Source organism: Emydura macquarii, unplaced genomic scaffold (assembly GCF_026122565.2).
Source record: "Emydura macquarii macquarii isolate MOO-44397 ecotype Brisbane River unplaced genomic scaffold, CSIRO-AGI_Emac_v2 contig_1253, whole genome shotgun sequence".
Lineage (NCBI taxonomy): Eukaryota > Metazoa > Chordata > Testudines > Chelidae > Emydura > Emydura macquarii.
The window spans coordinates 34303804-34375553 of NW_027131390.1; the positions used below are offsets into that span (position 1 = coordinate 34303804).

General features: G+C 47.9%; 1 protein-coding gene across 1 annotated transcript; it reads right to left on the minus strand.

The window, feature by feature from the left end:
* Nucleotides 1–7175: 7175 nt before the first annotated feature.
* On the minus strand, nt 7176–57873 carry FRMPD3 (FERM and PDZ domain containing 3). Its single transcript, XM_067548428.1, has 15 exons — nt 57734–57873; nt 56834–56988; nt 55396–55498; nt 53239–53284; nt 48977–49081; nt 44164–44271; nt 43056–43187; nt 41290–41409; nt 40674–40810; nt 37886–38012; nt 36946–37035; nt 34507–34686; nt 18019–18163; nt 14094–14942; nt 7176–12093 (listed from the first exon to the last, which is right to left on the minus strand). The coding sequence occupies exons 1-15, from the start codon at nt 57772–57774 to the stop codon at nt 9236–9238; spliced, it is 5196 nt and encodes a 1731-aa protein (XP_067404529.1). The 5' UTR covers nt 57775–57873; the 3' UTR covers nt 7176–9235.
* Between the last annotated feature and the right edge of the window lie 13877 nt (nt 57874–71750).

Genomic DNA, 71750 nt, shown 5'->3' on the forward strand with positions numbered 1-71750 from the left:
GTATTCGTTAATGGCTTGCCTGGTTTACAAGATGATCGGGCTTTACAAGAGTTGCTCCAACCCAGCACAGCCCTCAAACCGTATCTGGAAGTACAGAGTGTTATTCCTGTTAATGCAGGGTGAAGCCTCCTGCTATGATCTAAACTAGGCTCCTGGCCAGAATCAGGAAGGGTTGTGTTAGTGAAAACTTTGCTACAACTGGCTGATGGAACCTATCTAGGGAATGACTGTTTCAGGATAATTACATCTCCTCACCTTACCACTATGGTGAAATTTGTCAAGGAATGTGTTTCAGTGCCAGGCCCAGTGGAAGATAGCATATCCCACAAATGTAGTGTTTCTTGGTTATTTGTTGTGCTTTCCACAGCAACTAAATTTGCATTAAAAAAAAAAAAGTTGCTAGTCTTCATAATGCACATGGATGTCCATACATCTCTGCAGAATGTCTGCAGGAAAGATGGGAGCTCTATCATCTTGTCGCTCTTTCTCAGCACTGATGTGTTAATATCAATATTTGAGACCAACTACCAATCCCACATGCAAATCAGTGTGTTAACCCGAAAGGCTCCTGGGGACTAAATGCTGACAGTATCAAGTTCTGGACAATTTTTGCAATGTTAAGGCTATAAGAAAGTTTTGATTTTTTTGGTTCAAAAGTTGCGCCATCGTTTGTTAAAGTTGCAGTTTTGGTGTGATTAGTTCTAGTACCATACAAAAACAAACACACAGAAATAGAAACAGGCATCAGATATCCTGAAACTAGGCAGCCATGCTTCTAGGGGGTCTTGTCTCATGCATCCCCAACCCTTTTCCTGAAGAATGAGGATCTTCTTTGAGTACCTCACAAAGGGCACCAGCTTTGGGAGCACACACACATACATAAGAGCCTGTACTTTCTTCCAAGACATACAACCTACCTGCCAAAGGAGGGAAGCAGCACCAAAGAGATGGTGTGTCTTCTCTCAAAGACAAATATGATGGAGGGGCAGCTGGGCCAAATTTCAGTAGAGTGGTGTTGCAACCTGGTCATGGTGTGGCACCACTCAGGTTTGCGGTGGTTATAAAAAGTTGCTGTGTGTTGTTAACAGTTGTGGTTTGCACAACTAAATCCTGGCCTGCAATTTTTTTTTCAGCTTTAAGCATTATTATGCTTGTTTCACTGCAGGAAACGCCCTTTGCTCTCTGTTCTTCCAGATCTTTCCTGCCTAGGCTGTTAGTGCTTGGTTCTCTTTGCTCTTTTTTCTATGATGTTTTCTGCTGTTTCTCTTAGGCTTAGGTCTGGTCTACACTGCAAAGTTATATGGACAAGTCAACTTGGTTTTGCATGTATTCCCACCTAAATTTGTCTCCTTCTGACACTACCCCCACCCCCATTACACTGACAAAATATTCTACAAGCTTTGCCAGCATAGCTGTTTGCTGGGAGTGTGAAAAAGTCATATCCCCTAGCCGACATAACTATGCTGGCAACTCCTCACTCCCTGCCCCCATGTAGCTGCAACTACAGAGTGATTCTGTCAGCACAGCTAATGTCTGTCGGGGAGGTGGTGTAGCTATGCCAGCAGACAAATGTCCTCCTGATGGTTTATGCTGTGTCTGCATTAGGGAGCTCTGTTGGCATAACTATTCCGGCAAAGTATGTGTAGTGTGGACAAGTCCCCGGTCTCCTTTTTGTATGAATTATGTGTCTATTAACTTTGGGGGGAAAAAAGCATTCACAGAATTCCAAGGCATAGTCAATATGATGTGATAGACCCTACTGTAAAATATATATTATATTGATAAAAAAAATTATCCCTATAAATGGAGTTCCTTGCACTTTTCCTGGAAATTTCATTAATACTTTTGGCTATTTATTTTCCAGTAGGTTGCAATTAGCCCTTGGCCACATCCTGAGACTTATTTTTAAAAAATTAGATTTGTTGCTGGTGCCCCCTTTAGACCTAAGGTATTGTCTCTAACATGTGGGTCTAACGCTAACAGGCTATTTAATTTGATTTCTGCTTTTGTTATTTGTGTAATCGTTTTTCTTCCTACACATTAGCATAATTAACTTCTTGTGATCTTTTCATCTCTGTGTTATTAAACCATGCAGATTAAGGTAGGTTCGTGCTAAAAGTACCACAAAGTGTTTAACAGTATATATATATACAAGAAAAAAAGAACAATCCAGAGGAAACCTTCTTCAAACTGTGGGCAATCCTGTAAACCTTACTCATCTCAGTTATCTATTTGTAAATAACAAATTGCTGCAATTAACTAGGGATTGATGATGCTTTACTCTGGAGGTTGAGAATTTAGCCAGAAAAAAATCCCTGTATTTCTTTATAGGTCAGCCATATTCTCCCTTTCTTTCCTTCCAACTATTCTGGCCAAACATCTACTGCAGTCCCATTAGGAATGCAGTGTTGCCAACTCTCATGATTTTGTCATGAGTCATGGTTTTCCTTAAAGCCCCAGTTCCTGGAGTCAAGTGGATATGTGATGATTTCAGCCTTCATCCTTAAAGAAAAAGTGAGATTCTAGCCCTCATGGCTGTGGAGGAAGTTTCAAAATGTGACTCCCAGAGCACCCTAAAGGCTCAAAAAGCAGAAGACAAATAAAAATAACACCAAATCTATTATTTTTACATAATCTGATGATTTTAAAGCCAATCTCATGATTTTTGGTGAGCCTGACTCATGATTTTTGAACACATAGGCTTGGAAATACTGGGAACAGGAAATCCCATTTTGTGAAGGCCTCTAGCTCTGTTTCATTAAACCTATGTTCTGTCTAGAATCAAAAATATATTAATTCCCACACTTCTAAGATAAGCTGGAAGTGGAAAATGTGGCATCATACTGATGATAATTTCTAGTACTCACATGTTACTGCAGCAATTTACAGCATGCCTACAATATACATGAAAGCAAGGAGGCTAGATGGATGAGGGAATTGTTAAAGAGGGATAAAGCTCTTTATCTCTAGCTTACTTGTTCTAGTTTTGCTCAGGTTATTAATAAAGAAAAGTCATGCCCATCTGATGGCTGTATGGTGGCCCAAGTGAAATGAGTTAGGGGTCTTCCAACTCTCTGGTAGACTTGTATCACAAAAACCACTACAATACTTGAACTGGCCTCCTTCTTGATCTTAGCAGAGAGGGAAGAATTGAATGGGCCACTGAGTCTCTGATAAAGATAACTCCTCCAGGTCAGAGTTGAGGCACATTGGTAATACACTGCAGGGGAAGCTTACACCACTAACTCTGTGGACAAACAGGACTCTAGTAGCCCATGCTGTCAATCTTGCAACTTTCAGAAGTGCCTACTCCACCTAAAAAGATGTACATGACACTGAAAACCCAGCAAATTTATTGCCTTTTCTGTCAGCCTTTCTTAGACATATTTTTAAAAAAACCTCTCTGCTGTTCTTCTTTTGATTTGGGCCTTTTACAGAGTATTGTACAGTTTTTAAATATTTTTTTCAACTGCCAATTGGATTGGTTGGAAGCTCAGGTTTGTTTCTCTCTCTAAACCATTTGCTTTAACCATGGGTTAAATTCTAGCTGTTAGCTTTCTCTCCTTCTGCATGCAGAAGCAGCATTCTTTTATGTCAATACTGCGGCTTGCAGCCAGCCCCTTACCAGTTATTCCTGCCACAGACACTAGTAATCTGAAGGAGGCCACTAGAGCAGGCAGACCATGACTCTGATTTATAGACCCCATCCCAAACTTCCCCTTACACAGAGTTTGTGGCCTATCATTTCCATCATCTTCCCTTTTGGTTGGGATTTTCAGGAGTACGCACAGCCCAAATACAGAATCTGACCCTTAGTTCTTTAGGCCATGTCTACACTAGCCTTTTGGGGGAAATCTCCCACCATTTCACTGGCATGGTGACTCTCCAGCAGCAATAGTAAATAAGTGCGAAGGGTTATCTAGAAAAGGCTCCATCACCCATGAGTGTTTTAATTGTCATGATGCCCAGACCTGTGCTGAACAAACAAGAAAACAAATTGCCGTTGAGATGCCAGAAGCCAGTTTACTCTAGTGCGTTAACTGTTGCTACCGCTGGTGGAGCTATATGGAATGATAACAGTGGAGGGAATTTTAATGAGAAAAAACCTAGACACTCCCCCAATATGTATCAGGCTGCAACAGAACCTCAATCAAACCTCAGTCAAAGTGGTTGCTCATGAGATTCCCCTCAGGTAGTCTGTGCACTAGCAACTTGTATTTCCCTTAGCCGCAGGGGCAGGAGCCTTGGGTTGGAGGAGTGAGATCCATCTGAAGCATATATCGTTCTTGGCCACTTTTGGATTAAGGCAGAGACAAACGTTCAGACCCTATCTACCGTTGAGGACTCGGGCCACAGTGCCTTTGAAATCCACTGGGCTACTTATTTAGCTGCATTTGGAAAGAGATAAATAGTGCCTGGATCAGGCTGTGGTCATTAACCTTTAGAGGTTAAGGAGTAAATTACTGTGTACCCACAGATGATCTGAAAGTACATATATCACAAACCTCCTATTTTATTAAACCTGATTACATGGAGGTCCATATAATCTGAAATGTCTTTGTGTCTCATGGTTTGAAACGGAGTTATTTAGGGAAGCCAGAGGTAGCACAATTAGTGTTATCACTTTAGTGATGTCAGTCAAGACACTTAGCCCTTTGCTCACTTGACACATTCCTAAGTACAACTGCCACTCAGGTCACTGTAGCACCATAGCATAGATGCTGACTATATTGACAGGAAGGGGTTTGTCCATCAATGTAGTTAATCCATCTCTCTGAGAGGTGATAGCTACATCAATGGAAGCATCTACACTGGGGTTTAGGTCAATCTAATTATGGTGCGCAGGCTGCAAAGGTTTTCACAGCCCTGTCACCCATAAAGATAACCTGCTGATTTTTATCTAGGTGTCTGGTCCCCTTTAAGACCTTTCTAAAACTGGAGGTCTTCAGTATAGCCAGTTTTGAGAGTGAAGGCAAGAGCTACCCACAAGTTTTAAAGAGAGTTTTAGTGCCTAGTCATTCTCTCCCAGCATTCCTGACTCTAATTTATTCATAAGGATTATTTTTAGGGTAGCTCCTCGCTCCCCCACTATCACAGCCACTAGGGTTAAGTCAAAAGTTTCATTGCTGAGTGCATTCAACCACAGTGCCCCTTCCTTTGTAAAAAAAAAATCAGTGCATCAGATCTATCCTAATCACCTCCATTGGCTTCAGAGGAGCTACATTAGGAATGAATTTGACCCACGTTCTGCTCTCAGCTACAGAGATGTAAATCTTAACTCCATGAAGTTACTCTGGATTTGCAGTGGTGTAACTCAGAGAAGAGTTTATCCACCATTTGTCACGGAAAAGGCTTACTAGTGGGAAATAAATGGCATTTTCAAGCTTCCATTAAAAACAATGGGAGGTTAAAAACCAACAATTAAAAAGTGCTTGGAGAAAGCACTTCATGGAGTCCCTTTGAATGTGCCCCTAATTATATTTTCTAATTATGCTTAGATACAATTAAAAAAAAACCAACAACTGGGGAAGAAGTGACCTTTCTATGCAGTGGTCACTTACGCAATATCTGCTGCAATGAGCGCTAATGCCTTTTCTAACAGCCAGCTAAAATCGTGAAGAGCAAGTCAGGTGGCTGGCATAAGGGCTGAATATGCCACATTAAAGTCTTAGATAATCAGCTTAGCTTTGGGAAGATTTCAAAAGTGCTTTTGAACTGTATGAGGCATTTGACTGTTATAAAATGGTCTACCTGGTCTGTTTTGGTAAATGCAAGCGTACAACCTTTTAACCTCTGACCCCAGTGCCTATATTCTCTGGTCAGCTTCAGAGAAGGCAATCAGAAGGGAGCATTTGGATTTGTATTACTTCCAACCCTTTGCTTTTTAAGATTATTTGCATCCGAATGTAACCATGCAATAAAATAATGCCCATCGTGTGGAGTGAAAAGCTTGTTGTGGGGAGTTCAGAACACTGTGCAAAGATTGCATCTTGCCGTATCCAGAGGAGTAGCTGCCAGACTTGTTGCATATTAATGTCCTGTCATGAAATTATGTTGCCAAACAAAAGAACCATTGACATGTCTTGGTCATTTTCACATCTGCTTAGTGGGGAGGGGAAATGACTCCATTTAACAAGCCATGAAGGCTAGCTTTCCTGATGTCCTTTTCACTGATACAACTGAAAGCAATTTAGCTGCCACTGCCAGCTCCATAGACCTACTCCACAGCAGCTCTGCAATGCCCGCCTATGCTAGAACTCCGCTTGAATTAGACTAGATTTGTGGGTTAGACTAGATGATCCTTGTGGTCTCTGCTAACCCTATGTTTCTATATACAGGTAGTTAGACAGTTTAAAGAATAGATGAGAGCTGCACTGAGTTCTATAACCTGGCTAAAGCTTGGATATGGCCATCAGTATTTGTAAACTGTCTAGAGCTGATTGAAACATGAGTCTCATCCGCACTTCAGATTGCGACTGTCCCCTCTCACATAGCTGAGATCTAGCCAGGACTTGTGCTCCCACTCAGCAGGGCAGTTATGAGCCTGTGCTCCAATTCAGACCAGCTGGAAGGGGCTGAAACTGCAATTGAAAAGTAGTATGGTGCAGGGGCACCCTGGCCATCCCTCTTTCCTCTGCCATGTCCTTTTGTCCAAGCTACACCGTCTGTCCTCTCTTATACGGGTAGCAGGGAGGAGGAGGACAAACAAATGTCCTTTTCAGGAGTAATATGATTCAACAGAGGGTGCTCTTCCCTCTGAATGTGAACTGACACAGTGGCCTATCAGTATTAGAGCGTGCTGCATTGCTGGAGGTGGTGTCTTTCAGATGAGACATAAAACCAAGGCCCTGACCATTGGTGGCCATTAAAGATCCCTTCATACCTTTCATAAAGGGTGTTAATTCCAGTGTCCTGTTTAAATTTCAATGTGGGTATGTCATTACGATCATCCTTCACTTTTAGTTGCTTAGTTTCCTTGATTTCCTGACCCTAAAACCAGTGTGCAGTGTGGTGCTCTGTGTGTTGTAAATAGATACTGCTTTCCACTCCAGAGGTGGCTGCCTTTCGGTGATGGGGATGTAAGCGTCGATGCTTGCAAACAGCGCTGTGTGTAAATAATAATAATAATACATATTCACAGTCCTAAAAACAGACACAAAATGCGAGAGTTTGGATATTAAGATTAATATATTTAATCTTTCTTGTTTGTAAAACAAGACATAAATTTGTATATATATAATTTATATATAGATCTATTTATTTATATATACTATATACAGACAATAAAAAAGTCTCCTCTCTATTAGGTTGAGAGATTTATGGAGGAATGGTATAGGCTTGATGGGAAGCTCAAGGAAACTCTCCGTTTCTTAGTACATAATGGATGGGGAGGCTCCCTGTTGGCTTTCAGGATTGTAAAAGGCATCAACTGCCATGGACTGAACTCTGCTTTGGCTATTCCAGTGTATATTTGCTACACGGTTCTTGAAAGCAGGAGGCAAGAGGTTGCTCTGTCCTTATAGCAAGATCCCCCCCTTCCTTGCTGATGGTAATGGCCAAAGACTGGTACAAGCTGTGGGCCAGGGAACATTATTGCACTAGGTAAAGGTTAAAAGGTGTTAAAAGCACGTTGTGCATTTCCATAACTTGTATGGAAAACAAGAGATTTCGAATGTGTGTCTCATATAAAAAAATAGAGATGGGAGGTGATCCATTGGATTGAGATCCCTGATCATCTCCTTGCACTCTACAAGTGATGGGGCATCTGCCTGACTTTACAAACCCACCTCGTTTCCAGCACTAGCCCTCACTAGCCAATCTAATTTCTCTTTCTTTTAGACTTGGCCGCATATGCTGTAAAACACAGCAACTCAGGGATCCCTCCATGGCCTGTTCTCTTCACATGCGCATGAGGCAGAGTTGGTAGTGTGGTTAGGGTGGATGCAGAAACGTGGGGTTTCCCCTCGACTTTGTTTTGGAGGAGAGGGAGGTGCATTGACACACCAGTTAAGGCGCTCTGATTCATTAGGTGCAGACGCTAGGTTGGGGGGCGGGGTGTCAGGGATGATGGAAAGCAGTTAGGCACCATTTCACCATACGTCTGGAAGGAAAAAACCTAAATGCTAAAAACTACTTCTCTTGGCAATCAATCCAGTGGAGATAGTAAGAGAGTTTCCAGGATCCCCCCACCTCAAACAGCAGGCAGGTGGGGATGACTGGCTCAAGAGGGAGAGCCCGTGTGTGTCTGTTCCAGAACGGCTCTTGAATTCCAATCTGATGCCATAAGCGAAAGCAAATTGGGTTTATTCTCTGGTGGTCACTTACCACATTGTCCCACATGGCTGTGGAGAGAGGGCTAGGACTGAGCCCCCACAGCATCTGGAGTGGTGGATGAAGGAAGTCTACCAGAGCTGCTAGCTCAGCCTGTGGCTTGTTATAATTGTGGAGCAGGCTGGGTTCCCCATCCTTTAACTCAGCTATATCCATCCAGCCAAAGAAGGAAAAGACACGCTGCTTGGATGCATCAGGTTGTAACCCTGGGATGCTACTTTGCACTAGTTAGTGCCTATGACCAGAGCAAGTGCGTGCACATCTGGGCTGGCATTCTGAAATCTGCTAGGGTGCCCCAACTCCCTGCATCAGGATCTCCCCACCTCATGACTACCTTATGTGGCGTTGGGGACTTTTATATTTAAGACCCTTTCTGCTGCTAACTGAGGGCAGCCCTTGTAGTCTGAGGGTCTCTGGAGTCATAAAAACTGTTTACGTGGCAAGACAGTGGCTTGGATCCAAGCAGGCTCTGGCCCAAGTGAAGCTGGTGGGTCTCAGCTCAGTTCCTACTCGCAGACTGGCACAGTGCACCAGGATAAAGTAAAATGTGTCAGCTATCTGCATAGGGGAGGCCCAGAACCAAATGAAAGCAAACTAACATGGGGAGTGAATTGCTACATCTCCCAGGTAAGGTCGCTGACAAGACAGCATGGGAGAGCATGCAGAGTGGCCACCTGGAGCCCATTGACAGGTTTGCAGATGGTTAATTATAGGACTTAAGTTTCCCCTTCAAACTCCACCAATGCAGCTAATCACTCCACAGAGAAGTAAAGAACGTCTTTGCCCCTGGAAGCCCATTAGAAACAGGCTTTCCCTTCGGACACACTCTCACTACACTGATGGGATGCAAGAACCACTGACAAGCAGCTTGGCGTACATTGGCTCGTTTGGTTCTGTAGCCAGCTTACTTATTGATCAGTGTCTTTAAGGAGCGCGTGAATGTGCTCATAACAGTCGCAACTGTGGCCGACTGGCGGGACTGCTGCTCTGCTGCCTGGTGATGACTCAGCATTCTGGCCGTCGACTCCTCTGCCGCCCTCAGCAAGAAGGTATAGTTCCGCACCACCTCCTCCACCTTGGTCAGCAGCTCCTGGCGCTGGGACTCGGAGCGCACAATGTACACTAGCCTCACGAAGGTCTCAATGAGGCTGCTCAGCACCTGGAAGCTGCTTGTGATTGCTGAAAGCATGTGTGTCGGGCTCTTGTCCACAGCTGCCACCCTGCGGCAGGAGGCCCTGAACTCTTTGAACTTCAGGGCAAGCTCTTGCTTGTACTCGGCGAGCTGGGAGATGTAGGGTTTGCAGTCCCGAACTTCAGGGCTCACCACGCACTGCCTTAGGATGGTCAGAAGCTCGTTAGTGTCCAACTGCACTGCCAGGAACCCATCTGGCAATGCGTAGGCATGGCCTCGAAGGGCATGGACCTTAGCCAGGCTACCCTCAAAGGTGGAGGTCCTCAAGTCTATCTCCTGGGTCTGGCTGTCATCAGGGCTGCTGCAGGCAGTGGCATCCAGGACCTGAAGGGTCCTGCTCATTACTGGGACCATCTGATTGTCTAGCTTCATACCTGGCAGGATCTGCATGGGGATGGAATAGGAGAGCTCGTCCTTCTCGCTCCCGTCATCTGCCACGTCGCACTTCCTATAGTAGAAGCAATACCGGATGGAGCAGCACTTCTTGTCCTCCATGTCTTCCTCTGGCAGCACGGTGTGAGTAGGGTACATCTCCTCCTGGATGGAGAAAGCCGCAGAGCCCTTCTGGCTCTTCGTCTCTTGTGCTACGTGAACGTAAGATGGGTCACCTGTTCTTGGGGACTCCTGGATCTTGCTCTTTGGCTCAGAGCTGTGGGTCCCGGGGTCACCCTCGCTCTGCAGGCCTTTCTGCTTGGCCGGACAGGTGTTCTGGTAGATGTCAGAGGAGAGAGATGTTTGGTCAGTCTGGTCTATTTCACTGATGCTGTAGCGGCGCATCAGCTTCTTGTAGTGCGGTGCCCCCATGCATTCTCCCCGGGAGGTGCACGTTGTCAAACAAGACATGCCATTCTCCGGATCTGACCGGTAGTCCCTGGACTCTAAGCTTGTGGATCGTATCCGCTTGCCCTTAGAAGGGCTGCTCATGCTTGTAAGCCTACCTGCTTCTGCCTGCTTCTGGTTGTCAGGGGCCTTCTCCCTCCCTCGCCTCTCCAGCTCCGGTGCTGCTAACTGGTTGGGGTGCGGTCTCACCCCTCTGCAGATCCGCTTGCAGTCGCAGCTGCGCCTCTGCTCCCTGGACATCCCAGGGACTTTCTGCACGGGGCTGCTCTTCAGCTGACAGCTGCAGCGCCCAGGCACAGGTGGGTGCAGGTATTCTGGTGGCGGAAGATCACCTTTGGTCTTTGGCTTGAGCAGCTCTTCCAGGAATTCCAGCTCGTACTGCTTCACCTTCTGCAGCTGGGCTTGTCGCTCGTCCGTCTCCTTTTTAAGCCGTGTCGGGAAGGTAGCAGAAAACAGCTTCCTCAACCTAAAGGGGGCTTTTGGGGCTTTGGGTTTAGCTGGAACATCAGCATCCTGCTGGGTCACCTCTGGGACCTTTTCTGCTTTCTTGGAAGGCACTGTGCTAATCGGCAGGCCCTCAGGTCTGGGCACCAGCTGGATCTGCCCTTTGGGATCTTCACTGGTGCTCCTGGAAGTGCCACTGGTGGACGGAGAGTGCAGACTGCTACTTTCTGCTTTTAAACTTTTGGCACAACTTTCATGCTGCATTTTCTCCCCTTGGGTTGAAGGACCTGTATGTTTTTGGTAGGTGGGGTTAGAAGCATCTCCTCTTGCCTTCTGACCTGGCTCCCCGCTTGCCGGCTTCCCTCCAGGGTCTCCGCTCACTTTCTGCTGGTAGCTCTTTGAAGGAAAAGTCTTGGTGTGCTGCTTCTCAGCACGCACAGGGGAGGGCTGGAAAACATCGCCCCTACTGCCATGAGGCTCTTTTGGATTCAGAGAGGCTTCGCCTTGCAGCTGCTGTTGACATTTACACAAAGTCTCCACAGCTGGCTGATTCTCTTTAAATTTTAAATGCTTGCTACTGGGAGGCACACAGCTGCTGCTCCCATTGGCACGCCTGTCTACTTGAGGACTAGCCACCATGGCTGCCTCTTGGGAAGGTGAGTCTTTGCTGCTCACCATGTGCTGCAGAGCAGCTGAAATGATGGCAGGAGTTATTTCACCCTTAGGATCGAGGGTAAATTTAGGGCTCAGCCGGACCTCTTTGGGCATCTTCTCCCGTAGATCCTGCACCTGTTCTCCGCTCAAGGCAGCTGCAGCGTGCAATGCCACTTCAAAGGCTGCTTTTGAGTGGCTGGGGCCTTTGCATTCAGAGCCTGGCAAGATCACGCCCCTGTTCTTCTGCTCGTTCAGCTGCGGTGAACGCACTGGCTGGATAGCCAAGGTGTAACTCTGCTCTCCGTGCTGCTGCTCCTGTTTACTGCTGCTGCAAGCGAGTCTGGGGGGCTGGTTAGTGAAAGCTGGCTTCAGGGAAGGGCCTGACTCCTGGCGCCCCAGCAGGTATGGCGAGGTGAGGACAGCTTGAGCAGCACAGCTCTGGATTCGGAAGGGAAGGTCCTTCCTGGCAAGCAGGTTTTCTTTGTTGATGTGCTGGGCCAGGAAGTAGGCAGCGTTCTGGTGCTGCTTCATGGCCGAGACCATCTCTGAGACATCGGTTAGCTCCGAGGAGTTGGTTTCGTGGCCAGAGTCCAAGGATGACTCGGGCGTGATGGCAGCCAGAACAATCAGACCTGAGAAAACACAAGAGGCATATGGGGACGTTATGCTCAGGCCTCCCCACTGCCTTGGGGAGACAGCAAGGCAGACAGGGGAGGAGAGTCTTGGAGACCACAGCACCCACCCGAGGAGAGAGAATTTCAGCAGAGGAACCTCAGTTCCCTACTCCCGCCAACATCTCCAGGAGAAGTGCTGCTGGGGCTTGGAAAGGTCTTGACTGGCTCACCTGCTCCGGGCAACGCCTCTACAGGTGAATGGGAATCATGTCCGGGCAAGTCTAACAGACTGATTGCCAGCTTCACTCTGGCTTGCTAACTCAGTTCAACAAGAGCATTTAACCTGGAAAGAGGCCCTGGGAAGGATTCCAGCACTAGGAATAGCAGAGCCACGGGGAGTCGTCTCATGCAGTCAGGGAAACCTGGCAATAACAATGCGGCTGGAGACAGGCCTCTCGGTTAGTGCGATCACCTGCTTTACTCAACCTGGAGGAATCCAACTGGCAACACATGGCCAAGGTGGCTTACAACTGCAGAATCTATCAGTACAGGATAACCCTGTGAACGCCCAGTGGGGTTACCCCAGGCATGAGTTTGTTCCGCAGCATTGATCTGGTCTGTGCACAGCAGTCAAATAAAAAGAGGCATGTTTTGGGTCTGCTTCACCCAAAGGCAAGAGCTGCCTTGGGAGAGGTTGGCTGAATGTTTTGTTCTGGGGAAGGAGTGGGCCGCAGATTTCCAAAGCAGTTGCACTCTCACATCCTATGCATGAGGGGCAGTGGTTATAACAAAGCTTGCCAGAAACAGGCGCAGGGTAACCAGGACATTCCTGCATCCTGCCAGCCAGGATCTCCTTCCCTTCTTCATTATGAACAAGGAAGATGCTGCAGTGTACTGGAGAGTGATGGCGTCATCTCTACAGGACACCCAGTCTCTGACATCAGCCTTGGGTGCGAGGGAAGTTGGTGTGGGTGTCTGAAGGCCCTGATACGGGGTTGTGGAGTCTTTCATTTCTAGGTCACTGGTTCAAATCCAAACCAAGTCACTGGTGACAGAAAGTCACTAACATCTGACCATTGTTTGTTGGCTTGTGTGAAATCAACTTGGGTCTTATTCCAGTTCACAGTGGACAGGTGTCCCCATCACAGCTGACACTGATTGCTTCCCTGAGGGAGTGGATGTGCTGTGCTGTGCTGTGCAGACAGAACTCTCCTTCCAGCCTGGGAGAGCGTCTGGGGAGGGGAGCTCTCGCTGTGACGGACCGATAGCCCAAGAGCTCTCAGCCCAGCCCCTTTCACAATTTCCTTGGGGAAGGGAGGGCAGCAATGCTGCTTTAATTGCCACACGCTGCAGCCAGCAGCTGTTTGCAGTGGAACATCATGCTGAGTTTCGTTGAGGAGCATGTTGGAGTACTGGCCATTTGGCCAGCATCCACTGGCTGTGCTGTTATTGGTTACAGAGGTCACAGATTAACAAGTCACTGGGACCACCACCAACCTTGCACTGTCTGGAGGGAATTCCCCAGGTTGCCTGATCGTTCCAGCAGTGTGTTGAAGACCCTTCAGCTCTTACCCGCTTAGAGACAAATCCTTCCCCCTCCTCCACTGCTGTCTCAGCAGCATCAGAGTGGGTACATCACAGAGAGGGGGGGACAGGATTGGGGGACCCCACACATCCCAGGGCACACCCTGCATGTCAGAGCTCTGCTTTACAGGGCTTTTGGGGTGCAGGCGGCTGGGTGGATCCCAGCTGCAGGGAGGAAGCACACCAGCCATGGGGACTGTGGCAGCCCTGAGGCTGGCTGGCAGCTCTGCTGTCACTCCCCAGTGCAGAGAGAGGAGGATTCCATCCTCCAGCCCCCAAAATGCTTCCTGGCACCCACCTGGCTGCTCCCCCTTTGCACAAGTTCCAGGATGTGGCTCTTGCATCCAGAATCCCCTCCAAATACGAATCACAGCTTAGACAGAGACAGAGGGAGGAGAGAGAGGCAAGGATGAGAGGGGAGGGAGGGGACTCACCCCCAGACGCTCTGCCTACTCCACTACCTGCTGTCTGTTGTGGCTGGGGGTGCGGACAATCCTCTGAAGCAGCCAGGGCTTCCAGAGCCTGCAGGGTGGACACCAGGGCATCGTCCAGCTCCTGGGCATGGTCTCGGACTGTCCGTGTTTGGACGCTGTCTATCAGTGTCACTGGGATCTCGTCATACAGGATGCCGCAGAGGTGCCGGCCCTGCTCCTGGCTCTGCACGGCCGCCCTGCGCTTGGGGTCATCCTCGTCAGAGCTGTTATCTCGAAAGCCAGGAGGTGGGGCAGCGATAGCAGGGAGCAGGGAAGTGGTCTCGTCCTCTTCCTCATCACTCCCTGGAGGTGGGAGGGACATCAAGTCTACCATGTTGTCGTGGGAGCTGCCGGGCTTGCCGCCTTTCCGAGAGGCCAGCCGACTCTTGATTTGAGCTTTGCAGGAGTTACAGTAGACGTGCACGGCGTTGTTCCTCATGTGGTTGTCCATGGTGTTGGCCCTTGCCCTACTTGCCTGGTGGTCCCGGTCAAGGCCATCCGGGTTGTACGCGTTGGCAGCACCGTCATAGCCTTGGCCGGAGCTTTTGGAAGTGGGGTCGGATTTGGTCCTGGGCCTGGTTTCCTCAAAGAAGATCAGGTTTTCATTGATGTCCGTCCTGTTTTCTCTCTGCTTCCTCTGCTCCCGCATGTGCAGGTAACAAAAGCTGACGAGCTCCGAGTCCGATGCCTTGGGAACTCGAGGGCTGGATTCCCCAGGGCTGGAGGCAGTGCCACCCAAGAACCCGCTCTCTTTCTTTCCCGAGTGCCCCGCTGCACTCGGCCTGTGGATGTGGTGTGTGTTGATGTAATCTAAACCAAAATAACAATCATCACATTAGAGCAGCACCCACGAGAAGGAAGGGACGGTCAGGAAATCCATCATGCACCCTGGGGAGCCACCAACACACCCCTGCCTCCTGCTAGGCTATCTACTGCATTCAAATCCTTGGGACGGCCGAGTGGACTTGGAATATACAGCAGCACCATGTTGTACACCTGCACAAAGCTGATTGTTCTACTGCAACACACCCGCTTCCCAAGCCCAGCCCAGCTGGTGCCCTCCCACGCAGTGTGTCAAGAGCTTTTCCCAGCTCGGCTGAGATGCTGACCAGCAACACATCTAGCACATTGCCCAGCCCAGCTACTACAGTCTTCCCAGCACCCGCCTTTAGCACATTCGCCAGCATTTGGTCGGCTAAGAGAATTTATAGACAGCTCCTGGACATGCATAAAAGTATCATTTCTGTGCCGGGTAATAGCAAGAGAAACAGGTGGGCAGCGACCCCAGCAGAAAGAACTGCTCATTAAACTGCTCATCACCTGCAATGTAAAAACCCCAACAAAATATATGTATTTTAAATGGACACATCAGTAGCCAAGGGCTAGATTTGTGTAGCTAAATAGCAACTCCTCCATCATGAATCCCTCTTCTCTTAGGAACGGCAAGTCTCTGAGGACTAGTGACGGGTGACAGAACCTTTCACTTCCAGGTCAAAGCCAGCTGCCTCTTTGGAAGGCTCAACAGAGTGGGGAGGACCGAATGGGCCATGGAGCCTGAACTATCCCCTTCCATCTTGAAGTGGGCAACCTCCAGGTCTGGTTTCAAGTGAACAGATGGGGTGAAATGCTAAAGTGACAAAACTTGTCTGTATGGGAGTGTGACCCATTGTACAGGAGGGAGCAACCCTCTGCTTCAGACCTGTCTGTAGGTCCCTACATCACAGCCCCCTGACTTCCGCCTACATCGTCACTGTTCCTGAAGTGACCATAGTGCAGTACTGCAAAGCAATGCCAGGCACTCCTTCTGCCCCAGCCTCCCCGTCTCAGGGCTGAGCACCCTGCTGCCCTGGCAGACCTCTCAGCATGGGGCAAGCAGGAGACTGGATTCAGGAACTGAGCTCAGGTTGCTTGTGGAGTAGTACAGGGCACTAGCCACCTGCCCATGTTGCTGAGCCAGAGCCCATTTGCTACCAGGGAATGCTGGGGGCAGGGAGGGGACATTTACTGCGTATTCTAATCCCTTCTGTGATCCAGCTGTGTATGTTTTTGGGCTGGGAGGTAAGGAGGAGCTGGCAAGCAGCCGAGCGATCAGCTGTCACCACTAGTGTTAACAGCAGCTTTGCTAAGGATTTTCATGGGGCAAGCACATGACCTGGCTGCACAGTTCTGCAGCAGAATGTACTGGCTCCTGTTGAGGGCAGCTGATCTGCTGGACGGCATCAAAGGGAGATGGATTTAACTGATAATGCCAGTACAGGGTACTCACTCCTAAAAACGGCTGCAGTTCCCCAGGAGACTTCAGTGGGCTTCAGGGAAGACGGATGTGCTCCTCTCCCAGGCAAAGAGTGGAAACCAGGGCTTGATTTTGCGGTTCAGATTTTGGCACAGGCTGATTGATTGCAGCCTGGAAATTCAGAGCCCAGGTAATCTGACTCACCCCACTGGGGCTCTCTGATCCCTCCAGCAGAGACATGTTCTCCTAAAGGGGTCTCACTTGCCTTTGTGAACTAAATCCACCCCTTCTGTACCAAACCTGGCCAGCTGGGCTGGTGTGTCAGGTTCCAGTGGAACTGAAGGGGAAAGAATTTCACCCTGCGGCCAGCGGGGCTTTTATTGTAGCCAAGAGAATGCAACAGCCCCTAACGCTCCTGTGTCGCAATGCTACAGGGGAAAATGGCTGTTGGATCCAAACAGCCATCGATGTGTTGCCTTCTTCCAGTTCTTTTCCTGTCCCACCCCCCAAATCCAGCTGCATGAAGACACAGAACAAGCTCCCCAATCCTGTCCCCGTGCAGCATGACACTGGATCCTTTGTAGCTGCACAGGAAGGGGCTGGATCTGCCCTGAACACATTTGTTTCAGTTACAGAATAGGGCCCTGTGACGGGGTACTGACCCTTTAAGGTAGCGTTGACTGGCCCCATCTCAAATGGAGTCGTGGAACCCCATGTACATCTCAGCAAGGAAGAATCTCCTTGCCTGGTTAATGTTGCTTCTACACTCTGTACTGGTGCCGCCTGCATGGGCCAAGATTTCCAAAAGCGACTAGTGATTTTGGGTGTCCAACGTGAGTCCACTTTAAAGGTGGCATGATTTCCAGATGTGCTGAGCACTCACCCCCTGAAATCCAGGCCTCTCTACGGATCTCAGGCTGGACATCTCAAAATCAAGGCATCCAAAATCACGAGTCACTTTTGGGAATCTTGGCCAGGCTCCTTCAGCTCTAACGCACAGGAGCTGCAGTGCCAGAAACCCCAGCGCGGTGCCTCAAACACCCACTGGAAGATGTGAGTGTGTCTGAACCAAGATCTCCGCAGATAGCAAAGGCAGCAGGAAAACATTCCCAAGTACGGACCCTTTGTTCTGCACAGATGCTGAGGACTATCTCGTAGGCGAAGAACCCTGCCAAACTCATGGCTTGTGAGTCACCATGTCTGCACATTGTCTCTGCGGGAACATGGCAAGCTGGGCTGTGGGGATCCAGAGCTGATTTTTGCTCGTGGCATTAAGTCTTTATAAATGACAGCTTTGTGCTGAGCCAGCTTAGACCTGCCATGTGGACCTGATATTACAATACTAATACTGCTTTGCGTGTGACGAGAGGTGGGGGTATAATTATTATTATCTTTGCACAGACTGCAGAACCGAGAATTAAGTGATTTGCCCCAGGGCACATAAGAAGTCAGTGGTATACTCAGAGCTAGAATCTCTGTGTTGTGAAACCCTGCGTTTTACTGCTACCCAATGCTGCCTGCCGTGTTGAAAGGGCCCCTGTTGGTTTTGCTTTCATCCCAATGCAGAGATGAGGGTTCAGAAGGAATCTATCTCCTTTCTTAACTGTGCTAAGTAGTGGGGCAGGGGGCACAAAAACAGAGGCTGAAACGTACCTGCCTTGGTAATCTGAGGAGGCGGTGGCTGGCTGGCCGGCCTAGAGAAGATCATCTTCTTGGTGTCCACCAGGAGGCGACAGTAGCCTGCTATCAGGCAAGCAAAGTTGGTGGCTTCTGGCCACTCCATCAGCAGCACCAGTGGCTGGAAAGGAAAAAAGGAAAAGCAAATAAGGGCAATGGGTTTCAGTTGATACACAAATGAAGCAGAGTGCGCCAAAGGGGACTGTGTTTGTGAGTCCTACACTGGATTGCGTTCTTTCCAGGTGGGATGGGAATGCTCCCCATTTCCACCCATGCCATGGCACTGCCACACAGATCCACAGAAAAGAAACCAGTGACCCAGGAAACACAATTTGGCTGTATAATGGGGTGAAGAATGCCGCTTCCTTAGCCCCAAACAGAAATACCAGGTTCAAGCTTTCACTTAAATCTAACTCTGCCTATACCTCCCAGTGTTAAAACAAAGTCACGGGGACCTAGAGGGATCTGAAGAAACGTGAGCTCCCAACAATGAAACTTCAGGAAGGGTGAATTATTAACTCCTCCCAACTCCTAACCTATGGCATAGATTTACTTCTAACCATATGGAAAGTTAAATCCCTGCCTTAGGAGCAAGTGTGTCATTTTGTTTATTCTCATGCTATGAAAGGGTTTTAATCCCTGCTTTAAGGGAAAAATCAGACACAATCGCAGGTACTGTATGTATAAAATATAGCCCCTGCAATCTTGATATGGTAAAATTGTTACCATCACCATTCTTCCCCTCCCTCCCATCATCCTGTTTTAATCACACTAGGAAGAGGCTGTTGTTAGGAGTAGACTTTATTTCCATCTGCAAATGTAAGGGGATTTGCCCTAGTTCCTGGCATCAGTGATCAGTCACGGCAAAGCTGTACACCCCTTGGGTAGAGAGGCAAAGCAGGTATTTGCCCTGGTGCAACTTACCTCGATTTCAAGCAGCTCTGCTGATGCAGTAGTGTCTGCCTGTATGTATTAGGGGTTTGCACAGGTGCAGCTACACTGTGGCTGGTGTTTGATGGCTGGAATCAGGGCAGACCCTCCCATACAGACAGTGTCTATGACTACCCAGTCCACAGAAACTTAATTTCTCTAGAAGGGTGTGGTTCAAGGAGTTTAATGTGTACGAAACTGAGAGCAGTGCAAATGAGAGCAACACTTCACAACATGAGAAAAGCCTTAAGTAATAAGTAACAGTACTAAAAGGCCACTGACAGTGAAAAAAGTAACATATAAGCTAAGAGCATGACCATCTCAGGTATTTGCAATGAGACATAAACAGCTCATGTCTGAGATGACTTGGTATTTTAGGGATAGCTGTGAATCTAGCTGATTATTATTCATATTTCAGTTCGGCTCCAGAGGACCCAATTCAATTGTGGGGCTCTGTTGTCCTAAGCACTATTCACACACAAGGTAAGAGAAAATCCCGTCCCCCAAGTGTACAATCTAATTAGACAAAGACTGACAAAGAGTGGGGAGAGGTGATTTGCCAAGGTCACACAGAGGGTTAGTGGTTGAGCTCAGCTGAAAGCCAAGGTTTCCTGAATCCCAGTTCAGTGCCCTATCCACTAGACCATACTGCCTCTCAGAGACAAACCCAAAACTAGATTGACGGCTTGGCCGTTTTTGGAAGTGGATGGCTTCAGATGCAGAGAAGTCCATGGAGCTCCCAGAGGAGCTATTGGGAGTGTTGACTGGTATTTGCTACTCTTGTGGTTCACAAGCTGTGAATGTGAGAGGAGATGCAGGCTTTGGAAGCACCAGTCTCATGGTTATCATCTTCTCAGAGCTTGTATTGTGGCAGCGTAGGGATAGCAGCAACAGCAGCTTCAATGCTTCTCTCCAAAGCAAGCAGAAGATGATTGTGAAGATAATTAAGTCCATCCAGTGTGGGGGATATTTGCCTGTGTCATAATAACAGAAGGGTTCTAATACTCACAGTTTTGTTTCAGACTAGAGCTCAGCATGCTTCAGCAGATTTGTCATAACAATGTTCACTTTGTAATGTCTTGGGTTGGCTAGGAAGGAAATGCCATCTCTTCCTGGCCAGTGATGACCTGGCCTTAGTTATTTATACACACCTTTGTCCCCTCCAACCTGGCCTAAGCAATGCAGTATTCCTTGGTAGGAAACCATCAGCCCTTAGGGATAGAATAGATATTGCTGTTTACCTCTCAGCTATGCTTGCACCTGACTGACATTCACTGCTTCAGGTGTAAAGGGCTGAGAGTACTGAGTAAAGAAGTTGTCTCACCAGCAGCCGAGCTGTTGATTCACAGCTGCCAGTTGGCTTGTTCCAAATAGGCTCCAACAGGGATCTTTGCCACCAGCATGCTTTATGTTTTTCCCCCTCTAAAACGTATTTTTATTGTGTTCACAAATAGACACTGAAACCAAGATTACACGAATCAAAGAGAAAATAGCTAGAGAGTAACAAGAGAAACAAGGAAATGAGTGGCTGCATCGGACAACACAAAGGAGAGCTCACAGGATCTAGACTCTCCATGTGCTTGTGAGGAATAAATACTGCCTCTTTTAACCCAGCTCCTAGCGTCAGCGGAAGTGATAAAAAGTAGCCCATGTGTTCAGATTTGTGCTCGAGGCTAGTCCCTTTTCTCCATGCTGCAGATGTCCCAGGTTTTTGAAGCTATCTGTCAAAGGAAGGGGGGCATTTGTTTTTTCCAGTCTGCAGCAATAGTAATCTGAGAGCTAACAAGAAATGAAGGGATAAAACCTGACAGAGGCCAGAGAAGCAACTGTCCATACCTGACGGTGCTTAGGGAGAGGATAACACAGTAAATTCATTTAAAATTAAATTCAAAAGCCAGATTCTGGTTTGTTCAGAGGACAGATTCTAGACATCGTGTGACCAAGGTTAAGGGCAGACGGGACCCCCAAATCATCCAATCTGAACTCCTGTATCTCACAGGCCACCAACACCATCCAGAGAGATGCCAGGGCTGGATAACCAGTTCCCTGAGGCCTCCTCACTCCTTTGCAGCAAGTGAAGGTCAGAGGCAGTGGAGAATCCAGCATAAAATGTTTTTGCTACTAAAACCAGAATATTCTGATTTTTGGACAATTCCACTATATGAATCAGAGAGACAGATTGTCCACAATCTCTACAACGCAGCTTTGTCAGAGAAGCCCTATCTGTATATGCTGTCAGGAATGAAACAGGATTTGGTTCTGAGTGATTCTGTGATCAACAGAAATTGGCACTTCCTACAGAAAATTGATAACCAAAGAGCAGAATGTATGAGGATTACACATGCTAAGTGTCCCTTGCCTGGTCTTCCTGTGAGCCCAGCTACTCTGTTTTTGTTTGGTAATTAGTAAGATGCACATTGTAGCTGACTATAGCATTACTATTCTAAAAGCAAGAAGTCTTAATACCGATTAGCATTACTAGCTTAGCAAGGGGGCTGAGTAATGCTTTGTTAAACGATAACGACATTTAGGCAAATGACTGGTGCTGGTTTCGTTCTACAATTGGTCAAGTGTAAACGTTTTTTTATTGCATGTTAAATTATATTGTTAGTTGTACAATGTCACACTTGATCCAGTTGCTTATCCCTTTAACCGGGATGGTAAAAGAAAAAAGAAGGTATTATGAATGAGAGACAAAGAAGAGATACTTTAAAATCCTAGCAATTTTGGTCTATATGTTCCAAGCTTGCAAGGAGAATGAGTTGTTAAAAAGATACTTGGTTATATCATATATTCCAAGCATGCAAAGTAAATGGGTTGTTAAAAAGATACTTAGTTAAATCAGACTTGGGAATAAATAGGAGAAATTTCCATTCTGAACAATCAGTTGTTCAATTTACAATCAATGTTGCTGGGGAATTTATGTGGCACTAGCTTTGAACTGCTTTCAATTGAGCTGCTGAGCAATAATAATAAAGGAACTGAGCTGTGTTTTATGACTTTGACTGTTTTCTCTTTGTGGATAACATGGATTTAACACAATGGGTTTAGAATCTCACTCTTTGGCAAAGTCCTGTAAGGAACAGAGAGGAGTGTTGTCGAAGATAGTTATTTTCCCCCAGGTATTCCATGTCTAGAAAATCAACTTTTCTGGATTATTGCAGAGCTGCTGCTATCCTAACTACTACTGTAAAAATCAACAACACTTACACAGTGTTGTTCCACATAAACAAATCAGTGTCAGTGGTCTGTTGGAGTGGCAGATCATATGGTATTACCGGTCCTTTTATATAGACATGTTCTTTTAAGTCCCAGTTCAGCAAAGCATTCAAGCACGTGCTTAAATCTGTCTCTGATCAGCAAAACACTTAAGTACATGCTAACTTTAAGCAAGTGCTTAAGTCTCATTGAAGTAAATGGAACATAAGTACATGCTTAACTGCTTTGCTGAATAGGGTTAGATGCTTAATCTACTGCATGTCTTGAGACAAGTTGGTCAGTTTCTAATATCCACCATGTCAAAAGAGTATGTCATGAGTCTTTGTTTTCTGATCACCATGGCACATGTGCCTTGTGTCTTCATACTGGCGTATCTTGTCTCCGTTCACATTAAATCCTTTCTCACCCTTAAAAACTATTCTGAGACTGAGAGCCATCTCCCTGGTTCCAATGCGAGGCTACTTCCTTCTAATGTCTGACCATTCCATTTTAACATTTCACTTGTTGACTTTTCATGGCAGCTTGTGTCATACCTGCCCATTTTCTGTGCACTGACCGGCATGTTCTGTGTGCCCGTTCCTTGACTGGGGTCTTTATCAATGGTGTATCAATGGTGAGTCTCTTGACCACACCTGGTCTATCCTTCCCTGGATTATATTCTCTGTGGATGTTGTAACTAAATTATTCATCTGATTTTTGCCAGTGCAATGTCACCTTTAGGATGAATGTTGGCTCAAGATAAAGAAGCACACATTTAACAGAATAATCCTATTCCTTTGAAAATTCCAAACTTCATCACCTCAGCTATATTTACAGATAGCACCAGTTCAGTTCATTAAAGATTTCAACAACCATCCCGATCCCTAACTATAAGTACATTTATGAGGCAAGGATGTCTAATGCTAAAGAGCTCTTTAAACTCACTGATAAAAGCACAACAAAATCCAGAGTCTGGAAGCAGAGTTAGCTGAATTTTTCCACATTTTGATTTTTCAATTAAATGTTTTTGTTGAAATTTCAAATGTTAAAGAAAAAAAAAAGAGAATGAATTTTTTAATGAAAATGTCCATTACATTTTTCTTCTTTTTCAACCAGCTTGATCTGGAAGTTAATATTAGACAAATTCACTTTGGAAATATGGGACAGTTTTTTGAAACAGCTTCCCTAGGGATGTGGTGCATTCTTCATCATTTGATGTATTTGAATCAAGATTGGATGTCTTGCAAAAGGTTATGCTTTTGCTCAGTCAGAAGAGATGGGGCTTGATGGGGGAAATCACTGGGAGAAATTTTCTGCCTGCTTTATTTAGGAGGTCAAATTAGAAGGTCAAGATGGTCCCTTCTGGCTTTAAATCCATGAATCTATGAACAGGCATAACCACAATATAAACTTTAAAAAATAACATAGTTAAGCTTGATCTGTTTTCTCATTTGCACATACCTTGTACTTTACCCTGTCCATCCATAGCCAGAGAGATGCGTATTCATGTGCTGCAATAGAATATTGCCTGAATATACATAATTTACATTCTCTGGTTTACATGACTTCTAGTATCAAGTTTATAGCTAATAATTGAAGCATCTGGGCCTAACAAGACATCAGCCAATTCTTCACTGGTGGGTGACCTTTTTTCCCCTTAAGCATTATTAGCTCTGCCTCTATCAGTTCAAAGCTCATTGTGACCAGGAACATTATTCTCTGTCATTTGTTGATCAATAAGACTCATGGCTTTGTTTGCATATGATCTGCAGCCTTCGCAAAGTCATTCTGTTTATTACAGTTTGATCAGCGACAGCTTTTGCAGAGCAGATTTGGAATCTGCCTTATTTCTGACAGCTTCTGCACAATTTCAGGGGCTTTGGGTATGCACCCCCATGAGTGTATAACTGTGAGTATTGTTCTTCACCTTGATTCCAGAGGCTGCTGTTTTTAGCTGGGCTTCTGTGAGTTCGTTATCTCAAGCTATGTTCAGAGTTTTTTCTAGGGAAAGCATGGCTCCTACACAGGAAGTTTCTCTCTTCTTTACACCAACAGCTGTACGATCTCTCACTGTCCCATCAACATCCATATGGTATCATTGTTCTTACAGACCAGTCAAATGTCTTTGACTCCTTTGTGCTTCCCTATGGAACTTTTAACTATCAAAAACTGGGTTTCTTTTTGGCATAGCATATGCTTTATATTTATCAAAGCAAGTTCTCAGTACTTTCCAATCTTCTGCACCAACGGACTGCATGCTGAAAGTGCCTCTGGCTTTTGCCCCAGTCCACAGTCTTAGACAGCTGCATTTGTTTCTTATTCAGATTTGGCTTTGTGTGGTCCAGAAAATGTCAGCTCCACAAGTTGTTTGAATCTTTGTCATGTTTCTGGATGGCTGCCCAATTCCCAGTCCATTTTGAGTGCAGGGAAGTCAGCAATATCCACAGTGTTCTGCTTCTGACACCACATATTGTTGGGAGCCTTGTTTTAGTTGCAATAGAAAGACTCTGGTTAGCAGCATTTCCATCTGCTCCTCCCAACTGCAAGCATAAGACTGAGACTTCCTCTATCGTCCTCTCACTCTCCAGAAGGAAAGTTTTCAGCATGGTTCAGAACAAATAAACTAATGGGATTCATGCAGTTTAGAATAGCAGATCCTGTTACTTACGCACATACTCCTCCCCGCATCACCACTAGAAAGGCCTGTGCATCGCATAACAGGAAGGCCTGCTTGATATCTGATTGGCCCGCCCAGCCTTTATAATTGTACTAGTAGCTTCTGTAAAACAGATGTTGGTGTCAATGTTTGTGAATAAACTCAGTCCATCTCTGTCCCCGTCTGATTTTAAGATCTATGAAGTCATCATAGTATTGTCATGCGCAGGCCTGGGTGTATGTGCACTGATGCCCTCTACTGGACAGAATCAGAACTGTTCCACTGTGTATTATGAGTGCGGTACTTCTAGTGGAGAGTCTCCTTTAGATCAGGTGTTTTGAGCCTGTGCTTTGGGAGAAGCAGGGTCTGACTTCTGTCCCTGCTGCCACCACGAAGTTCTGAATGGCCATGGTGAGCAGCAGCATGATCTTACACTACACTGCAGGAAGGCCTAGCTGCCCCATGTAGGAATGGGGATGGGCCAATCTTCAGCTGATGTCAGCCAGCATCATTCTACTGACCTCTCCAGGATATGGCCCAGCATTATTCTACACACTAGGGAAGGTTCATCAATGTGCACTGCATTTGTTCACGTGCTTTGTCATTTACAGGAATAAGGGAGGTCTGGGGTAGCAGGAGGGGAGGAGTTAGCCCAGTCATGGAAGTATTAGAAAGCTATAGACTGTACTTGGAGGAAGGCTTTTTATTTCCATTACACGATGGAAGTATTCCCTGGCCCCTGCAAGATACTGATTCCAGGCACAGTAGCGGCCAGGGATCTTTCTGAATTAATTTTTTCATTGTTTTCCTTTGTAAAGTCTTGATCTTTGCTAAGTGCAGGCTGGCTGCAGGCCCTGCTCAGAGACATGAAGTCAATTAGCCTGATGTTTTTGATTGAACTGTGCTTGGCTAGTCACCAGCCCCCAGGCTGCTTCTGCACCTCATCTTAGCTCCTAGCTCAGATGTGTAACTGAGCTGGGTACAATATGCAGCCCAGATGGCAATTTCCACTGGGAAAAGATGGACCCTTTGAACCCACAGATGCCATTGTGAGGTTAGCTGGTTCCCAGGTGGCATTCTGGCTGGATGCACAAATCGGAGACATTTTTAAAAGAGGCACAGCAGGATGTCTTTGCTAATCTCAGTAATTAATACAATAAAACCCAACCAACTACAAATTGGCTGTGTCACAAAAAAAGTTTATTGTAAACACAGTTGTAATGAGACAAAACCCAGTGTAATGATTGCTTTGATGGAAAGTGATGGATCAATGAAATCATGAGTGTAGCGAGAAAGGAGAGGAACGTCAGATCTGAATTCAAAGAAAAAGCCTTGGATCTAATTAGCTGTCTGTCTGATTGATGCTCTTATTTTTAGGGCAACTACCACCCTTCTATGGAAAACCTAGGATAGAGTTCCTTGGGATTGAACTAACCAGCCTTGCTATTTCCTTTGCATTGGAAATTGCGCCTGGAATAAATCCTGCTGGGAGGGTCATATGGATCTTTAAATGGTGCAATGAGATGGTGATAATTTCATCTCTGTCTGGACCTTGATGCCACTGCCTCCTCTCAGAACACTTGTATGTGGAAGAGGTCTTGTATTCCCCAGCAAAAATGAAGGAAAAACACATACCGGGGAATTGTGCTAAACAGCCTCTAGGATGCCTTTAAAGGGACACTATCACTTTAAAAATCATGGCCCAGACCTTGAGTGCAGCTGAGAAGGGTGGTGTGTGAAGGTGGATTTAGGCCACTTCTCTATCCCACTGAGCCAGGGCCACCTGGACACTGGTATCCTGGGGCCACCTGCACCCTGGTGTGCCCACGACTCCAAGAGGCCATTCCGGCATCTGGGGATTGCTGGGACCCAGGGATGCTCCAGTCACCCCCCTTTTCCACAGCCACATGCCCTATGCTGTTGGCTGGCAGGCGAGGCAGTATGGGAGCCACTATGGCAGTATTGTGCCACATGAGGATAGTCCATTGCAGGTGCAATTCACCAGTGGCCATGCAAGTTGTGTTTTGTATCCTTAGGGTCTAATTCAATGCTCACTGAAGTCAATGGATAGACTCATAGGGTGATTCCTGGCCCCACAGAAGTCCATAGAAGTTTTGCCATTGGCTGCAGTGGGGCACTGGATTAGGCACTGTATACACTTGAGAATCTGGCCCCTTATTTGTTTGGGCACCTGCAAAATCCTGACCTTTATCACACTATGCTATTTACTTTGTCCCGTGGTCCTTGCAGTACTATCCTCGCAACAGAGAACACCACAACCATGTGCAGGAACAGGCATGACTGGAATGGTGCCTGCTGCCTGAGGTTGGTTTACTTTTTGCATTTCTCTCCCCTAGTCAAGTTTGGATTTCAGGTTCCCGTGCACAGACACAGCGCTGCAATGTGTGGACTGCAGAACCTAAATTAGAAATTTGACATCTAAGTCAACCCCTCCCCCCATCCCCAGCTTTCACAAACATTTACAAAAAATAAAGCCTGGAAACATTTCTGTTAGCCCTAAGTTTTGTAAAACCGTACAGATTTAACTAGACTGTGCTTTCCTTAACTCGGAAAGAGAGCCTGGGATATCAAACAGAGACACTCTAGAGCAAAGCAGTTATTTCATAGTGAATAATTTATTAGACAAACAGTTCATGAGCAGAAGCAGCAGCTATCGGTGAGTGGTTTATGATATTCTCAAGCGTAACTGTGGGGGCATGGATCAGCCTTCACATCGCACTCCGTGTCAATACCCAGCCCAAGCTGGAGAAACTAATGATCAAACCAGAGGACCAAATTTGATGATGAAACCTGGTCAGATGCCACCTGAGGCACGTGGTGCATACACTAAGAAGTGTCATTGTAATCTGAAATTATTCACCGACTCATTTCAGCAAATAACCCTTGGTTTGTAGCTGTGCATGAGCAGTTGTTATTTGAAGTCTGAGAAGCATTGCTTAGTTTTGCTTGGTCACATAAATCACATGGCACGTGCCTGTTCCCTGATTGGATGAACTTTAATCCTTAGGGTTGGGTTTATAGGGCAATCGAGATTGATGTTTCAGAATTCAATGTGGCCTTTCTACACAGATCCTTTAACAGCCACTTAAAATTTGCTGTTTCCACAGTAACTTCAGTTGCTCAAATATCTGCAGAAAGCAATCACAAAAGGGTCACGGACATAAGAAAAGCAGATTTAGTTTTTTATTCAAGTGACTGTCCAGAGAAGATTTTTTAAGATCTCCATCCACCCAGCACTAGTCGATGCCCAAAATGAACAACTTTAACACGCGCTCCCTGCTGCTGTTATTCTGCAAAGCGCTTGCAGGTTTTGAAGTGTGATGTGGATTTGACTCCAAGTCTCTAGAGGGGAAAGGGCATACTTAGAACACAGCCCTCAGTGGTTTAAAATCACAAAGGAAATGGATTTATTTGCATCCCACTGTTTTAGCCAGAGCAGGGGGAGCTACACCACAATAGAATAATTACAGAAAGCAGATTAGCACTTCAAGGTAATGATCTTTCTCCTTCTCATTTTAGTCTGTCTCATCCATTGCAGTCCTGTTTAAGATTAGCATATGCCTTATTCTGGGCCAGACGCTCTGGCTTTGAGTCCCTGTTTCTTCATGTGGATATAATTAAGATGAATGGCAACAGCCTCTCTTAGCACGCTCCAGCCTTAGGTACCACTGCACCCCGATCATCTGTACCAAAAGGATGTCTTTCCCCTTTCCTCCTTTGAGGAAGGGCTGGGGGCATTTTCAGTGACTTTGTGCAACCATCTTGAATTTCACAAGAAGTCACAATTCGTGGATGAATTCACTGGGTTGGTAGGTGGAAGTTCTACATGAGAACTGCTTGTTTTCGCAGCAGGTATATGTGCTACATGGTAGGGACCAAGAGTGGGTCTGCTTTTACAGTGGAGAAGGACTTCTGACCTTATTCATAAAGTTATTTGAAGCTGAGGAGACTGTCTGGCTCGGGAGATTGGCGATGCCATATGGAGCATTTCCTGTCCAAGTTGCCAATTCAGGTCTGGCCTGGGGATGAGCAAGTTACCAGGTGAGAGCTATTTGGGGATCTCATTCTAGTTTGTAAAAGATGGGTATCAACATCACATAGATTGCCATTGTATTTTTCACTCTAGTGGCCAGTCTCAGCTGAGTGGCCAAGGACTGAATTCACCATAGACAAAGAATTACTCTCTCACCCCAACGGTAACTGTTCCCTGCCTGGACTGAAGCACATAATCGGGTCAGACTGCACACTCTATCACTGAGTGTTTGTCTGTGGATAGACAGAGGGTTTCTGTTACCAGGGCTGTTAATCGGTATCTTTAAGGAGCACTGAATGCACACACACAAAACAAGGCGGCCTTGAATTCATCTGGCAGTTGGGAAAACACCTGACTTCAGTATATTACAGTCTTTCAAATGCTAATAGCTAGTCAAAGACAAAAAGTCAATCAAAGGATGTTCATCATTCTATTATTGATGTATTAATGCCTTAATCTGCACACAAATCCAAGGGGCATGGATGCAAGGAAGAACCAGAAGCATTATTCACGCTGAAGATTATGTATTTTTTTACATAGTGGGCATAACAGAAACCTGGTGGGATGATGCTCATAAGTAGAATGGCAGGGGATACAATCCATATAGAAGAGGTCGGAGGATATTAAGAGGTAGTGATATATTCATAAGTATTTACAGCCTTGGCAAGATATAACTAGACTATGGAGAGTATGGTGGTGGAATTCTTTTGATAAGAATGCAGAGGATGGAAGATCTGGGAGGAATGACAGGCAGCATCTGGGACTGGACAAGAGCAAGAACCAACCTGTGCAGGACTCAGAACCACAGGATACTGTACTCACCGGGGATTTTAGCTGCTCAGATACCTGCTGAATAACAAATACAGCCAAAGAGGCTCCTCAGTTATACAGGTAACAGCTAAAGTAGAAACTCCAAGCAAAAGGGAAGTCATCACTGATCAGCTTCTTCCCAAAAGATAGGATCCAAGAGAATCAAAAGGAAGCTTGGAACCAATCACCATGTGCTACTTGAATTCACCAGCAATGGGATCACACAGGGGCAGGGCAGCAGTACAAGAGGGTCTGACTTCAGGAGGGCAGATTTTGAGGAATTAGCAAGGCTGTGGGGGGAGGTATTAAAATCCACCAGCAGAGAAGGCAGTTGGGAAATCCCAAACAAACTCGCCATAGTTACAGCTCTACAGACTAGACTGGCTCTGCAAATACAGGGCGCAAGGAAAGGGCTGCCGAGGTTAGGAGAACCTGCCCGAGAGGGAGGAAGGAAATCACTGAAAGATACTTACAGAGGAAGGATCAACACAGCAGTAAAGTAGGTGATTCAATGCTACAGGGTCAAAGAGCTCAGAAGGGCTTTTATAAATATATCAAGGAGAAAATAAACTCTGTTATTATTTGCATGACTATAATGCCCAGACTCCCTAACTGAAATCAGGGATCCGTTGTGCTAGGTGCTGTACAGACACATAGCAAGAGACAGTCCCAGCCCAAAGAGTTTAGAGACTAGCTGGGACAAGGTAGAGAAAGGGTGGGAATGGGAATAGAGCAGAGCTGGCACCAGGCATAAGCAGACTAAGCAATTGCTTAGGACCCTGAGCAGCTTAAGTGGGCCCCCGTTCGCTTTTTATTATGTGTTGTGGGGGTTCCCCCAAAATATTTCTACTTAAGGCCCCCAGTGGGCTAGCACTGCCTCTGCAGAGACAGAGAAATGAAGTAGTTTGGGGTACTCGTTGGGTCACTGCCTCTCAAACAGGCCCATTGATAACTGAGAAGGGAAATGAAATTAACCCTGGCTCAAAGTGGCTGAGAACCTGAACTGCGTTTTTAGATCTGTCCATAAGAAGAAAAATAAAGAAAAAAAGTTTGAAAAACAAGGAAAGCAGGAGTCCTTGTTAAAACAGCTATTGATATAGATCAGGTAAGGGAATACTTGGAAAATATGTAGTGATATAAATCAGCTAATCTGGATGATATGCATCCTAGGATATCAAATGTCCATTGAAGTCAATGGGAGTATCTCCACAGAATTAAATGGGTGTCGGAACAGGCTTTAAAGGAATCAGTAAACAAAACATCTCAGTGACAATTAGTTTTGAAACACTGGGGAAAACATAGGAAGTATCACAAGATTGGCAAAAAGCAAATATAATATGAAATTTCCGCAAAGCAAAAGAAAGTGATTCTAGAGATTATGAGCTCGTAAAGCTATTCTTAAATTAACAGAACAAACGGGAGAAAATAAGCAACCTAGTAATACAGTGGAACCACATGCAATAAGCTGCACAGACTTGTAAAGAACAAGAGCACATCCTGCCAGATACACGTAATTGCTTTTGTGATTCAGTTACCGAATTAGTGAAGGAAGGGAAAGCAGGGGATGGGAACTACTTGTAGTTTAGGCAAACATTTGATACATTCTGAAATCTCACTCTTCAGTTAATTCAAACTGCTTGGCTATGGACATTGGCATGCAGGCTGCAAACTGCCTGAAGGACCAAAAACACAAGGTTATGGTAAACAGCAGAATATTGAGTATCCAGGGGGGAAGTTTCTAGCTGGCCAAAATCTTGTTTTTGAAATATATGTAAGAACAGAGCCACAAACCCCCCACTTCCTACCAAAAGGCACATCAGTCTGAATCAAAAGCTAAAACCTCAAACTGACTCTTACTGTTCTACCCTTTTAAATGTTAATTCAAGTCTGTCTGCACTTTATAGAATTTTAAGATTGTTTGTAAATGTCTGTACTATGTCCACTGGCCAGTTTATCTGTTAATTTTACCTGCTTCCAATATATTTGTAAAAATCCTATTCTAAGTACAAAAGCCACACTGTGCAATGTAATGTATCTATCTAATTATGACAGACACTGTCAAAAATGAAATAAGGTTTGCTCTAAAAATAATATGTAAGTTCTTCAGCTAGGAGTTGGCCCTGAGTGATTGAAGTGTGAATGGCTGAGCAATTGAGTTGGGTGTAGACAAAAAGAGTGATTGAACAATTGGTCTGAGTAAGGGATATCGAAACAGACATGAAGAAAACACCAGCCTCACCTAAAATGCTTGAGGGAAGAGGAAAGAAGCAAAGATGATCAAATGGCCAAAGAGGAACCCACCCTGATAGCCAGCACATTTCAAAGGACAAAATCTGATCAGGCTTGCAACAATGTGGGTGATTAAGGATCACACCAAGAATGCAGTTGCAGCATGACAATGCAAAACTCATAGACTGACGGGGTCCTTTCCATATAAATTGAGACAAGAAGATGAAGTCTGGAGGTTCGGGTCTACAACATCACATCAGCCAGGAGTACCGATGCGCATCGGCAGAACCTTGCTCCTCATCCTCGTGCTCTAGTCACCTGGTCAGTGACTATCATGAGCACCAAGAGGCTGGTAACTATGACATCTGGAAGATCCCTATGTATGTTTGTCTGTCTCCCTGTCTGTGTATGCCTGTCAGTCTGTGTGAGTGTGAATGAAAGCATCAATTGAAACATGTGTCTCTGTAATTGTAGTATTGATATAATGTTAATACTGTTTTCCTAGTGTTTACATTATTATTAATGCTATTTCACTAAGTAAAGCACAGTATTAATGTTATTAGAGTGTTGATACTTTTCTTTTCTTTAATACTATTTACCAAGTTTCTGTGTTCACAATAAACGTGGCTTGTTGCCTTATCCCCTAATAAGATCCTGTAATATGTTATTTGGGTAACAGGGTGACCCAGGGATTAGTGTTAAGTTTCGTCTATATTTAATATGTTAATTAATGATCTGGAAGAGGGAATAAACAGCACATTGATAGATTCGGTAGATGACTCCAAACTGGGTGCTTTTGTGAATACCTCTGTGGAGAGAGCATGAATACAAAGACACCTGAAGGTTTAGAAACATGGGCAGAAAAATAACATGAGATTCTGTTTGAAAAATCTCAGACTAATGCTGGTGGTGGTGAAGGAATAATCTGAATCAGAGATACTCCTGCTTCCCTTTGACTGAAGAATCAGCAGGGATTTAGGGTTGTCTGTGGACAGCAAGTTAGACCTGAACTTGCAATGTAATTCAACAGCAAGCAATGCTAATGCGGATTCGGGCTGCGTACACAGAGGTCTCACATCCCAGAGCAAGGAGATAACAATCCTACTGATTCTGTGGCTGGAATGTTGCTTCAGTTCTGGATGGCCCATTATCAGAAGAAGCATGACAAATGAGAGGCAGATCAGAGGGCAGCTAGAGGAATGATCAGGGGACCCAGGGGCAGAGACTGAGGGGGAAAGATTAAGTGCTACAGCTTGGCTACGTGACAACTAAAGTGGAATGACCTGCTGAGATCTACAGATCTCAGAAGGCTGTTCACCCCAAGGAAGCAGACCAACTGCTTTGGACAGTACATGGGGGAAGAATTAAGTCACGGACTGAGTCAAGGGAACATTTAGGCTGAGTATCAGGAGCACTTCCTGACAGTGAGATCCTGGGGAAGCATCTCCCAGGGGACGATGAAGATCCCAGCGCTTGTGACTGCAACCATGATGGGACACACCACTAGAAAATGGAAACTGTGATCATGCACTGGCAGAGAGATGGGCCTCTTCAGTGTCCAGCTCTTAGGATTCTGCAAAATTCACTTCTGTTTGCAGTTGCCAGGCACATCTGCAGAAGCTGGCGAAGCCAACAGAGGCCGGTAGGCCTAGGAAGTGATGTTCTCAAAACCTTTTCTTCCTAAAGCCTTTCTCAGAGAGCGAGGCTGCTCGTGGGGGTGAGGGGCTGACAACAGGGGTTCGGTACGGGCTGAAGCAATGTCAGCTCCTGCCAGGTCACCTCGCTTTGCCAGGGCACCTCAGGCTCAATTGCAGCACCCCTCACACCGCATTGTCAACGCTCTCCAGTCCTGACCGACACATTTTCAGTTCAATCTGATGTGACTTCATTGGCATGCCACGCTATTCCAGTGTTGCTGATGTGTAAGGAAGAGACAGACCCCTCACATATCTGCCAGAGGGGGTATGACCCATCCGGGACGCGTCCATTTGTCGTCACCGTCTCTCCCTGATATGGTGGCAGGACAAAATTTCCTGCTACTCACGTCCTGAGTCTCCACCCAGCTCTAGTCTCCACCCAGCTTTCTAAACGCATCTCAGTCCCAACCTGCATCACCCCCTGTAACCCTTCATCTGGCCAAAGCACACTATACCACAGTAGCACCTAGAAATCCCAGTCAAAACCAGAGCTTCATTGTTTCAGATGCTGTGCGAATACATAGTGAGTCAGTCCCTGCCCCAGGCAGCCTACACTCGAACTAGACAAGACAGACACAGGGGAAACAGAGGGGAAGCGACTGGCCCAAGGTCACCCAGTAGGCCAGTGGCTAGAACTCAAGTCCTCTGATTCCCAGGCCAGGGCCCTCTCTACTTGATCACCCTGCTTCTCAAATGGACCAGGAGACACTAATGATGAGACCAACCAATACATCTGTACTTGTGTCCTAAATGCCATCTGAAGAGAAGTCCTCAGAGGAGCCCTGACCCACAGCCTCCCTGTGTGACCCTCCAGAACATCCCTGCTAGCCCTTCTCCCATTGAAGACCACGACTCCCTCTGCACCTGCCCTGGGAGGAACCTGTGCCTACCTTAGCATCCAGGATGCTGGTCTCCACCCGTGCCACGCCCTGGTTTTCCCTAAACAGCTGGATCTTGCTGACCTTGCTGAACTCTGACAACACCGTGGTGAGGTTGGTCTTCAGGTCGATGACGTGACTGATGCCATGGCGGGGCCCCACCAAGAGCATGGTGGCCGGCTGCTTCTCGTCCTGAGGGTGTGGCCACCCCAACCAAAACGAGAGAGAAAGACAGACGTGTGAAAAAATGCCATCGAGCTGTCTGCCCAACCCCAGCTCAGCCCTGTTCCATACACCGGGCCAAGCCTTTAGCCAAGACGTTATTTACTCGGCTGGCTGAAGTCCACCCTGCATCTGGGCTGGGGGGAGGGGTTACAGCACCAGACACACTTAATGCAGAGCAGGGGGGCAGCCAATACTGAGACAAACCAGGAGCTTGCCAACAGTTTAACTCCCTTTTCTGCAGTGCTGGGAACAGCACCTCAGAACAGCATGCAGATTGCCAAGACTATTTAAAAATAAATAGAATTGATTGTCTGCATGAAATATTTAGGTCTCTTGTAGTGCTACAGATAAGTAAAAGCACATTACTAAGCTGGCTGGTTTTAAATCACCTCTGAGGAGGAGGACGAGGAGGCCGGTGGAAGGGGAGGAGAATGAGAGGGACCACAGGAGGAATTATACAGAGCAATAAAGGAAAATAAGAAGCTGATCTCGGACTAAAAATGGCAATCATTATTGATCTGATCCTTCCAGCCTTGACACATGGAGCTAAACTGGAACGTGAAGGGAAAGCTACGGGTTGGACAAACAAACAGGACAATAATGATGATGATCATACTATTATTACCCTAACACATATATTGCACCTCCATCGAGCTTTTCATCTGAGTATGTCCAAGTGCTTTATGAGCATTAACTCTCTGGGCCTCTCCTGCACGTGCTAGGTCAGTATCTCTATCTTCATTTTACATTTGAGGAAACTGAGGCACAGAGAGACATCACTTGCCCAAGGATACACAGCAAGTCAGTGTCAGAACCAGGAATGGGATGCAGGAGTCCTAACACCCACTCCCCTGCTGTAATCCCTCAACCACGTGGCCTGCTTAATATATTCTGGATCTTTTTTTTATGGAGTGCTTGGAGCTGTTGGGATCAGGGCCCAAGCATAATTTTTTCAGGCCCAGTACAAACTTGTAACATGGGCCCCCTCCCACACACATACCACAATCCCTCATCCCATATGTACAATCTCATGAGCCATGACATTTTTTTCCCTCATGGTAATGGGGGTTGCAGCCTGGGACCCCGGTAAAGTGTACCCTTCCCCCCCCCCCATGTGGGGGCCCTGGTTGGGATAGGTGCTTTTGGAGTTTCTACATACTTATGAAGAAGCAAGTAAAAACATGTTGAAGGAGACCAAATCAATGGGGAAGGAAGCAAAGTAAGAGGGATGCATGAAAGCAGGGACAGTTTGTGTTGCAAGAAGGAACAATGGCAGATGGATGACACTTACAACGGAATGGAGAGCCATGGGTGGAAGGTGGCTCAGGGGCCGTTAGAGATGGAGATGAGCCAGGTCCTGCGTGCTCATGTTTGGCTGTGTGGCCTTCATCCTGCAGTGGACAAAATGAGGCTGTGTTGATGAGAATGATTTTAATGGGGATGATGAGTAGGAGAAAGGAGTGGACTGTGCCCAGGGAAATTATATCAGTGTAACAGCTTCCGCGACACTGCCGAGCAATGAGGCAGGCTGGGATTGCTAATCACGGAAATTACAAGGCTGTCCAATCTATTCACCACGAGGACAGAATGGGGAATGTGCTGTGTTTCCCGGGGCTCAGCCCTCCCTCTAGGATCCCCTCAAATGAGGGACTTGGGGGCTGGATGCTTCCAGGCCTCACAGACACTCATGGACGGGAAGGGAAAGATGAAATGTCCAAGGGCCAACGACAGGACATCCACTAAACTTTCACAGATGCAAAGCCGGGCAAACAGGGTTTCTTTAGTGGAGCTGGAATTTAAGAGCACAACTGAGGATCTTTAAAATGAATTGGGTAGAAGATCATCTAATTAAACAACTACAGACACACAAGGCCTAATCCTCATCTGGTATAAACAGGTATAGATGCATTGACTTTCACAGAGATACAACAATTCATAGCAGCTGAGGGTCTGGCCTGTAGTCAGCAGAGATTCTGCAGGTTTTATGGGCAGACTTTAGTATCTTGACCTCACTGGGGTTTCATTAGAATCTGAGAGACCTTGGGAAACGTGCTGTCATTTATTTGGAGAGCATAGAGACTTGTGCACATTTGTGTGTGTGTGTGTGTACGCTGTTGTGCGTGCCAGCAGCCGACTGCCAATTATGCAGCACTCTCAGAACCCCTGAAAACCCACCCAAAACCTTGAGGATGGTCTACTCTGTACCATGTGCTGGAATTACCATACCAGTCCCACTGTGTTGAAGAGGACTCCTGCAAAGGTCGGAAGCTCATTCAAGATCCGCAGATACTGGAGCTTTGCCTGGGTTGTTGAGACCTGAGGAAATACATCAGTATAACAAAGCAAAGACTCGAGAGGCTGAAAAAGCGAAGGAGGAGTCAAGGAAGAGCCTCTCCAAAAGCTTGGGCAATGCCTGATGCACAGCTTGGGGGTTTAGAATTTGCCATTGTGCCTCAAATGATTTGTGACATGGAGACAACCCTAGGTGACATGGAGAGGGCAGCTGTGTTCCCGTAGCAACTGAAGGCAAGCAGCTGCTGCTGTTGGAAACATATTTTATTTTGCAAAGGGACAGGGCAGGGCAGGGCAAACTTCTAAACGTTTATTAGCACAGTGAAGAAGAAGATCCATCCAGACATGCAGATACATCTGTAAACCCTTCGGGGACAATCCGTCCCTCTGGGAACTGCTGCTCCTGTGAGACGTGGTCTCCTTCACAAGAACTCTAGCAGCTGCAGGGGATAGATGGGCAGACCAGTCCCCTCTCCCAGGCCATTGCCAGGCTTCTGACTCTTGATTCCCAGAAGCACAAAAGCAGAAAATAATCATAACGCAAAGTTAACTAAACTTGAGACTTTCTGGCCAAGTTTCAGGCTGGTTCTTAGTTTATCTGAACTGACTGTGTTCTACCACAGTGTACTGCTGTGAAATCCAAATCACCCTGGCAAATGGATTCATGACAGAGAGCAGGCTAGACGACTGTCACCCCCGGGGATTTACGGCACACTGTAATGGCCTTAAACATCAATTGCATACAATAACACGAATCCCTGGCTAGCCATGCACACTAATAGCAAGTGAAAACAGAAAAGCTCCTGCTGGTTCATGCCAGCTGCAGCACTCCCCGCCCAGGATCCATGGTGGGGCTGTGCCGGCTTCTGCTTACCTTGGTGCCACTAGGTGGCTGGGTCTGATGGGCCTTCAGCTGCTGAGAGAGAGATTTCCGAAGGCTCTTCTCTTTGATGAGCTGCAGAAGCGAGGGAGGCAGAAACGGCTCCAGCCCCCACTCCTTCCTGCAAGCAGACATGACTTAGGGGAGAGGAGAGAGAGTGGCAGGCACTCAGCAGGGAGAGGAGAAGGTGTCAGAGAACGGAGGGGAAGGAGGTAGAACAATACATCTGGCCAGAACCAGAGGGCACTCCTGCGTGGGTGGGGAGCAGCTCTTAGACAGCTGTGTTCCAGCAGTCAGGTGTGCATTCCCGGAACCCTCCTGCTACCTTACCAGAACAAATTGGGAAATGGTCAGATGCAGATCCCGCTGCCAGTGAGTTTTGGTGCAGGGGATGGGGTGGGAAGCAGGGCAGGGTAACACAGCAAGATACAAATCTGGGGCCAAATTCAGCCCTGGTGTCAGTGGGCGTAACTACTCTGAAGTCAACAGAGTCTCACCCATTGACACCAGGTCTGTATTTGGACCCCGGTTTCTAATGCTGCTGCTGGTTTATAAAGACCCAGCCTCGTTTATAACCAAGGGTTGATCCCCCTCTCGTCACTACACATAGTTTTTGTTTCTGAACCAGTAAGTGCCTCAACTCCACTCCAAAGAGGGGGAAAAAAATCCAGATTGGGTGCTTGTCCTCATTCCCTGTGACTGGAGAGACAGGATGAGTCCTCTCCTTTTCCAACACTGTTACAATCATGTATTACTTCTAATCTATTAGGTGCTTTACAGACAAGGTCTCTGCCCCACATGGCTCCCAATCAGTGATCCCAATCCCAATGTGATGCTAGCACAGACTTTGGTAGCTCATACACTTCACTTAAGGCTGCATCAGGTGGGCTGGAGTTTTGTGCGATGGAAGAATGGATTCCTACTGCTGATATGAGAAACTTCAGTCTGCCAGAGACTGGCTGCCCACTGCATGTCCAGGATGATGGTAGGATTATTCCTCCCTGCTCACCTGGGATGGCACATATTCTGCCCTACAATCGGAAGTGGAACGTTCTACAGGTGTCTATTGATCCCACACTGTGGCAAAGATGAGTCCAAAATGCACTGAGTACCAACTTGCGCTTTCCACCTCTCCAGTGCAATCTGCAATCATTGTCCTTTGCGTCACAGCTCCATCCTTATGGTCATATTTGGTGGGATCCACGAGAGCCAATTGGCAGGGTGCAAAGGATGGATGTGGAAATGCAGACGGGAGCTGGAAACAGTTGCCAGGGCACAGAAGCACCCTCTTGCCAACAGAGGGAGCCAAAGCCATTGCTAAATGTCTACAAGGCACCACAACCAGAGTCAGGAAGACTGAACCTCAGCAGTTTTGGTCTGCAAGGGCTAAGAAAATGGTCTCTGGCTTCCTTTCAAGGAGTGCTGCACCTGCTGCATTTGGGGACTGAACCAATGCAGAACTCAGAGTAACACTCAGAACCACTCCGTTTCAGCTAGCGAGGAAGGATGCTCTCGTGGTTAGAGCTGGGAACTGGGGACTCAGTAGATCTTGGGTTTACTTCGGTTCTGACACTGACTCACTTTATGGCCTTGGGCAGGTCCCTTAATCCCTGCATGCCTCAATTTCCCCATATGTGAAAAGGGGATAATACCTGCCCACCTCAGATGATGGGTGGGGTGGGACAGTGAAGATTAATTCGTTATTGATTGGAACATAATCTGGGAGCTTCAGATGGTCCAGGACAGGGAAATGCTAAGCATTACTATGATTGGGCTGCATTAGTAGGAGCATTGCCAGCAGATGGAGGGAAGTGATTATTCCCTTCTATTCGGCATTGGTGAGGCTGCATTTGGAGTATTGTGTCCGGTTTTGGGCCCCCCACTACAAAAAGGATGTCGACAAGTTGGAGAGAGTCCAGCGGAGGGCAACAAAAATGATTAGGGGTCTGGAGCACAAGACTTATGAGGAGACACTGAGGGAAATAGGCTTGATTAGTCTTCAAAAGAGAAGAATGAGGAGGGATTTAATAGCAGCCTTTAACTACCTGAAAGGGGGTTCCAGGGAGGATGGAGCTAGGCTGTTCTCAGTGGTAGTACATGACAGAACAAGGAGCAACGGTCTCAAGTTGCAGTGGGGAAGGTCTAGATTGGATATTAGAAAAAAGTTTTTCACTAGGCGGGTGGTGAAGCACTGGAATGGGTTACCTAGAGAGGTGGTGGAATCTCCATCTTTAGAGGTTTTTAAGCTGCGGCTTGACAAAACCCTCGCTGGGATGTTTTAGCTGAGGTTAGTCCTGCTTTGAGCAGAGGGTTGGACTAGATGACCTCCTGAGATCCCTTCCAACTCTATGACTCTATGATTGTATGCTGGAATTATACAGCCCCATCAGTTTTGCCTGCTTTGGACACCACGCTGTAAATCAGCCCAGGTTCCCTGGGAAATAGTCCCAGGTTCACAGCAAACTTCCCCACTGGCCTGTGCTGGATCTGGCATTTGTAACAAAAACAGACCTGCTGGTTTCAGGCATCTCTTTGCAAATGTTCTGTGCATTCCATCAACAGAGTCGTGCTGGGCCTGCTGCCAATCCCATTTCCCATCAGCTGATTCTGACCTGGGTTCCATCTGCATCCTACATCTCCTCACCCTGAAATGTTCACCTGCACAATCCCATCTCAGCTCCCTGGAGAATTCCCCAGTGACAAGGGATGAGCCCTGGCCAGATTAATAGGACACAGGGCTGGGGAAGGGTTGGAGAGGGGGGATTGGGAGAGGAGGACTCACTCCACAGTTTTGAGGGACACCTTCTGGGTGGGCCGGGTGGCGGAGACGGTGATGTAGATATGGAGGGCAGCCAAACTCAGCAGTGTCTCTGGCTTGGGGTCCATCCCAAAGCGCTCCCTGATCACATCGTTGCGGCTCTGGGGTGAGAGAGGAGACTGCTCAGTATCAAACCAGAGCTGGCCCTTCATCCGCTTCACAAATCCCACACCTGAGCATCCCGGTCCTGCCGCCAGACTGGGCTGCCTTGAGAGGGCAGTGCACCAAGCACAGGCACAAGCTGGCTGCTCTGCAGACCGCAACGGACTGGTTGGCTTTTCCTTCTACCATCTGCCACCTCAGCTGATCTGCCAGCCGTCACAGTATCTGACATCTCCATCAAACTCAGGGGAGGAACACAATGTTATAGCCATCCCAGAACAGATTGAGAGGTGGCAGGGCACTGCTGGCACTGGCAGGGCACTGCCGGCAGGAAGCTCACAGTGCAGAGGGACTGAAGTGACCCTGAGATCAGCAATGAGGCTGTATTTCTATCAGCCACGTGCCTGATCTGGTCTGTCCTTCCCAATGGGTTAGCCTGGGGCTTCCCTCTCTGCCATGCAGGCTGCCAGAGCCCTACCTGGATGTACAGGTACTCAAACGCAGCCGGGTCTCGGTGCAGCAGCTCCACCGGGTCTTTGGGGAAGAAGCTCACACGAAAGAGGCATCGCATCCCCTGATAATGTGTCCTCTGCACCACCTGTCCCAGGGAGAGAAGGCAAGCAGGTGAGGCAGGAAGTAGGAGGAGCTGTCCTAAGGCAAAGAGCGGGGAGCAGCCCTTGATCCAGCTCTGCACACCGTGCAGTTCACAGCCCCTGCCCCTGCTGTTTCCTCTCCTTCCCTGCTCACTTTCCCCACCCTGGAAATGGAGATCAGCCCAAACTGAGATACAAGCACAGTGCGCCAAGCTCTAAGGGAAGTCAGAGCTCAGCCCATCTCTGCCAGGGAAGCATCAGGCAGCCTAACGGAGAGGAGTGGCCAGGATTCAAGGCCATTCCTGCAAGAGGTGGTGGGGCTCCAGCAGAGTTAGAGAGGCATTATAAGCCCAGTTTTGCAGGCATTTATATACTGAGGTGGTTATATCAGTACAATAGATCGGATCAGATCAGACAGTTGCAGGAGCAAGTACTAATCCCCAGACCACCTGCTCCTGACTGTGTCCACAGATCAGGTGGCTAGAGGTCTATAATCAAGGATTGGTGCCTGCAAAATTGGGAAAGTAGCCCTACAGCGACTCCACCTCTCAACCCTCTCCAGTTTGAGGCTGTCCCAGAGGGATGCCGAGGACTTTGTTACATGAAGCCAGGGTTTGTACAGCAGCCTGAAGACGAAAGGTGCTGTGTTGTTATTACTTTTATTAAAGCCGTCCTTCAAGCCCCTGTCCTGCCAAGGAGCAATGGGTTGGGCTCTCCTTGGAAGCCATCAGAACAGTCCCTCAGTTGGCCAGAGGGGGCACTGCAGAACATGAGGCACGTCCTCCCCATCACAGGGCCCAGGACACTGCTTCCACACCTTCCCCAGTCCAGGTACAGAGACCTGAAAAACCAAGCCTGAGTCTCCCATGCAGCTGGGCAGACCCCCAGGCCACTCGGGCAGCCCCCTTCCCCTTTCTTACTGGTTCCAATGTCTGCTGAAGAGCCAGCGGGAGCCTGGTAGCTAAGGAGATGCCAGGGGAACTCTTCCTTGCCCCATATAGCATAGGAAGAGTCTCCACTGCATCAGCTAAACAGCAGGTACAGCTGCGAGTCTGAACGCCCTTCACCCCAGGACCAGAGAGCCTCCTGGGATGGGGCTGAAACCCACGGGGAGGGGGGGACCCCAGGCTGGATGACTTGCAGACTGGATTCTCCTCTCACCCCAGCAGAAGCTTATCCCTCCATGGCAGGATTAAGGTCCATCACTCATTTACATCGAACACCGAAAGGAATCAGGCCGTGAAGGGTAAAGCCTGGCAGCTTTAACCAGCAGGCCTGGATTCATCTCCTGGCCACATGCAAAGGCGGCTTCCTAGCTCTCCCATACTCTGTGGGAACGTTAGTTAATCCTGGCCTCCCAACCCTCCAATTCTTGGGGGCAAAAAGAGTCTCTGCGTTGCCATGTGAGAGTGTATGACAGATAGATCACTGGTAATTCCTCTCCCTGGGCAGCCCTTCAGGGCCTCCTGGACAATGACTCCTGCTTGCAGACCTGCGCCTCTGGGACCCTTTCCAATGATGACTGATGGCACCAAACTGATTCCATCTTACACCAAAGTGCCTTTCTCCTGCTGGAAACTCCCCACCCCCTGCACTCTCCACCCCAGCCAATGGCAGCAGGTGCTCAGCTAGATGCAGCTCAGAAGCTTACGTGGGCTAGGGGCTGCTTGTCCTGGAGCAGAAGGAACTTGTGGCTCTGCTCTGGGCTGGAATACTCCAGGACCAGGGCGAAATGCTCAATGTATCTCAGGGAGAGGCGGTCCTGTAACGTCACCATCACATCCTGGCAATACAACCCAGAGAGAGACACAGAGAGGGTTACATGAGCCCAGCAGGTAATGTCTGTATGCTTGTTTGCATGAGGCGCAAGAGCTGCTGTTCCGGGTATAACAGGGCACTGTTATTATGCAGCCCAGCTCCATCATATGCCCGTGTTACTTTCCATAAGCTTCACCCTGGGGAGAGTGTTATCTGAGAGCTGCTAGCTACGCAGACCACAGCCTGTGCAGTAGCAATGTATTACTCTGCACCTAGTTCAGGGGAACCTGCAGGTCAAAGGGAGATGAAGGGAACCTCTGTCATGGCAGCAGTAAAGGAATGATCCCTTATTGCATCAGGGGACATCTCTTTATAAGAGACACCTTGGGGCATTCGGCTGCCCGTGGGAGGACAGAATGCTGAGTATGAGATGGGCAGATGTGTTATAGTAAATCTGTGACTGGCCAGGACTGTTACAGCAGAGGGGATGTATCCTTCCAATCAGGCTGTGTTGGGAATTAGGAGAACAGCCTGTTATTGTTAATGGGCTTTACAGGTTTAATAATCCACATAGCATGCTGCAAATGTACTCCCTCCCGCAAGAAACGTAAGACATGGCTCTTAAGAGCTATAGCTAGTGCCACAGCTGGGATCATGAGGCTAGCATAACAGGGTGTGTAGCGCAGTGCATGCTCACAGCCTGATTCAGTAGCAAATCTTTTGTTGACTGGAACAGGTTCAGCACTGGGCCCCAAAACAAAGAGGAGGCTGGTGAAATGGGGGATCCAGGGTGAGGAGGGAAGATGGGGTCACACAAGAAGAGCAGAATATTGTACCATGGAAAATACAGCACCCAGGGAGGGAAACATGCTATTTATTATCTGGGACCAGTGCACAGACAGCGAAGTGCTTTGTGCAAGGCTGCAGGAGACTGGGGAATGGAACAAGGAAACGTGATAAGGGAAACAGAAGCCAAGGAAGGATTAGAGGAGGGCTCCCACCTTGACGGTTGTTCGGCCATCAAATGTGAATGACTTGATCTGCCCATTCTCCAGGAAAACCTTCAACACATTGGGGATGAGTAGGAGAGCTTCTTTCTTCAACATGTCCTGGCAAACAGGGCCAGGGAAGTGGATCCCCAATAGGTACAAAACAGGGAGAGGATGCAACAAAGAAAGGCAGCGTTGAAAGGAAGAGTGTGGGAACAGGAGAGGGAGGAGGCCAATGAAATGAGAGAGAAAAGGGGAGGGGTGTGGAGAGAGAAAGAGAATGTCAATGATATACTGGTTACTGCAGCCTCTGTTCCTTCAGCATTATGCACTAAGAAAAGGCAAATTTCCCTTGAAAATATAGCATCTGCACTGAGTTCTTCGAAAGCACAAGGGCTGAAAATGTCATAGCTGCCTGTTGGATTCACATACCCAGTTCCCACTAAACATACTGGGAATTGGGCACCCTACTTTTTGGGCATCTTTGAAAATGCCACCCAAGATTCTTTGACTTTTTCCTGCCCCTCTTCCCAGATCAGGGGTGAGGACACAGTTAAGAGGTACATTCCTCCCCCACCACCCCGAATTTCCCTTAATGATCCATCTTAGCCCCCCTGCCCATCTCAAGCCATACAGGAACCCATCTGTTGAACTGCACACCCCATGCAGGCAGCGCAGTGAAGAATGATTTTATTTAGCAAGCAACCTTTGAATCAGATAATTACTTAATTGATTTTGCTTAAAAATAGAATTTGCTAGAAGTGCTTTAAGATTTATTTTTACTAGCGCTGCTTAACAAAATCTTTGTGCAATTAAGGGATAATGTCACTGGGATAAACGTTATCACAGGATTACAGTCTCTCACTGCTACACAGAAATACCAAGACAAAAGGGCCCCCTTCACAGGCACAATCTCAAAGCCCTTTGCACTGGGGTTGAAACCACATAACTCTTCATTAAAGTCACCTGGCACCCCCCAGATGTAATCAAACAGTGTTCTGAAAAACAACTTCCTGGTCGGAGCAAGAGACACTGATCTCACGGAAATGTTCTCTGCCAAGGATTCGGTTTCTCTGATACCAAATGCCTGAACTAGGTTACATCCTTCATTCTGATGAGTGTTCCTCCCCGAAAATATCTTAACAGATCCGCTACAGTCTGAATACCTCAGAGGACAGACTTTCTGGGTGCTTTGGCCAATCAAAGACAGACTTCTCTGTGCAAGCACAGCACCCTTTTAAACTTTACTATCTTTATAGGAATAAACTGGCCTAGGACCAACTTAAATCTTTAGGGTGAGTTGTAAAGGGAAAGAAAATTGGGCACATGCCCTTTTTTTATTCCTTACGAAGGAGGCCTTGCCCACCACTAAACAAATATTAAGCCCATTACAAACATTAGGCCATGTCTGTATAATGCTGTCACCAATCATTACTACAACTAAAGAAGGAAGAGAAGCTTAAAGCTAACCCTGCCTCGTGGGCCTCCCCATGAACGTAGGGATCTGTGCTCTCTCTTTCTGGGTTGTCTGGTCCTTAGGGTGCTAAGCTGGCTGCTGGCGTATCAAATTAATAATCCATGTACTCAGTGTTTCTCCAAGAGTAATGGTCAGGCAATCCTTTTAGATGGCAGCACGGTGTAATCTGCACTGTACACACATGAATACAACTTGACATTCACCAAATGTGGGAGTCAATACGGCGTGACACACCAGCAAGTGAAACAAGTCAAATCTGTGCATGGGTGCGGGGGGCATCTGTGGAGCAACCCACAGCCTTGCACTCAGAGCCCTGAGCCGCCTCCCTTGCCCTGCTGCGGGGCAGTTCCACAGCCAGACGCTGGTATGCACCACAGTCACTGGAGGCCACCAGAGATTCTGTCCTACACGAGCCCAGCTTTCACAGAAATCAGTGCGAGCTGGGCACAGCACCTCCTGGGCTGGTCAGACTCAGGATCTACAAAGACGCTTAGATTATGACACTGGTGCTCCACACAGGCGCTTACTGTTGCCTTGTCTCCTAGAACTAAGAGAAGGCTGGACCAGTGCTGAATCCTCTCACCTCCTCGCATTTAACATTCAGAGATGCCTGGGTCCCTTTCTGTGGCACCCAGGACTGTTGTTTGCAGGGTCTTTGAGTGAAAGACAGCTAGGTGGTTATTCAAGGAATCCAAGATGAACGTGTGTGACAAAATCACTCACAACGGGCAACATTATACAAGGCCATTGCCGCTGTCGCTGCCCAGAATATTAGCAGCCGTGCAGTCAAGGAAGAGCAGTCAGATAAATGCAAAGAGCATTCTACCCTGAAGGCTGCTAGATGCTGTGCCAGACACAGGGGGTCTTCACCGAGACAGGCCCAGCACAGCACTGGAGAGCTCCATCCTAGGGATGGACAGCACTCCCATGGAGGGAAAGTTCTCTCACACCCAGCAGGGCTTTAAAGATTGCACCACATGGCAGTGCAGAGCTCTGAGCACTGGGGCTATCAGCTCACAGGGTCTATCTTCGCCACCCACTTGCATAGACGGACTCGCACGAGCACACTAGCGGTGTGGACGTTGCAGCTCAGGTGGAGATGGGCCTCTCAGCTCACTGGGCCTGAGCTGGCAGGGCGGGGAGGGGTCTCCGCCTATGCCACAATGTCCACACTGCTAGCTTTAGTGCCCTACCTCGAGCCCAGCTAGAGAGTCTGTCTCCCCAGGCTGGGAGCTCATTCCCAGCTGCAGCGTAGACAGACCCAGAGGCGCCTGCTCCACTCGGGATAGGGTAGCTGCATTCTTCAATGTTGATCACCTTTAATAGTGCTGCAGGCAGAGTGCACGATGCTATGGAATGGTGCTCTGTGTGCTCAGCATTCGTGTACTGTTCTACCACACCACAGACATTCCAGTTACATCTATTCCTGATTCACCTCGTCCCTTCCCACACATCTGCAGGGACTAGGTTCGTATCAGCCTATTCTTCCAGTCTACGGAGATCTACGAAGCAGCACCATCTCCTCCTTCACAAAAGCTTATCTGGGACTCAGGTGGACCTTACGCCTAGATCAGATTACTACAGAGCGCTGTGGATCACATGCCAGCCCTATTACCTGTGTTCACAGATCCCTCTGTCATGCCATGTTCCTCACAGGTAGGTGCCCTAGGCCACATCACAGTCACTTCAGCTGCATCTACCGAGCTGCCCAGACCATAATTCCTCTTTCATTCAGGGAATCTGAGATCACTGCTACAAACCCTCAAGTCAAATCTACAGAGAACAGTCCTAATACAGTAACCACCATGCCTTGCAGACTCACCCCAGCTTCTTCTCCCCAGATCTTATGAGATCCCTAGATCATAGCACAACCCCTTCTCCCGCATCTGCTAGAGGAATCCCTGAAAACTGGTACAATATCATCTCTCCAGATTTGCTGGGATCTCTGAAGGAACCCACACAGACCTGCTAAGAATGGATTCCCAAAATTATCCCCTCCCAGATCTACAGGGATTCATGGATCAATGCACAACCCTTAAATCCAAATCAAAAGGGATCCCTGGATCACACCACTCTCTCCTCTCCTCAGATGAGCATAGATCCCTGGCTCAGGTTGGGATGGATCTGGAGCTGCCTGACATGATTTATGAATACTCTATCTTGACCTGGTTATTGGTATATCTACTGAATATGCTGGTTTAGTTGAAGAACAGGCTGTTGACAAAACAAGGAGGAAGGTGAGACAGTGGCTCCAGATAAAACACCTCTGGGTAAACACTTGAAGGGAGATTAAGAGAGCGCCTGAGCTATTAACTGCAAGAGCCTACCTTTTGCTCCAGCCAAGTCATATAGCTTGTTTTGCAAAGGCTGGGAACCAACAGATCAAAAGGATAATGCAGAGATTAAAATATTCTGTTGAGAGGTCCAGCAGTCACTGTTGGGGAACAGATTAGCACAGATGCCTGCTGAAGTGAGGTGGAGTCTGAAGAAGCTAGGACTATGTCTACACTTGCTGCCAGATTCGGTGGCAGTCAATGGGAGATACACAAGCAACATAGAAATTCTCTCCAGTCGATGCAGTGTTACTCCACCTGGCGGAGGTGGATTAATAGCATTGATTTCCAGGTCGATTGAGCAGGTCTCCACTGCCGCTCAATCGATCTAGATAAATCGATCCGATGGCGGCAAATTTGCCTCTGTCAGTCTAGATATAGCCTAGGTCTGCTGCTCCACCATCACGGGAAGGTGGGCTTTTAGGTAAGGTAGGAATGTGTATAAACCTTTTGGGTTTTTTAAAATCCTTTCCATTTTACACTATACTCTTTTCCTATTGTTCAGATTAAACAATACTTTGGTTTAAGCAGCCTGTCTGGTCAGCGTAATCATCACTGGCCACAGACTCCTGGAAGGAAGAACTACAGGTCCCAGACCCAGCTGGATCTGTTGGGATAATCATGCCTGATACCCAGGGTGCTGTAGCACAGGGCCTGGTCTGAACGTGGGAGAATTGTGGGGCTTCCATCCCAGGAGAGGTGAAAGCATGAAGTTGAGGGGGTGTGCTCAGAGTGGGGACAGAGATGAAGTCAGCCCTGTAACCAGGACACACATCACAATCCTTTGTCCACTAAAGATGAAGTTAGATGGACCACAGTCCATCCCTTACAAGCAGATTAGCAGAGATCTCTCAGGCATCAACTCCCACCTATGGGGTGGAAATGGCCCGCACGAATTGCTGCACCAGCCCAGGAAGAGCCATCCTTTCAGAAGAGCAGCCTGAGAGCAGAAATGGCAGAGTGCATGTAATACCCACGTCCATGCAATGGAGGACAAAGGAGGCGCAGCACTTACTGGATCTGTCTCACCAACCGTGACCTGTTCTGAAAATCGGACCTTCACTGGGTTGGACCTCAGTTTCGCCTTCTTGGCTGCACTGATGAAAGCAGATTTTGGGGACTGCAAAGAGAACACAGGGTGTTAAACATCTGGCCTTGAAGCTGGCGCTTGGGAGCAGGCGGGGAAGACTTTCCATGGAGGCAGTGCAAGAGAGAGGCAAAAGAGAAGCACTGATAATAATAGGTAACAAAACACATGCAGACATTCTTTGTTTTCACATGCCCTGATAGAGACCAGCCCCCAGGGAGTACCCAGCAGTCCAGCTGGGATGAGAGCTGGGGCAGGGATGGGCACAATCCTCAGGGTGGGAAACAGCCATAAACTTCATCCTCAGTTTTCTGAGCATCAGGGGGACTGGGGGAAAGGACCTGCACGTGACACTCTAAATCAAAGCCCAGCTAGCGTGCCTTGGGCTGCTCCTTTGTGCAAGCCGGTCTCCATCCGACACAACGCTCGTTTCGGTACACAGCACAGTGCCACGTTAACAGGCATGGATCCATGCCTGCCATGCACTCCTACTGCCAGCAGGAAGCGCTAACAACATGATGGGTGTCAATGTCCCATTCCCCTCCCCAAGCTGGGGTCACCATCACAACCCATTGAGCTTCCACCTGTCCGAGGATCAAGAACCCTGAGGCCACGCAGGGGAGGACGTGCAGAGAGGGGAGAGGAGGTGCGAAGGGCCACCAGCAAAAGCAATACAAGCACCAGGCATCAGCAGAGGAGATTGATTGAGGAAGAGAGATGGAGCTTTTGGGTCAGATCCTCCGTTGCTGTGTATCAGGGAAGTTGTGCTGAAATCAGTGAGATTGTGCTGATTGACACGAGCTGTGAATCTGGCTCTCCACCTTGAATTCACTGGTTGATGAATACAGCCCAGACGGTCAGTGAGTGAATCACATTGCCCCCTGATGGCCATTTGGTGGCCTACGTGAAATGACACAGTGGTCTCATTGCATTGCCTAGTGGTCAGGTGGCCTTATCACAATCATCACCTTGGCACCGAAACCTCACAGGCAGGGTCAGCAGACAGGATGTGGACCAGAGCTCGGCAACATGGCTTGGCCAAAACTTTTTCCACAAAAAGTGCAGATTTGGGTCAACTGAGACATTTCAGAAATTTGTGGTGATTTTGCCAAATTGTTTTGTTCAGAAAAAAGCCCTAAAATAACAAATTCAGAAAAAATTGAAATGTTTAGGTTCGACATTTTCAAAATGTTTTGATTTTTCAATTCTAAACCACTTTTCTTTTAAGAACTTACGTCAGTGTTGTAAAAAAACCAAAACAGAATGTTTTAAAATAGCTCAAAAATTAAATTAAATTAAATACGGAGTTAGACCCAACTTGATTTCTTTCAACTTTTCAGTTTGCTGAAAATTAAATATATATATATATCTATATCATTTTGGGCTGACCCAAAATGATTTCTTTTTCTGATTTTTTTGGAACCGCCACCGAACCAAAAAATCAGGTATTGGCACAGCTTCCCTAAGGTTGGCGTGAATCCTGGAGTACTACAGATCCATATTGCCCTTATAAGTGGTCTTTCCTGGTCTGGAGTCAAATTGTTGGGAGGAAGGGGACAAAGTTTATATTGCAATGGCCTGTGCAAGGTAGATCAGTTTAAATCAAGGTGATTTAGATCATCAAGTAGAAAGCTTCAATTTAAATAATCAATTGTAGTCAATTTTTTTATTTGCACTTCAGTTAGTGCTAAAGAAAGGTGCATTCTCAGTGGTTGATACAATCATTAAAACATGTTGATTTACAACTAAACTGAGCCTTTACACTAGATTTGGTACATCTTTTTGCTACCTATGAGGGTACACTATAACCATATACCTTTATTTAAGCAATTATCTAGCTTAATATTTTCAGATTCTTATTAATAAATTATACATTGTTAGCATGTTAGAATATGGTGAATGGTATATTGCTTATTTACTGTATTTTTGCTTATGATTCAAGATGCATTAGGATGGTAACTGGAATTTAATTAAACACACAGAACAGCATATAACATTTATGTTATTAAACAAAACCACCTTAATACACTACATGACACATTTATCAGTTTGACCTCAAAAGTTAGATGTTTTCCCCCTGATTCTTCCTTTATCTAGAAAAGCATCTTCAACTCAAAGTTTTTGATAGAGGTTCATGGATTTGGCATATTTATTTTTTATGTAAATGTTTTCTGAGATTATAATAAATTTAGAACTTTAACATATTCTGTATTAAATTCAGACTTCAATGATTGTTTTTAAAAAGAAAAACTTCTTATAATTTAAATGACAAAATTAAAAAAAAACTATTTCAATTAAAAAATCCATTTTTAAAATAAAAATTTAAAAAATCCTTGATTGTTATCCCCCCTGGGGCTGAGCTGCCCTGGCTCCAGAGAGAGAGAGAGAAGACTTGGGTCTCTGGAGCTCTCCGCCTGGCGCATGTCACCAGCACAAAGCAGTGCTCTCAGTGTGAGCTGGCTGCGAGCCATTCTTGTGGTTTTGGTCTGAGGGCGACTGGCCGGGGCTAATGTGCTGCCTTGCCCAGCTGCTTTCCAGAGGAAGGAGAAAAGCCGCATCAGACGTTGGTGTTTGCTTCATACTTTAGAGGGCAGTATTCGGTAGTGACACCCTACTTTCAAGGGAGCAAGAAAGCAGCAGAGGACAGAGGGGGCTCTCACATGTCTCTCGCTCACCGAGATCCGAAGGCTCAATAAAGCAGAAATGACATCCTGCCTTCATTGCTGGTGGCAGGACAGCTCAATCTGTTCCACTGCCATGGGCTCTTTGCGCTCCAGTGCGACTTCTCCGCTCGGTGCCAGCATCTGTCACTGCTGGGCAGAGTCTCCAGCAGCCCGGCATGCAAACGAGGCGAGAGGAATCGGAGAGCTGAGGGGATTCCCACCAGGTGGCACCACACAAAGCCCAACAGCGGGTCCTGGGCCTGACCACAAACCTGCCAGATGTGCATTTACGGCCCAGCACCGCTGCACCACTTTCCTCACAGGCTTCCACTGAAGGAGGTTTTGTCTGAACAGCAACCAGCCTCTCCTCTCCCAACCTGGTCAGGCTTCCTAGGCCATCCCCTGACAGCGACTCCTGCTGGTGGACGTGGGTACTGGAGTTGCTGTAAGATTCCCCAGTGCTCATGGTTCCTGAACTGCATTCAAGGCAGCTGTAGGTTGGCCATATGATGGGTTCATCCTTTCTAACTGCAATGAGATTTGGCTTTATATACAGTGCTGGAATATTTAAGTGCCTCCTGTGCTCTTGAAAGCTATTCAGGGCAGACAGTCAGACACCAGCCACTTGGCGTATGCTTTAAGACAGACCACTAAGGCACAAGGGAAAATCCATCATGGTCACCCGGCATCTATGGCAAAGGAAGAACCAGGCTGGGATTTACACTTAGGTCCTGCCAGAAACTGAAGAGTAAAACCATCTTCCCTCTGGCATCACTGGCTAGATACCCTGGGGAGTGCCTTTGTGCCATCGATTTTTTTTTTATTATTCCTTCTCATGGGACCTTACTAGTCATGGGAGATGAGAGAGCCAGAGAAAGCCAGAGAGATCCTTTCCCTCTGAGGGATTGCTGGAGCCTGGAGAATATTCATGGATTATTTTATCTAATTGTAATCAATTCCAGTGAGCATGGAAGAGGTAACATTAGTGCTGAAAGCCAGGAATGGTGAAGGAGAGCAGGTGTTGGATAAGCTTCCCCAGATGGTTGTGAAATGCCCCTCAATCCTGACCTGCAGCATTACCTCCTATTCCAGTCCTGGGCTCCCCACGCTCAGCCAATTCCTCCTGGCTGGTGGTGCCCCTTGGTATTCCAGTCTTGGATCTCTATTGTGCACTTACTGCTGCTCTTACCAGACTGGGCGATGAACTACTGGGATTTGGACAAACGTTTGCTAAGAATGAGGCTGAGCCCAGCAAGCTCCTTTCAGCTGGGACCATCAAGTCTCCAAAGGGGAAGCTCTAGTGTTCCTAGCTGCTGCGCTCGCTGGCTCCCCGGAACCATGCTTCTCTTTCGGAAGCCTCAGTCTGAGCTAGACAGAGCATCTGTGTGTTCTCTAGGTCACGTCCTAGTTCAATGGCCATCTGAAAAAGCCTGGATTTCAGACCTTCCCTGCCCCGCAACGTATTGTGCCTGCGTTGTCAGAGCTGGGGGCCCCTGTGTTATAAGAGCAATGGGCTTCTGATCTCACCTGGTGGGTCTGCAGCACAGTGAGGATGATGAAGTCCTTGGCACTCCTGCAAGAGAAAGGACAGGAGGGGAAGGTTAGGATGGACAGATTTGCTCTCAACCCACGACACATATAGAGACGATGGGTTGAAAACAACACTTGGAAGAGCCTGGCTGAGCATTCAGACAGCAAACTCTCTCCCCAGCCAGCCAGCGACTTGGATTTTCTCAGACTCCTAGAGGAGCTTTACAGGCCAGGTAATAAGTGTGCTGGCAGCCTCTCATACAGCAGCTGCAAACGTCTCTGCCAGCTGGGGACGTTTAGATTTCTGTAGTTGCTCACTCTGCTACAGAGATGTTAGTGAATAGACTGTGTTTACTAGAGAATCACAGCGATTCCAGAGCCGATCATGACTTGCTCTGAATCTGCAAGGCTCACACACAGCCCATGTGGATAACTGAGGCTTGGGCTACACCAAAAACTTAGGTCAACCTAGCGACATCACTCAGGGCTGTGAAAAATGTCACACCCTAAGTGCTGTAGTTAGGTCGCCCTAACCCCCACGGTCGATGCAGCTCAGTCACAGGAAGAATTCTTCCTCTGAACTTGCTCCTAACTCTTGAGTGGGTGGATTTACAGCAGCGGCAGAAAACCCATCAGCTGCAGCTGTGCCGCCGGAGTGCTTGTGTGTAGCCATGGCTTTTGGAGGTGGCTTCCATGCAGTGCTATCTGGGAAAGCCCAGATCCTCAGCTGCTGTCAAGCGGTGTGACTCCAGCAATGCCCGTTTACACCAGTCAAGGAGCTGGGCCCAGGCTTTTTGCCAGACAGCTCATGTTCTTGAGAAGGGGTGAAGGGGTGGGTTGAGCTGGGGCTGGGGTGTGGAGTAGAGGAGTTGATTGTTTAAACTTTCACCCGCTGGCCCTTTCGTTTAACCAGCACAGACTGCAGGTTAATCGCGGGGAATGTATGTACATGTGGGAACTCTGGCCCTGCACAGACCTCTCATCAGAGCACTGGCCTCTCCGGACTCAAAGCAGAAACCAAACAGAAGTGGTGGCAAGAGAATTCTCCAGTCTAGGACCAACAACTGCTGGGGTAGCTAGGCAGCGCAGCATGCCACGCACAGCCACAGCCCCTGCTAGGAGACCTCTGTCTTAGCAGCTGTTACACAGCTTCCCCTTGACACAAATGGCAGCCTCACTGACTGCTGTTACCGTCATGGACCTGGTATGGACACAGATTGGCCAGGGCTTTGAGTGGAGCCTGATGGCTCGGGCTTTGTGCTGGCCTTTGAGCAGACTCGATTCTTGGCTGCTAGGCACACTCCCCGAGCAGCTAGCGGCTTAGAACTCAACCCAGTCCCAGGAAGAAGGGGATGGCTCCAGGGTTGGGCAGGGTTCAAGGGACTGAGGATTGCTGGGGATCCCCAGCAATAAGGAGGAGCCCCCCAGAGCAGAGAGGAAGTGTGTGCTGAGCACCTCGGTCCCTTCCCAGCGGTGACTTCAGAGGACAGGCAAGCTGGTGGGGAAACTGAATGAGGTGCAGGGGCCAAATTCCCCTCCCTCACTCAGGCTTGAATTAGACCCTCTCCTTCAGTTCCCTGCCATTCATATTCCAGTCATGGTCTTCTCCACAGAGCAAGCAAGGACCGAGTCCCGGTATCGTCAGGCCACCGCTAAGAGGGGTCCCTGGTGAGCCTCGTGCCCAGCTGGGACCGAGTCTCCCTTGTGTTCTGACCGACACAAAACTCCCGTGGCTCTGCAGCCCTGGTGAAGGCTGCCACGATACTCCATCTGCATGCAGCACGGGGAGAGCCGGGTGGGGTGTCAGAAAGAGTTACGACTTGGGTGGACGAGCAGGTGCTGTGGGGGAGGGTTAGTCAAGCAAGCTTCCTGGCAGTGCCAGCCTTCAGCAGGGTGAGCTTCCTCACAACAGTGCCCTGGCTGTGCTGATTCCAGCAAGGCAAATTTGGTCACTGCAGTGCCTGAAAGCAGCTGCTGAGGATGCAGCTATGCAAATTGCATTGCAGCCGTGCCCAGATCCTGCCGGTTATCCGGTCTCTCGCTAGCAGTTCTGGGATCACCACCTACAACCCTTGGGGAGTTATAACTGCTCAGTGGCCGCCCTTTCCCCTGGCCCCCCTGCTCCCAGGATGAGGTGTGGGAGAAGTCTGTTACCTGACCAGGTCAATGAATCTCTCTCTGGGGGCTTCACTCACATCCTCATCATTTATGGCCACAATCTGGTCTCCTGGCAAGAGTTTATCCTCAGAAGGGCCTCCTGCCAGGGAGAGGAGAGGAGGTGTTAGAGGCCCTGCCTGCAGAAGGGGGCATGCCCTAGTTCAATGTGGTGAGGGGGAGCGAGCAGGGGACCGGGGCTATGTGCTGCCCAGAACGAAGGGGGCGGACCTCAGGCCCTGCCATTCTCAGGGCCCCGTGCAAGTGGCTCTGTTCCCAGCTAGGCTGGACTGTACACAGCTCCCACTGGGATCCATGGCCCTACGTGGCCTGCTCCTGTTGTTCAGCAAGGAACCAGTGCCACGTAGAGGGGCCAGCTCCAGCTTGTCAAAGAACGGGGCTGATAAGGACAGGCCCCGATCACAGGCAGGGCTGGCACCCGGTGGGAGGAACTGGCTCCGTCTCTCCTGGTGCCCCTGGGGAAGGAGGAATGTAGTTTCCCAGTTCCTCCATGCTCTCTTCCTCTCACCAACCTGCTCGGTTTAGCAATGCCCATCCAGTGCTCCTGCTTGTGGCTCTACTGTGGCAGCTTTCCTTTGCCAGTGTGCCCCAGAGCCCTTAGCAATGACGGCAGCCGGGCTTCACAGGGCAGGGCACTTAAGGCACCTGCAACTCATGATTCAGCAGCGACTCTCTTTTAGAAGGGGCAGAAGCTGCACTGGAGAAAGTTCCCTTGGGTCTGGCCCAGGGTCCAGTAACCATGGCACTATCGATGTCGCCTTAGAAGTGGCATGTTGTGTGCCACCCAGGTCCCCGGCTGGCCTGCCAGCAGCCCATCTGTGCGCTGCCTGCCTCTTGTACTCCCCTCCAGTGTTTGGCTCTTTCCCCGCAGTGGATGCTCTCCGTCTTGATCATCCTGTGAGCCAGCTGGGGCTGGTCCTGCACAGGTCCTGGCTGCCCCAGGGTCACTCCCGAGATGGACAGCGTGGCTGCTGATGGGCAGCACAAGGCACCCTTTCTCCCGCTGCTCCCTCTCCACCATGGGCAAGGCACTCTGGAGCGCAGGGCGCTGAGTGGGCGTGCTTGCTGTACTTCCGAGATCTCTCAGACACCGTCCCCTCAGTCCTAGACTGTGTGTCTGAACACAGTCAATTCCCACAGCCTCTACCCCATTGTCAGTACCAGGCTAGAGCAATCCAGCCCCCACCCATCCCACCCTGCACTCCAGTGTCTGCTGGAGGGTCCCAGCCCTAGACTGCAGCATCAGCTGTGCCTGCTTTGGAAAGGCCCAAACCCCAGGCAGTATCATCCCAGCCGAGGAGCTCCCACTCCTCTGCCCATTCCTTGCTTCCTGCCTGCCTGATCTGCTCAGCTTAGGACAGCCCTTTTCCCCACGGCGGCCGTGAGCAGAGCAGGCATGGGGGGAGTCTATGCCTACCTGCTGTTACCGAGCGTACCACCACTGGCCTCTCACTGCCGGCCACGAAACCAAAGCCATAGAGGGGGTCACGCTGGATTTTCACCTGTCGGAGAGCGCCTGAAGGCAGCTGGCCACATTCCATATCATCACAGCTCTCCTCCGGCATCACATGACTGGAGAGGGAAACAGGGCATGTAACAGAGCTGTACCCGGCACAGAACATGGCGACAACGCAGGGCAGGGGGCTGGGCACTGAAAGGACACAGGGCACCAGGTCGTTATGCTGGCCTCCCTCGACCAGGCTGATTCTCCACTAGTGTCTTTATGCTAGGGAGAGGAGCCACGCTGCTTGCTGGAGTGCAGCTCTCATGTAGTTCAGCGCCCAGGGAGTGCTATGGGGGCTGTGCCTTCCCTTCTGAGCTAGCCTGCTTCACATCTTAGGCACCCCCAAGCAGGCAGCAAGAGTGATGAAAGACAGGATCTGATCCCGGGAAGGCCTCCTGGAAGTGCTGTGTCAGAAAGTCCTGGGGACGTTCTATGGGTCTCCTTTCTCGTTGGCTTCCTGCTCAGCTTTGCTGAGTTTATAAGTCCAAACATTTTGGGATCTTCCCCCCCCCAACTGCAGTCGCGCCCCCACCTCCCCCGCGATCTGCACAACCAGCCCCGTTCTGCCTGCTTCCTACATCACCATCAGAAATTAGGATTCTGCTGCTGGAATTTAGCTGACAATTTGGTTGATGATACCCAAGGCATCCAGCCCTGACACAAAGAACTGTACGAGCTCTGTAGGGCTCCTGGGAGCCAACATTGTCTTTGTCAGTACAGTCAGCAGCGTGGACTCAGAGATGTGCAAGAAGTGGATCTGTGATACAAGGGAATATGACAGCTGGACCCCACTGGAGTCAGATCTTCACATACCATGTGACCTGGGGCACTGATTTCTGCGTCATCTGTCCCATCGTGTGTCATGAGCTAATCCAGTATGGTCTGCACCTTCCAATTGCCATGCTTCCAACACCCTGCCCCCTTTAGCAGATCCCTTGTCACCAACAAACACCATCAGCTAAGTCAGCCGCCAGTTTTGACTGCATGGAAGCATTTTCTCTTCTCCAAATGTCTGTAATTTATCAGAGGCAGCTTGTTTACTTTGGTTTTGCTAAGCACCATTACACTTGCAAATGCCAGGATACAAAACAAATACGTCATGACACCTGTATTCTTCCCAGACTTGGATATTTCAACAGAATAGGTTAATGAGCAACCTTGATGCTACAGTCAGATAAGAGACTGGTCTTGGATATAACAGGACAAATTCGTTCCTCACGTAACTCCACTGAAACCAGTGGAGATACACCAGCAATGGATTTGACTCAGTAGATCTGCAGAGAGGGAGAGTGGCACAGTGATTGCCCACAGGAGGACAGCAGCTGTCTTACTGGCCCCATTTCATAAAAGGGAAAACTGAGATCCAGAGAGGTTAGGTGACTCATCCATGGCCATGCGGGGAGCCAGTGGCAGAACTGGGACCTTGATTACTAGAGTGTCTTGCTATGAAAAGGTGGCTGCCGTGTGCAGTTGTACCAGAGACAGATGAAACTGCACATAGTTACAACCAGAAAAGAAAAATGAATGAACTCCATAGATTCCTTGATTCCAAGGCCAGAAAGAACCATTGTGATCAACTAGTCTGACTTCCTGGATAACAATGGCCAGAGAACTTCCCCACAATAATTTCTAGAGCAGATCTAGAAAAACATTCCATCTTGATTAAAAAATTTTCAATGATGGAGAATCCACAGTGACCCTTGGTAAAGTGTTTGAAAGTGAGTGTTATTTCTGTGCTGTTGGTTGCATGTTACCGTCCAGTCTGCTTTTAAAGAGTCTTCCTGGCCTTTTGGCTACAGTAAATTGTTTTCTCTTAGCAGTTTAGCATTTGATACATCCTCTATCTTCTCCAATCTATCTGCATTTCCAATGGCCCCCAGCACTGTGGTATTTCAGCATCAGATAAAAATTAAGGGTAACAGCACAGCATGGCTGAAACAAGAATTGAGCTCTATATTTTAAGCTGCCTTCTCAGATAGGATTCATCTCAGTAGCTCTCTTCCACAAGCAATGCTGCCGAGCTACAAAACAATGCTTTCAGAGTGACTCAACTCCGGCTCACTCTGGTCTCCGGTGTGGTAGCGTGTTGACCAGCTGGTGCCCCTTGCTGAGAAAGCTCTGCTGCCCAGCCCCTTGGCCGGAATGAGAGCAGATGTCCAGATGAGAGCTAGTAGGTCTTTCAGATCCCCAGCACCTACAACCTACATCTGTGTCTGGTATATACGAACATAGGTGTATATGAAAGCTTCCAAAGGATTACAAAAAATAATCGCGAGATTAAAAAAATAGTAATGAATAATTGCAGTTTTAATTGCACTGTTAAACAATAATAGATCACCAATTTAAATGTGTTATAAATATTTTTTGATTTTTTTTTACATTTTCAAATATATTGATTTCAATTACAAAGTGTACAGTGCTCACTATATTATTTTGATTACAAATATTTGCACTGTAAAAAAGAAAAAAGAAATTATTTTTCAGTTCACTACATACAATTGCTGTACAGCAAGCTCTTTATCGTGAAAGTGCAACTTACAAATATAAAATTATTATTTATTTTTACACTGCACTCAAAAACAAAACAATGTAAAACTTTAGCACCTACGAGTCGAAGCATGAAGGGGCATACGAATGTTTAGCATATCTGGCATCTAAATACTTTGCAACGCCAACTGCAACAATGCCATGTGAATGCTTGGTCTCACTTTCAGGTGACACTGTAAATAAAAAGCGGGCAGTATTATCTCCCATAAATGTAAACAAACTTCTTTGTCTCAGCAACTGGCTGAACAAGAAGTAGGACTGAGTGGACTTGTATGAGGTGAATTGAAAAATACTATTTCTTTTATCTTTATTACACTTTGTATTCTGTGTTGTATTGAAATCAATATATTAGAAAATGTAGAAAAACATCCAAAAATATTTATAATAAATTTAAATTGGTATTCTATTATTGTTTAGCAAAGTGATTAAAACTGCGATTAATCGCAGCTAATTTGTTTTGCATTAATCGCATGCATTAACTGTGTTTAACTGACAGCCCTATCTACGCTGCTATGTTAGTAGTAGTCTAGGTGCCACCATAGCTATCTGTTGCTATTGTCTACATTGGTGATTTTCAACTTTTTCCATATCAGGGCCCACTGCATCTTCCATACCACCTCTCATCCAGCTGGGACTCCCCTCCTATTTTGCAATTTGGGCAGGACAGCGTGGCTATAACCCCCTGATATCTGTTGCACCCTCTGGGCGAGAACCCCCAGGATCAGAGCCCCTGGTTTAACTTCACCAGTGTATCAATGTGTCAGATGTGTTTGGGTAGGATACAACAACACAAATGATAAAAATAAGAATGTATAAAGAAAACTGCTGAGCAGAGGACAGGTTACAGCCTTCCCTGCAAATGCAGCCAGTGAGTATGTGCGTGGTGCTTTCGGCTCCTGGGTGAGCTCTCTGCCACATGCTCAGCATTTTCCTAGGCAGAGCATTGGGGGGAGAGAGAGAGAATGGAGTGTGTGGTACAACTTTGCTATCCGTTCTCCCACCTTCCCTGATGCCTTGAAAGCGGGGATGAAAGAAAAAATGAGAAAAAGGCAGGTGGGGTGTGGGTGGGGGTGGAGCCATTCCTCACCCTCTAGTGGCCTTCCAGAGCACTGACTGGATTTAATAGGCCAAATTCACTGCAGCTGAAACACACTCAAGTTGTCAGTGTTGAATATGGCTCCCATATAACATAGTCTCCAAACCTGGTTGGTGCTTAAAGAAACACACCCCCTGATTTACTAGGAAAAGCCCAGGAGCCAGCACATCCACTGATCATGTGCAGCTATCCCAAAGAGGGTGGGCTATGTAGGGGCTGAATATATGGCTGGAACTGCAGGGTCGTTGGCATGAACCAGCTGCCACTCAGCAAACGGGACTGCCATACGTCCATGCTCCTAGCAGTTCAGCTGGTTTGCAGCAGGGTAGAACATGCCAAGAAGCGGGCAAGGGATGGGGATGGTTGGGCTGGGGGTGGTATGATTGCTTCAGATCCTTAGCTTTTCAGCCCTCAGGTGAATAGCAGGGATCCCGCAGGTCAGGGCTGAGGGGCACTGGCAGAGCTGTGGGGCTCAGGTCTGGGACAGAGGAGCAGAAGGGGCTGCAGGTCAGATTTGCAGGACAGTGGCATTGCTCTGTGGGGGACGCGTGCGCAGCTCCTGGCTCTTCCTCTGTGGTAGCTCTGTCTGTGTCTGGCTCGACAGTAGCCTCTTATCAGCTTTGCTACTCTCATGAGCATTTAAAACAGAATCAACCAATTCTGTAAGCAAGACAATGTCCTGAGCAAACGTTGGAAGGTAGAATGCTGACTGAAAGCATCCCAGCAGCTCCGGTTCAGCCTGAGTCACCAGAAACTCCTGCTGTTGGGGGCGGGAGAAGGGGGAGAATGACAGCGACCTGCTCAGCCAGCACCTCCAAAATCTTCTCTAGCCTGAGCCCTCCTCACTTTACCCCCTCTTTCCCCTCTGCCATCCGAGACTGCCAGATCCTGTGCTCAGATGTCCTGGTGATGGCATCCTCAAGATACCAAAGCCCTTCAGAAGCATGGCTGAGTTTAGCCTGTGAGGTCCCCAGTTTCCAGATAAGGAAACTGAGGCACAGAGAGACTGAGTGACTAGGTCACTCAGCAAGTCAATGGCAGAGCCAGCAACAGGACCCAGGAGTCCTGGCCACCAGTATTGTGCTTTCAGCACAAAACCACCCCCTGGTGCATTACCCCAGTGCGCTGTTCCTCCGAGGCTGCTGGTTGCTGTAATGGCCAGGAATGGCAGGCTGAATAGAACGAGTAAACTCCTTTGTCTCTTTTGCTTTGACAGCCTAGCTGGAATCTGCACAGATGTGGTGCTGATAAAATACACCTCAGTCCCTGGCACGCCCGTGAGCAAGGCAGGCTGGAATCCCCCCCTCCCGGCTAGAACCACATTTGCTCCTTATCAGCAGACTCGAGGGGCAGTAGAGTCCATTTGGATGCTAATCCCCAGAGCTGTAAATCCAAGGCTGCTAATCGCCTGGCCGCAGCTCCCAGTCCAGCCCCAGCGAGCGACTTTCTGGAGGTTCACAGGGGACAAGGATTGGCTGGCATCACCGTGACCTCAGACAGAGTCTGAACAGAAGGACTGGCTTGGCAGTGGCTCAGAAAGCAGTTCACTTCGCTGAGAGGGCTCCACCACAGGGGGTGACAGTGGGGTTCCCCCAGTCAGCTGGTTTCAAAGCCAGTCCAATAGCTAATACACTGCAACGGTTGCCACGCAGAAAAAAGAAGAGCAGTCTGCAAACTGGAAAGTCAGCACCACAGACAGACACGGCCCTCCTTTAGGGCCTGCTCCCACTGACTTCCGGGAGCTCTGGACTGGGGCCTCGGACTGTATGTCCTCCCAGATGTGCTTGTCTTAGACTAAGACCCTTCACTTCTCAGGCAGCAAACTATCAACTCAGCAAATTAACAGCACTCTAAGATTAAAGGACCCGTTTAAAAAAAAAAAGAAAAAAAGGCCTAATTTCAGCTGTAACGAAGTCAGTCAGCCACCATGAAATGGAAGGATATAAAACACACGCAACGCTGGATATTAACAATCAAACGCCTCTACCAGCATCTTCAGCTGCCTCCCTTCTGATAAGACTTTGATGCAGCAGAAGCACTACAAATATAATTAATAATAAAGGACCAGCATGACTTAATCCAGTAGTTCTGGAGAAACAGTAATATCTCATCAACCTCCTGCTAGCAATCTTTCAGCACTAACATAGTAGGAGACACTAGGGACAGACTGCCAGACTGGATTAGACCAGTACGACCCAGTCCAGTATCTTGTCTCCAAGAGGGGACAGCCCAGACCTACCCCAGGAAGAGCGTTCTCCTGACCCCCAACAGAGGCTGGTTTATGCCCAGAAACAGGAGGTTTCTAAAATTCATGTTTATTTTTTAAAAAATATTTCCTATTCTAACTCTAGCTTTCTTGTTCTCCTTATAAAAGTCCAGTTCTTTCTTCTGAACCTGCTAAACAACTGGGCTCAATGATATCATGTAGCAGTGAGTTCCACAGGTAACTGTGTGAAAAGTAATTCCTTTTTTCAGTTATGAATTGGCCACCTTTCAGTTGCATTGCCTGTCCCCCTTGTTCTAGTGTTAGGAGACAGGGGGAAGAGAAGTCCTCAATCTCCCTTCTCTCTCCCAGTCATTAGTTGATATACTTTTATCATGTCCCCTCTTATCTGGCTCCTCTCTAAGGTAAACAGGCACAGTCTGACAATGTTCCATGTTTTGTCTTTGGGATGAGAGAGTGGTAGCGCAAAACCATCCTGGCTAATCAGCTTTAAACTCAGCAGAGCATCAGAAAAGGCAGCGGGGAGAGAGCAGGAACATCCTAGTCCAGGATACAGGCCTGAATGAACAAGGAGAAATCCACCTGTATCCCATAGGAAAATGGAGGATTTGCACTACTAAATCAGAGCATTGTTCTATCAAACCCAGGCAGGGGGTAGACCGAGTTGTTAATGACTGGCTGGCTGCATTTGCACTTCTCTGAGGACCCCTTCAGCTTCTGCCAAATTCAAGCTTACATTTACAATAGAAAATATCTTCTGTCTATTATGGTTGTAAAGGAAACTGAAGAGTAACTCACTGCATTGCTGTCGGAGTCTGCAGGCAAGCAAAATGTAACAGCAGTTTGAACTGTCCCTATTCAATTGGGATATTGATTCTGAAGCCTACTGATGACAGTTTAGACATCAGTATTGTTAACTATTTTAGTGATTATCAATTAGCAGAAATATCCAACTCCTCTGGTATTACAGAGAGAGCTTGTGTACAGTATCACCACTTCCCAGCCCCCAATATGACTCCTACCCTCAATATCCTGTCCCCCAGTTGTGGCTAATACCTGATATTCAGAGGAACACTCTATTTTAATCTGGTTCTTATTCTGTACCAATCATCATGGTGCCTGAGCACCTCAGGGAATGCTATGAAATGCTACTATAATGTTGCTTGCTAAGGGAGTTATAGTGTTTGAAGAAAATTCCTTCCTGATCCCTGCAAGTGATCAGCTGATGTTTTGAAGCATGAGTTTTGATAATCCTCTTTATTGGAGGTTAAAGTAGATCCAAGTAGGAAGGTGACCTCAGCAGTACTGGTGGTTGCCATGCTGGATCTTATCATCCCATAGTGCTATATCAATGGGGCAAACGAAGATCTGTGTCTGGAAGGACACATGCCCCTGAGCCATCACTTACATTTTGAAACAAAAAGGCATTTCAAAATCAGAAAACTGAAATTTTTCATTAAAAAAAATGTTGAAATGAGATGTTTTCAACAATTTAGATACTTTTCAAAAATGTTTCAAGTTGAGAAACTCGTCAAAACCGACCCTTTCCCACAGAAGAGTTTCGGTTTTGATGCACTGGTGTTTTTCAACAAAAAAAAAGTGGTCAAAATATTCCCAACCAGCTCTACACTTTCCAGCTACTTTGCACTAATGGTGATGTCTGTAAAAGCAGCTGGGCAGCAGTGAATCCGGCACTGATATAAAAACAGCTGTTAAGAAAGGAAAGCTCCAGCATCGGTTACCCCTGTAAAATCTAGAAATACACAGAGCAACTCCTCCCATCTGTGACAATGTTACAACATTTCAGAGGACAGATTTTATGCCAAATAAAAATGTAGAGCCACCTAACAGCTCATTGTGACTTGCCATTGGCAGGTTACGTTTTATTTTTTAAAAAATCAACAGGCATGCTGCAAAGCCAGCAAAACCACCGGACCCAAAATTTATGCACACACTTCCTATCAGACAGGCACATTAGAACAGAAAACCATGCCAAACACCAGCCCTGGTGATACAAATCCAAAGCAGACTAATGCATCCCTGATATATATGTGAGAGTCCTTGTCTCCCATTCAAACCCAGATCTCTCAAACCCTCTCCTCCTACTCAGTCATGGCCCCTGGCTTCTAAAATCAAACTCACCAGGTTTTCTATACAGCAATAAGTACCAACACCACCTTACTACGTCTCCCAAGTCTGCTGTGCTTCCGCTTTGTTTCGTTTCAGAGGAGCTACCAGGCTGGATCGGACCCAAGGTCCATCTAGTTCAGTATTGTGTCTCCAGTGGTGCCAGCACCAGCTGTTTCAGAGGAAGCTGCCAGAAACCCCTGCCTTGGTGGACAACTGTGGAACAACCTTCCCACAAGTTTCTTCCTGGCCCCAGGAGCTAGTGATTGGGTCGTTCCCTGCCCATGAACATTTATAGCCCTTTTACCTTTTGATCCTCTACGGAACTGTGCGTGCTCCCCGAAGCCAGGAAGAGGAAAGGAAACTATGCTCCCCTCATTTTGACTCCTGCTTCTTCCCAAAGCTTGCTCAGCTCCCATGTTGGCATTCATGGACGAGCCAGCCCTTTTAAAAATCCAGACATAGGGTGGCTGGTGGGATTTCTCCATCGTGTCTGTCTGTCAAGTGGGTAGCTGATCTCAGGTCCCAGCGAACAAATGGCAGCTTCTGCCTCCTCTGACAGAACTGAATTCTCCTCTGTGCTGCTGCATGAGCTAAGGAGAGAAACAGTCCGTCTCCTTGTGGAGGATGCCCGTCTGTACTGGCTGCGCCTGCCTCCCTACCCCAGCCAGTAACCAGCTGAGCTAGGTCATGTTCCCCCTCCATGCGTACAGACGGGTGCTGGAACAATGTGTATAGTGGGGGTGCTGAAAGCCATTGAAACAAACTCAACCCTGTATGTGATGGAAAAAACTGCAAGGCGGCACCCCTAGTTCCAGCAGCTATGCGTGTAGACCCCAGAGGAAACCTAGAACATCTCCTTAGACAGAGGGACACCTCCTGAAGGGCCAAGATTTAATGCCTAGACAATAAATCGCTTAGCAGATGCAACTAGGTTCCCTGCCTGTCCCCGAGGAGAAGATGCAGATCATGGGTCTGCCCCTGCTATGTCGTACTCATGTGATTAACCCTTGCGCAAGCAGTGCCATTACATTCAGTGAGGCTACTCACCTGAGTAGAATTCACACACGTGAATGAAGCTTGCAAGGCCAGACCTCCTGCACAAGCACGCTGGCTTGTGGAGCTGCTGCATGCTCCTCCAGGGTCAGCATGGCCCATGCACTGCACCGGTCTGGAGCTGACAGTGGGCTCAGATGTCACCCATGTGGGGTCCTGCCCTTCTCCCTCCACTTGGATCCTGATGGGATGCTCAGCCCACTGCATCCACCTGTCCTGGGGCTTCCTCCTTGCAGACCAGATCTCAAATTTGGGAGCATGTTGCAGGTCGGGCTACCAGGCCATATCACATGATTGTCCGTCCTGCCCGGTGTCCTGCCTTTGGGAGCTGTGCCATGTGCTGTTCTCAGACATTCTTCTCAGGGGGCAACAGCCATCTGGATAGGGGTCTCTGACCAGCATGGCCCATGTGTCCCCAGATTCTGTCTGGCCTAGTAATTCCCGTGCCAGGCAATCTGGCCGGAGGTTTGTACTCTGCAAGTCGTGGAAGCAACCTAACAGCCTGTCTAGGAGCTAATGAAGCACAGAGCCCTGCAGCAAGAAAGGGTCTACCTCAGACTATCACAGAAGAGTTGTTCACCCAGGATTTCCCTGGCGAAGACTCAGCTTTGCCTGCTATCCTGTTTCCCACAGCATGTTCGGGGCAATGCAATGTTATGATGCTGCATTGTGATACGGTGCTGCTGCCCTGCCAGGATGACCGTTGCACAGGTGTGTTGCAGGACGCAGCAGCATACCCTGATGCCTTGGCTCCCGACAAAACCTGCCTTTGCACAGTGCTCTGAGCAGGTGAAGGGTTTCAGGCTCCGGACAGGCTAAGGATTTCTTTATTTTCCTGCTGATGCGATGTGCTTGCTGCCAGCCCGTCAGAGGCCATAACCAAACAAACCCACAACCACCACTCCAGCCCTGTCAGAAAAGCGCCAGGGTAAGCTGACAGGCCCTGAAGATCAACAGGCTCAGGGCTTCGCTCGTCCACAGGCGGGATGAGTTCCAGAGTCCAGGGCCCTTCCCCAAATGCTTTCACAGGAAAACTAGGGCCTATCAGCTCGAGTGTCCTAGCTGATCTTAGCTGCAGGACAAGGGCAGAGAGAGGTAAAGGCTAGGTTCCCTCTCCCCTTCCGACCCCTTGACACAGCCACAAACTCAGGAGAATCTGCCTCAGCAGATCCCCTGGTGTAAGGGGCTCCTGGACTGCGGAGAACCAGGCCTAGGGCTCCACGCTGCCTGCCTTGTAGCACATGGCACAGAGCTATGCTGGGGAGGCGGGTCTGTGTCTGGGGCACTGTTGTGCTCTGGCGATTCAGGGCTGTGGGATGGGCCTCAGTACACTGCTGTGGCCCAGTGCAAATGAGAGAAGGTCTGAGGCTTCTTTAATATATGCTGGGGGCCAGTCAGGACACCCAGCAATGCCAAGAATACCGGAGGCACAAAGGTGTCTTCAAGCCATCTTCCCTCATCCAGCTCTTGTGCTAAGCACGGCTTCTGATGATGGGAGAATCTGGCCCATGGGACACACTGACCCCCTACCAAGAACAACCCAACCCTAGCCACTCCTAGTATCAGGGTTATAATTCCTGTCCTATAAGGCACAGCTTGGAAGGGGCCAACCCTACTTAGGCATGACCCTTCGGAGGAAGGAGGGAGCCATAGGTGCCTGGACAGTCAAACCGCCATACGTGGTGTACAAATATCCTTCCTATCCCTTGCTGGCAATCAGCTTGTGCCCTGGAGCATAACATTTAATCACCCTGCCATCATTTTTGCTTACTACACAGAGCTGTTCGGAGCACTAATGGTCATAATATTGTCCAGCCTCTCTTCACATCCAGCCGCAGCACTTGCCTCATTGTCCCCAGTGGCCAGGCTGTCACTGCCTGTGAAAAAGAATCCCCCTGTGGTTATCAAAGGAGCCACAGAGGCTTGTGACCTTTCCCTTCTAGCTGGGAGCTCTTCTTTAACCAAGCTGTCCTTATTTAGTGCAACAGGTGGGGGAGCCATCCCCAACACACTATGCAGCAGGGGAAGATGGGGCCTGAATAACTGCTTGCAACAATCATGTTTTGAAGACGTTTGCCTTCCCTAGCTAGCTCTTCCTCCCAGGCATTATTCATCTGCCTCCAGCACTAGATTATCTCAAGAGAAGACAGCGTCACGCAGAAAAAGTGAGCTCCAGAGAGATTTATCGCCTTGGATTTTAAAAATATCCTTCAAGTCTCAGAGCATAACTCAGGCCTGTCCATCCCAAGCGTTAGAGGCCAGATGCTGCACCTTCAATTCATTGGAGTGCGTGGCGGCTGGTGAGGGAACTTTGGGAGACAGGTCTGTGCTACAGGAAAGGGCCAGTCACTAAAGGGATGCAGATACAGTTCCCCATAGTGCTCCATCGTGGGATGTTAATCCCGATGTGGAAGCACTCCCTCACATGGCAGGAGATAATGAGTGAGGGTGACCAGATGTCCCGATTTAATAGGGACAGTCCCGATATTTGGGGCTTTGTCTTTTATAGGCGACTAATACTCCCTCAACCCCGTCCCGATTTTTCACACTTGCTATCTGACCATTCAGTACTGGGCTCCTCTAAACTTCTCTACCAATGGATCCCAACTCTGACGTGAAGGTACCACCCTCTCTTGGGTAATGGGAACATGTAATGTGATATACATTTCAGATAAGGTCAGATAGACATTACTTTAGTCTGGTCTCCCCCACACACTGCTCTGAATTTCAACCCTTTACTATAGATTGTGAAGGTCTCGACTGTGCATCTTGTGCTTAGGAGGTTGGGAGATATGCCCATGGGTGAAGTAACACAATCATTTCCGCCCCATAACCCATACAGAGATACTGTTACACCTAGATATGTTCTGCAGTTTTCTTACTGCAATAAACTTACAGTCCCTGTAATATTCAGTTTTATCTAGTTATTTTTAGTGCTGAGCCAATGTCTTTACTGGCAGGGATAGTTGAAGGAACAAGCAGGGGAAATCAAATTTTTATCTTTCAGGCCTAGATGGGCAAGTTGCACCAGTTTAATTTTGAATGGGTTTAAAAACCATTCACTTAAACGGGTACAAACCCACGTGGATGCTCTGATTTCAGTCAAAGAGGGGCTTATTTTGGTTTGGCTTAAACCTGTTCCCGGTCAACTGAAGCTAAACTGGAAAAGCCTTTCTTCAATCAACGTTCCACAGAGGTTTGCACTGGTTTAAGTAAACCAGTTTACACCTTAGATGCAACTTTCCCATGCAGACAAGCCTTCAAGTGTGAGCACCAGAAACCTGGCCCTAAGAGTTACAGTCAGCCAACTGGGGAGCAGAAATAGCCCATGTGACCTATGAAGACAATCCAAACTAACCAGCACTTCTCCACGTTTGAATACAAGCACTGAACAGCTCAGGAAGAATAATTCCCTGAAAATATTCCGCAAATTACCATTAAGATTAGTCAGTCACAGCCTGTGCAGGGACCCTTCACAAACAGAAAGGAGGCAAAGTTCACTCTCTAAAAGCATCTCTTCCAAGTTACTCCCCAGTTCTGGTTATTTTTTGTTGCAATACAGAACAAGTACAGAGCGTGCACTAGGCACTCATTGATTATTCATTTCTTTCACCCCATCATCATGTTGGCACTTATCAAACTATACCTCTGCTTCTTCCTAGGGCTCTGCTAGGCTGCTTCCCTCCAGGCTTTTCCTGCTCAGTTGCTTTTTCATGCTGGAGAGGAGAAGCACATGCATATTCTGCTTTGACCCTCCTGGGGTTGTCTGCTGTCTGGGCAGCAAGGCCCTAGCACTTATTCACACAAATACTCCCACTGGCTTCAGTGGGAGTGTGCATGGATTTATGCTAAGCACATGCTTAAGTATGTTGCTGGATCAAGACCACTCCACTCGACCCAGAGAACTGGTGAGGTCTGCCAGTGGAATCTCCACTGTTCTCTAGGGATTACCTCTCCTGGCGTGGCAGGAGAAGCAGCTCTATGAGCATTATTCCAGAGAAGCCACGATTAAGGATTATATTAGCATTATGAACTGGCTAGTGTGTGTATGTGCAACACTGCCCTCTATGGGATGGAACCAGAACTGCTCAACTGTGCAGGTCATAGGCCCTCTACCGCTGGCAGCTAAGTGAGATTCCTCCTCTAGCCCAAGTGGAAAGGGCTGCTGCTTTTGGAGACGGAAGCTCAGATCCTCAGAGGTACCTAGGTGCCCAACTCCCATTGAAATCAAGAGACTCTGGGCCTGTGTTCTAGTCCCACTGCCGCTGTTGCTACATTTAACCATGAAAAAGGGAGCAAGAAGTGGCGGGGTAGAGAGCGACAGAGGGACAAGAAGGCAGGCGTGCTGAGCAGCTGCAAAGCACCTCTTGCCCTTCTAGCTATGCTCCCAGCAGGTGCCTATGTTCGCTATGCATTTAGGTGTCCTTGTTCAGTCTCATCCTGGGACATCAGCATCAGGGATGTGTTAAAATTCCCCTCAGCTCCTTGTTTAATCTCTCTTATAAGAGACAAACACTGTTAGGGATTTTTATTACTAGCCATCTGCATGATCATTGCAGCAGGATGGCATGATGCAAACGGCCTGCTGTTGGGCAGAGATTGGGACACTCGGGATGGGAAGAAAACAAATACCTCCACCCGCAGCTTCCATTCACAGACAATGGTCCAAATGCAGCCCTGGCAAAAGCAGGCGCGGCTCTCACTGACAGCAAAGGGCGATCACCTCCTGGTGCCCTGGAGGAATCTGACTGGTGCCCGAGGAGCCAGTGACACTTTCTGCAAACAAGCTGTCTCAGGGTGCACCAGTGCCTCCCCACTCACACATCCCTAGATCCTGCTGGCTGGTAAAAACACATCTATCTGTGCCACCTTCTCCAGTATCCAGGGCACGTCTGTGGCCTCAGACCCTCCCCTGACTTAAAGTCCTCTAGTCATCTAACCTGCATGGGCACGCAGGAGAGAATGTCCCCAGGGCAGCTCTTTAAAGCACAGGCTCAGTGAGGATGGCAGCACGTCCCCTACAGGAATGTTGCTAATCATCACATCTGCACTGCCTCAGCATTCACACTGCACTGGCTACTTCCCAAAGCCGGTCCCAGGACTCCAGGACTCAAGGCCTGCTCAGGAATATAGGGGGATACACAGGTCACAACAGCTGTGTCCTTACCTGAGGAAGGCTGGAGACCACCCATGCTCTGGGCCACCGTGGGATCCTGAAAATAGCTTTCAGCACCACAGGCTCCAACAGGTACTGATTGTAATGCCATAGCCCACAGTAACTCCTTGCCCTTGGCTAGCACCTTCCACCCCACCAGCTCAGCGCGCACTACAAACATCAGTACTGGTGAGGCAAGTCAGCACTACTCCCATGTTACACATGGGGAAACCGAGGCACAGAGTGGTTTGGTGACTTGCCCATGGACAGTGGCAGACCTGGGTCTAGAACCCAGGGGTCCTGAATGACTCCCAGTTCCCTGCTCTAACTACTGGGCCACACTCCCTCTCCATAACTGGCTCCTCTTGGGAACATTTACTTCATGATGACCATGCAGCATAAGACACATTGCCATCAATGTCCAGGCCTCACGGGGTGCAGGAAGGGGTGGAATCTAACTCCTCTCAGATTTGTGGGGGGTGGAGATGGCATGCCAGGAATCTGCTCCACCTGACAGACACGGGGGGACAAATGGAGACACACACTAGTGGGAGCAGGCACCACTTCACTGACCCTGTAGTGCTCACTTACGCCACATCTGAATTTGGGCCAGGCACATTACAGC

Coding starts and splice junctions, on each gene's coding strand:
- FRMPD3 (XM_067548428.1), bottom strand. CDS start 57,774: ATGGGACAGATGACGCAGAAATCAGTGCCCCAGGTCACATG. Junction 53,285..55,395: donor AGATTCATTGACCTGGTCAG/GTAACAGACTTC, acceptor TTTCTCTTGCAG/GAGTGCCAAGGACTTCATCA. Junction 37,036..37,885: donor AGCCACCTAGTGGCACCAAG/GTAAGCAGAAGC, acceptor GTATTTCCTCAG/GTCTCAACAACCCAGGCAAA.